General features: G+C 42.2%; 3 protein-coding genes and 1 long non-coding RNA gene across 5 annotated transcripts in view; 2 read left to right on the top strand and 2 right to left on the bottom strand.

Moving 5' to 3' along the window:
• Positions 1-1033: 1033 nt before the first annotated feature.
• On the top strand, positions 1034-20475 carry cdhr5a (cadherin-related family member 5a). The gene is made up of 14 exons (XM_086107961.1): positions 1034-1151; positions 3168-3340; positions 4416-4478; positions 4554-4643; positions 4732-4818; positions 7270-7374; positions 7450-7635; positions 7803-7893; positions 11376-11473; positions 11561-11767; positions 14182-14295; positions 14395-14461; positions 14751-14911; positions 16766-20475. The coding sequence occupies exons 1-14, from the start codon at positions 1061-1063 to the stop codon at positions 17360-17362; spliced, it is 2130 nt and encodes a 709-aa protein (XP_085964087.1). The 5' UTR covers positions 1034-1060; the 3' UTR covers positions 17363-20475.
• Positions 20476-21646: 1171 nt separating this feature from the next.
• ctsd (cathepsin D) lies at positions 21647-30109 on the bottom strand. Its single transcript, XM_086106486.1, has 9 exons — positions 29959-30109; positions 28489-28645; positions 27394-27517; positions 27181-27299; positions 26892-27091; positions 25056-25178; positions 24575-24719; positions 22464-22562; positions 21647-22158 (listed from the first exon to the last, which is right to left on the bottom strand). Exons 1-9 carry the CDS (start codon positions 30018-30020, stop codon positions 21997-21999), a joined length of 1191 nt encoding a protein of 396 aa, XP_085962612.1. The 5' UTR covers positions 30021-30109; the 3' UTR covers positions 21647-21996.
• Positions 30110-54753: 24644 nt separating this feature from the next.
• LOC147207229 (alpha-2Db adrenergic receptor-like) lies at positions 54754-68401 on the bottom strand. Its single transcript, XM_086106583.1, has 2 exons — positions 67891-68401; positions 54754-56982 (listed from the first exon to the last, which is right to left on the bottom strand). The coding sequence occupies exons 1-2, from the start codon at positions 68200-68202 to the stop codon at positions 55831-55833; spliced, it is 1464 nt and encodes a 487-aa protein (XP_085962709.1). The 5' UTR covers positions 68203-68401; the 3' UTR covers positions 54754-55830.
• Positions 68035-72089, top strand: part of LOC147207230 (uncharacterized) — an 8237-nt gene continuing 4182 nt past the window's right edge. For both annotated transcript variants that reach the window (XR_015100404.1, XR_015100405.1), the window contains exon 1: positions 68035-68180. This is a non-coding gene — a long non-coding RNA (uncharacterized LOC147207230). The remainder of the gene's footprint in view (positions 68181-72089) is intronic.

The raw sequence follows: 72089 nt of genomic DNA on the forward strand, positions 1-72089 counted from the left end.
GCCACGCCCAGCCAAAGGGTTGCCGTCGCTTCTTGATCCTGTTCTCCGGCGAGGCGAAGGTCGTCGTCGCTTTTGTTCCGTTCCTCGGCGAGGCAAGCCTTTGGACAATTTTGGGACGTCTGGGATCCGTCTCTTGAGGGAGGGGTACTGTCATGTTTCGGTTTGTGACCAACAGGTGGCACTGTGGGGCTTTTCCCTGCAGCTGCACACCTGTTGGTCGTTAGATAATTAGCGGCTTTAAAAGGACTCCCAGCCCGAACACTCAGTATCGGGTCATTGTTTGCTCTTGGCTACTGTCATGTTTGTTTTGGTCACGGTTCTGTTTTAGCTTCAAGTTGTGATTTTTGTTTGCTACTTTGGACTATGTTTGTTTTGGATTTAGTTTTCTCTGTTTTAATACAATTCGTCAAGTTCATCCTGCTCCTCCCTCTTGCTTGCTTTTGGGGTCCACCACCACTTCGTAACGTGACATCGAGTGTGTGTTCTCCTGAAGTCCACAACAATCTCCTTCGTCATCTCCACATTCAGGTGGAGATTGGTATCTTTGCACCAATTTTCTGACCCGAGTTATCTTCACACGGAGTGCTGGAGCCTATCCCAGCAGTCTTTGGGCAGTAGGCGGGGGACACCCTGAACCGGTTGCCAGCCACTCACAGGGCACACGGAGACGAACAACCACCCGCGCTCACACTCGCACCTAGGGACAATTTGGAGTGGGTTTTTTTTTGGACCACTCTCCACTTGCCTGTCCCCCATGAGGAGGCAAGATGTAATGTTTCCCACTGTTCACATTCATCCTGTTGATTTTCCCCCAGAGTGCGGCAGGACTACCATTGCAAACAGAGCCGTTAAAACAGATGCAAGTATTTCTGTGGGAGGCCTCTGCTGGCAGCCACTTAATACGATATGTGCCCGTAAGATGAAGTCACAAACATCGCAACTGTAGTTGACTCCCACTCGCCAGGCAGCACAGACAAGGCATTATTTGGAGTACCAGCTGGTACCACGGGCTCCTCATCCTCCTCGTGTCTTTATCTGTTGGTGACCCACAAATCGGGACATGGATCGAAAATGGAAACGCGAACCTGTGATTGTCATTTTGAGATACGTCTTCACGCTCAGCTTTTGTACATTTGCTTCTGCTCAAAGGCGTAAGTACAGCTCTTACCGCTACTTAGAACTTCACATGTTGCTGCTGGCTGCAGGAGGACGTTGATCAGGCTGCTGAGACAGAGTGTGTTCAGCTTTTCAGTGCTGCCAATCGTCTATGGCTCGCAGGCATGGGAAAATTAATCAGCCAAATGAGATATTTTTCTCTGACAGTTTCATTGTTGAGATTCTGGCCTGCATCTCACAAAAACTGATCAAAAGTCCCAGTTTGATTCTGTTCAAAAACCAGTGAGAAAAACACATCCTTTCAATCTCTTTCACCTTGTGTCCAGCACATAACTTTTGGTCTGGTCCCGTAGATTGACGAACACTACATGCGGATGTTTTTAAATCACTTTCCAGTTTAAAAAGGTTAGCTTATGTTTAGAATGTCCTCGTGTCGCTGTGCAATGTAACAAAGAATCACACAACTGTCTTTGTTAGTTGAATTACAATTCAGTCAGAAGGCTTAACAACATGTGCACTTTTAGCTGGTGTCTTGTGTTTAGGTCCGAACTTGTTTAGTTAGTTTTTAGATCCTTCAGAATAAGTGAGCGCTAATAATAATAATCCTCCTCCTCCTGGGCAATCGGCCCCTGTCAGGAACTTGCCCCCCTCTCCCGGATCCCACACCCGGTATGACTCACGCTGGTGCCTCGCGAGGTTCACATCCAGTGCGGGCCCTGGAAGGACCCTCGCCTGATTATTGTTTAAGGAGGGTTGTGGGGCGACTACTCCCACTCCCCTCCGTTCCGGCGGGGCGAGCGCTGGGCGCCTCACCTTCTGGTGAGACCCCACCTCCTTCCCCACCGGCTGGGAGGCACTTAGCCGCGTCTGGGGCCCAAAAGCCTCGGCTTTCCCCCCTCATGCCACTCGGAGGCATCCCACCATGCGAGGATTAATATATAATCATCATAAAAATAATGGTTGTGGTTGTTATTGTTGTTGTCTAGCCAGACAGCCATTGTCAGATCTGCTTAATGGGCTTTATAGACATGCCGGAGCCTTTCCCTGTTGTCTTCGGGCAGTAGGTGGGGTACACCCTGAACTGGTTTGCCAGACAACCGCAGGGCACACAACCATTCACACTCATTATTATTATTATTATTATTATCCTAAATGTAGTCCAGTGGTTAGCGCGTCAGCCTCATGGTGCAGAGGTGCAGGGTTCGATTCCGGCTCCAGGTCTTCCTGTGTGGAGTTTGCATGTTCTGCCTGCGTGGGTTTTCTCCGGGTTCTCCGGTTTCCTCCCACATAACAAAAACATGCATGGCAGTTTAATGGATGGTTGTTCATTTGTGTGTGCCTTGCAATTGGCTGGCAACGAGTTCAGGGTGTACCCGCTACTGCCCGAAGATGGCTGAGATCGGCTCCAGCACCCCCCCACCACCCTTGTGAGGATAAAGCGGATCAGAAAATGGATGAATGGATGGATTATCCTAAATTCAATAGTTGTTATTTCCAGTTAGGTCTGGAATTAGTTGGCCAATAATAAATTGTTCAAATTGGGATAAACGGGTGTTTTCACAAAAATAGGGTTTTGATTGTTCTTGCACATTTTCAGAAGTTCAATTTCATTTGGACAAAGTGACATAATGATCGTCATCCATGACTCATTCAGATTTTTCTCCCTAAAGATTGCTTGCCAGGTCTTTACTTTGATTACATTTCCTTTCTGACTTGCGGGTGTTCCTGCCTTCACGTTTGTGTTTTTAATGACAAGTATGGCATATTGGGTTGAGGCCAGGGCACTGACCTGACTAATCAAGGATGTATAGTTATTGGCTGTCACGTCTTTGAGTGCCCTGTGACCTCAGTCCAATAAATGACACATTTCTCTGTTTCTCTCTCTCTTTTTTTTTGACATGTTATACTACTGTAGAGCTACTGTTTATGATGCAGGAGTTACTACTCAAAATTGTAAATCTAGCTAAATTAATAATGGTCCCACAATGCCTCGATGGGTGCAAGCCTCGTTGCTCTTATGGACAATATCTGATTTGTCACACCTCTCTCAGTCTGCACAGTGCCTGCTGGGCCTGTTCCTGTTCCAGAGAACAGCACTGCTGACCTCCAGGTGGTAAAAATAAGCTCCGGTAGTGACGTAACACTGACTGTTGTGAGGAATCCTGAAGAAATGTTTTACCTGAAAGGCAAAGCCCTGATGGTGAAGAAAGAACTGGACTATGAGGTAATTAACTTCCAAAATAAATCTACTGAGAGTTATATTTTGCAGGAGCATTCAGATGGGGTTTTTTTCATGTGTGGGTGCGTGGGCGTTTCTTTTTTTTCTTAATTTAAGATTTCAAAATCATAGCAATGGGCAAGCAGACTTTTCTTTTTTTACGATACAAATTTCAGATGCATTTTCTTTATGATAGTTATTGATGGTGTAGTGGTACACTCGCCTGACTTGTGTAAGGGCAGTGTGGGATCAGTTCCCGCTCAGTGACGGTGTGGCCGTGAGTGTGAATTGTTGTTTGTCTCTATATGTGCCCTATGACTGATGTATGGTGTAGTCTGCCTTCCGCCCGAAGTCAGCTGGGAGAGGCTCCAGCACCCCACCGCAAACCTGTTCAGAATAAGAATTGTTCAAAATGGAGGGATGTTTATATAATGTTGTCATAAATGCCAGATGTAAAATTGCATACAAAATCAAATCAAATGCAAAACTATATATTTTATGCAATTTTAATGATTTAATGTTAATTGGCTGAAACGACATTTAATATAATACAAGTGTCATTCAATAAATAAGGTGAATTTTTCGGTGTCAGGAATTCTAATACAGATAGAAGCTTACTTTTTTTTTTTTTTTCAACGTAGTCTCCCAGCACTGTCACACACTTTTCCCACCTGTGCACAAGCTTCCATATTCCTTCAGCGTAAAAATCTTTGGACTGATGTTTCAGAAGGAGTCATCTTGCATCATGACAATGCAAGGCCTCACGCAGCAGCCCAAACTGTTCAGACCATCAATGAGCCAGGCTGTCAAAGCGTTCACGAAAGGCACCAAGTTTGAAAGTGACGATCAAGTCAAAAGCGTTGTGAGTGACTGGCTGAGACATCAGTCCAAAGATTTTTACACTGAGGGAATATGGCAGCTTGTGCACAGATGGGAAAAGTGTGTGATAATGCTGGGAGACTACGTTGAGAAAAAAAAGTCAGCTTCTATCTGTAAAGTCCTTATACCGAAAAATTCACCTTATTTATTGAATGACCCTCATAATATTCACGTCGTATTACCATGGATAAATGTTTGGCAGGCTTTACCCAACAGAGCAGCTCTGGTGGTGTGGGTACAATGCAGCAGACCAGGCTCCAAATCTGTGAGTACAATATCACCTCATAAACATCACCGTCGCACTTGATGAATTAAGCATGATTTATTTTCCCCATACAAGGTCAATGAGTCTGTCGAAGTATTGGTGGAAAATATAAACGACAACCCCCCAAACTTTGCTCAGAATAACTACATTCTGGAAGTAAATGAGGTGAGCCGTGCAGCCATCGGACATGCTGAATTTGTCATTGATTTTATGTTGGATGTGATTGTGAAATTTGGACTTTTGCATTTCCCAGCTGACTCCTGTCAATTCCAGTGTTGGACTGATAGAAGCCACTGATGCTGATTCTGAAGCACTATTTTATCGCTTAGAGTCTGCCATGGTAAGACTATGAAATGTAATTCGAATTAAGTAGAATATTTGTGGTAATTTGAAGCGATGACAGTCATTTGGTAATGACATCACTCAAGTTATGAGAAAGAGGGGCTTGGTCACAAAAATCACTTGCAATATCTCTATTATTTCTACATATGACCATTACAAATTTGGGTTTTAGCAAGAATCATAGAAGTTGATGCACAAAATTTGCCTTGGTGGGCCACATGATATGAAGTGGCGGGCCGGATCTGGCCCCCGGGCCTTGAGTTTGAAATCGGGTATAGACTGTCGTGAATTTCTTTTCATAGACTTTGCAACTGCTTGTGAGAAAATATGAGTTTGTTTGTTTAGAACTATCAAGATGTATTACAGGCAGCGCGGTAGAACATTGGGAGTGTAGTACATTGTTCGATTCCTAAAAGGAGCAGAAGGAAAACAGGGCGCTGAATGACTTTGGTGCGCTGCAAGCGACTGTCTGCCCTTTTGGAAAAGATGAGCTCAGATTCCGGTTGTGTTTTGTTTGTCTCTTGTCTCGATTTGGTGCGTGTCTACTTAGAAATATTTGTAATTCTACTGGATAACCTTGACACAGGTGCATCTCCAAGACACTCATTTGCTGTGCTGCCTCACAGTATGGAACAGCAAAGAGTGTTGGTTGTTGTGAGCTTTGCGCTGAAAGTCGGAATCTGACGGCATTTGCACCACGGTGCCGGTGCACTGTCGACCAAATAGAGCCCAGCCTTAAACAGTTTTTTTTTTAAAAAAAAATCATTTCATTTATCATGTTATCAAGTTACAGGTTATCATGATTGGTGCACAAAAGTGGTTAATCTGCTCCACTCTCACGCTTGATGATTAAAACAAAAAAAATGACAAACAATCCTCGGTTGATAGAAAAAATGGATTAAGATATCCTTTATTTGTCCCGCAATGGGGAAATTACAGTCAGAATTCAGAAAGGAAAACACTGGGTAGGGAGAGGGAAAAAAAAAACCCACGCTCGAACTATCCTCTTCTGAGGATAATTTAAGTCCGGGATAAAAAAAGACCCTAGCACATAAATAAGCATATGACAGTTACAACAAGTCACAAGACATAACATGTAATAAGGGGGAGGATGAATGGGAAGGGGGGGAGGGGTATGGGGAGGGGGGGTGACCGCGAGGCAGCACCTCTGGCCAGCTGCACGGACACGAGCGCTCTGCAGATCGTACCACGTCACGGGGGAAAAGAGTCGGAGCGATGAAGACGGTGCTAATAAGGATGTGTATGCGCGTGTGATTGTCCAGTTGTGTATGTTTATGCGTGTACAGGTCATAGCTGCATCGTCGAGGTCTGCTCATGAAGACAGTCCCGGCTTATCAGTCCATGGCCGAGAAGGAGGGGGGTGATGGTGGGGGGCACTAGCTTCCATGCATACTTCCATCCAGGGGAAAGGGTCCAGATAGCGTTGTTTGTTTTGGAGGGACGGCCGCTAACAATTTCAGACAGCCTTGAGTCCGTGGCCTGTATCTCTTCACTGGCGCCGATCAGCCAAACCCGCAATCTCTTTCCGCAGCGCGGATTCCAACTTCTCCATGTTGTTGTCGATCGTACGGAGTCGCTCCAAAAACCGCATCTATATTGCGGTTGAGCTCAGTCACCGCTTGAGTCTGAGTGTTGGACATTCGCGCCAAACCATCCAGAATGACCGGCAGCTTCTTCACTTCCAATAAAGCCGCTCCCGTCGGTTGAATTTTGCGATAGAACAGGAAGCTGCTAACACCAAACAGCAGCATACCTGCTATCAGAAGGCCGTTAATGTAGATGTCTTCCACATCCTCCACGGACAGTATTGACAGGCAAACCATTCTCCACTTTCTCCATGGATCCAGGGCGTATCCGGCAGCAAATGTCCCCAAGGGGCAAGCAGGCTCCCCACTGCCTGCTCTTTTCGTCGAAAAAATTTCGTCAATTGCATCGAGAGACCAGCCAACTAATTCCATGGTTAGTTCTTCGGATGAAAATACGGTAGGAGGCTAGGAAAAGTTAGACAAAGACAGCACAAAGACTAAGTGGCGAGCGAGAAGAGGGTGGGGTTGAGGGCAGGAGCTGAGCAAAAAGCATCCGCCTTCGTCGAGAGCCAAGCAGGAAAAAGCTTATATATATGCTGCTGTATATATACACTTTTTCACAATTCATTAGTAGATCACAAACAGCCTGCACACTGCACAGACTGGAGGAGACATAAAGTTAAGGAAGCTTGCATGGATTTGATTTGATAAGCTTTTCTTTGAGGGGGCGCCGTTCCCCCTTGTCCATGCGTCGAGTACATTTCTCATATTTATAATCATTTTACAAATGAATCCATAATGCAGTACAGTATATGTGCTGTTTTTGACTTGAGTTGTAATCGAGTTGCGTTAAGGCCTTTGGTCATGACCCCAGTCTGCTTTTCTCTTGTCTGTTCAATTAGGATAAATATTTCCGTCTGGAGAACATCAACACTCCAAAATTACTTGTTAAAAGTGTGATGGACTACGATGTTGTCCAGAAAATCTCACTGGTGTTACACGTACAGGTACAGTGCAGCATCATAGCACCATTTCGAGATCAAGCCGCTTTTCTGTGACCTTGGTTGTTGAAAACTTTACAGGACACGTTCAATGGTTCAGCCTCCAATGAGCCCTTCTTCACCTCCGTGACCACCATCACGGTGCATATAAAGGACGTAGATAACCGGCCGCCCTGGTTTCAGCCTTGTTTGAGGACTAATTTAGGGCTTGCCAAGCTGTGTGTGAGCGCTGGTTACAGAGGCAAAGTCAATCTAACGGAGAAAGAGGTGAGCCCGCTGTGATGTCGTGCTTTCAAAGCTGAAAGATAATAAGCCATTTTCACATTCCTCTGTTGAAAATGATTTTGGACTAATATGAAGCATGTTGGATTTTTATCGTGAGGCAATTAAAACAAAGGCGAGCTGCAGAATGAGAGTACGATTTGAATCAACAGGAACGCCCGCTGACGCTGGAACCCGGACCGGTTTTTGCAAAAGATGGAGACAAGAATAGAAGTGAACAGATCAGCTACCGGATTTTAAGAGGTGCTCATTTGCTTGGTATTTCTAATTTATTGATGTTTTCTAACACAGGGGCACCACCGCCTCTTAATATTTGGACATGATCCTCGAGGAGGCTGTCGCTAGGTTTTATGGGCAGAGGGGGCACATTTCACAAGCAGATAAGAAAGACTGATAATATTTTAAAAACAAAGTCAACAGATTAGGGTTGTCAGGTTATTTCCGTTTGTTTTTAAGACGGTACACAAGCACGGGAAAGATTTTTGTAGCATCACTGACCCTGCCCCGCCCTGCCCCTCTCCCAAAAAACCCCCAGAAAAAATAAAATATAAATGACTGTTTGCAAAAATGGGTCACGCCAAATCCTTCATTTTCATTTCATAAATGACAGAGAATAGTTTCCCTTTTAGGCGTTAAAGATGAAATCAAAATCAGACAGCCCCAATCGCCAGCTACTTGGCGTGTGGAAGCATCGGAGAATGCCGCCAGTTTTTAAGGGTGGCAAATCGGTTGATTACGCCGTTGCGTTTGCGTGTATAGAGGAGAATCACGGAATCACGTGACTTTGGCGACTGTTTGCTCTGAAATACTTTTGAAGTTGAAGATTACATTTTGGCACATATGTACCTAAGTGGTTGAAGAAGAATATGACTCCATGATTTTATTTGGTTTAATTTAATCACAAACGTAACAATAAACAAACACACTCCCTATTCTCAACCTACAAAAAAAAGCAATTCGAATTATTAATAGATCAAAATATACGGAACCCACAAATCCACTATTTATCAAATTAAATACGATGAAATTTTATGACCTGGTTGACTTTAAAATCGCCCAATTAATGTACAAAGCACACAATAACCTGCTCTGCCAAAACATTCAGAAGTTTTTCGAAATTCGAGAAAGCAGCTATGATTTAAGAGGTACCAACTTATTCAAAAAACTCAAAACAAGAACAAACATCAAGCAAAGAAGTGTATCTATCAAAGGTGTTAATCTGTGGAATAATCTCGAAACGGACCTGAAAATGAGTAAATCGCTTGCTGAGTTCAAAAACAAATTCAAAAAAATAGTACAAACAACCTACATCAATCAGAGTTAAAATGATAAATTCAAAACATTAAATATAATGATAAATCAGAACTAAGTTGATAAATAGAGAAAGGTATATAAATATCCATTATGAATACAAGAGAAAATTGACACAAGAGTGTCAGGGTGTGGAAGTATATAATCCCGATACAAACCAAAAGTTGTAAAAATATCACGGTTAAGGGTAAAGTATGAGCCTTAATGGAGACTTCTTTCTTCTTACTTTTTTCTTTTCTGATTGATATAAAAATGATTTATTAGATACAATCACATAACGGGGTAGGACTAGATAAGTTTTTTACTTCTTCCTACTCCCTTGAACATAATAACTGTGTTGTATGAAGATTGATTTCTTTCTTTTTTTATCTACCTTATTTTCTGTCAAATTATTACTGTATATGTGTTTTATGTTCAATAAACAAACCAAAAAAAAAAAAAAAATGTGGTACTCTTGAGCATAGCGGGGACAAGCTAATTGGGTTTTATCTCTCCACTTTTAGTTTCCTCAATAAAGTTTCAAGTCATACAAACATTGCCTGAAATGTTTTAGATTTCATATCCCTATTGAGTTGCTTCCTTGACAGTAAGTGTCATTTAATTCTTAATTATTTCAATCTGTGAAATCCTCTCGACTCACATTCTGCCATTCTGCTGTTAGGCAGGAACGAATGAATTGTTACTACCAGCAGTAATAAAGACTTTTTTCTCTCTTTCCTGCTTTTAATCGCCCTGTTTGGTAATAATTGCGAGCAGTAGCGTAGTGACGACACGGATTCATACGAACCCAATTCCAGTGAAGTCGGGGCGTTGTGTGAAACGTAACTAAAACAGAATGCAATGCTTTTCAAATCATGGTCAACCTATATTTAATGGAATACCCTACAAAGATATTTAATGTTCAGAGAATCTGGCAAAATCATTGCATGTTAGGTGGCAAGGTCAAAAACCAACATTAGACGCCCGTGACATGGGATCCCTCAGGCGGCACCGCATCAAAAACTGACATCAATGTGCACAGGATACCACCACCTGGGCTCAAGAAGTCTTCAGAAAACCAGTGTCAGTCAATACAGTTTGGCCCTGCATCTGTAAATGCAACTTAAAACTCGACGATGCAATGCAAAAACCATTTATCAACAACACCTAGAAATGGGCCCAAGCTCTTCCAAGATGGACTGATGCAAAGTGGAAAAGTGTTCTGTGGTCTGATGAGTCCACATTTCAAATTGTTTTTGGAGATTGTGGACGTTGTGTCCATCGGGAAAATAGACATCCGGGCTGTTATGGACGCAAAGTTCAAAAGCCAGCATCCGTGATGGTATGGGGCTGTGTTAGTGCCAATGGCATGGGAAGCTTACACATCTGTGAAGGCAACATTAATGCTGAAAGGTACATACAGGTTTTGGAGAAACATATGCTGCCGCCCAAGCAACGTCTTTTTCATGAGTGCCCCTGCTTAATTCAGCAAGACTATGCCAAACCACTTTCTGCACGTGTTACATAAGTGTAAAAGAATGCGGCGCCCGACTGACCTGCCTGCAGTCCAGACCTGCCCCCCATTAAAAATGTGTGGCGCATAATGAAGTGTAAAATGCGACAACGCAGACTGTTTAACAGCTGGGGAAAAAATGGGAAAGAATTTCACAGACAAAGCATCAACAATTAGTGTCCTCAGTTGCCAAACGTCTATTGAATGTTGTTAAAAGAAAAGGTGATGGAAAAAAAACACATAATTTTTTAATGTGGTGCAGCTATAAATAATAAAATTCAAAGTTAATGAGTACTTGCTAAAAAGATTACCGGTTCAAACATGAAATATCTTTTCTTTGTAGGATTCATTTAATATAGGTTGGACATGATTTGCAAATCATTGTATTGTAATTGTAATTGACCCAGTGGTCCAGTGGTTAGCGCGTCGACCTCACTGTGCAAAGCTGTGGGTTCGATCCCGGCTCCGGCCTTCCTGTGTGGGGTTTTCATGTTTCCTTCCACACTCCAAAAACATGCATGGCTGGCAGGCTGAACACTCTAAATTGTCCCTCGGTGTGAATGTGAGCCCTGTGTGCCCTGCGATTGGCCGGCAACCGGTTCAGGGTGTCCCCCGCCTACTGCCGGAAGACGGCTGGGATAGGCTCCAGCACCCCCCGCGACCCTTGTGAGGATAAAGTAAATCGGAAAATGGATGGATGGATATATTGTAATTGTATATTGTGTGTGAAACTATGTCATGACTTCATTGGAATTGGGTTTGTACAGTACGTCGGTATGAATAGCCCGTTTTCATTCGTGGTGTTCCCAAGGAAGTCGTACCATCACAATGATACTCTATATCATGGTGCTGATGTTGAATGACAAATCCGTAAGTGTGGATGAAACGTTTTAAAATGTTTTAATTTTTCTTGCCGATGCAGGGAATGAAGGGAATCTATTCCAGATAGATGAGGACACAGGGAATATCAGCATGACTAAAGCTGCCGATATTGTGGGCCCAATAACGCTCATTGTTCTGGTAATACTTTGGATTCAGCAATACATTGTTTTCCTTCTTGAGATTGAAGAGGTTTTTTTTGTTTGTTTTCAATTTCAACTCGCTCAGGCATCACAAGTGACCAACCGGGATCAGTTTGCTGTGACGCAGGTGACCTTTGATGTGACGAAGAAGAGCAGAAACCCTCCTCACTTTGAGAAGGAGCGTTACGAGGGCTTTATCTACAGCAACTCCATACCTGAGAGCATGATCCTCAGGGACCGCAGTAGCAACAGACCCTTTAGAGTCCGAGCGCGAGATGAGGACTTTGCCGGTGTAAGTTCTTCACTCGGTTCTGATAGAGGAGAGGCTCTGCGGTGGAGAGTTTTGGTTTTAATCGACTATTACACGGGTGTCCAAACTACAGCCATATGCGGCCCGCCATCCATTTCTCAGCAGCGCACGTTATGACAAAAAAATATATATATAGTAGTATGATATAAGAAAAACCTTTATTCATCTCACAATTGAGAAATTCGCAATTTACAGCAGCAAAAATTATAAAAGGGAGAAGTAGAAGAACAAAAAGTACACAAGTAAATATATATAAGCAGATTAAAAATGGGTGAGTGGGGTGAGTCCAGGTTTTCATTATATCATATAATATATATAATATTTTATATATATTATATTATTTATTTTCAGTCTTATAATAATAGTAAAAATGAAATTTGACAGGAGCCACAAGGTTAGTTAAAAAAGGTGAAGGTGGGCCGAGTGAGAAGAGAGGGTGGACTGTCGAACTTTTCTCTATATTCGAAGATAGCACAGTAATAAATAATTCTCTTCAAAAACACTGGAGTGAATAAAGATAATTCCGTTTTAGAGGCAAAAAAATCTTCCATTTTGTGCTCTATTGCTGATTTATGAAGACATCACATGAATGATCCTGAAGTGACTGTTTGAAAAATAATTTCGACAGTTTGCGCCTTTTTTTTTTCTGTTCTAAATGTGGAGATGGGATTCGGCTGCTCTTAAATGCAGAGCTGGATCTACTCTGTGAGAGGGACAACTGTTGGCCATCTCAAAAACTCAAAAGCGAAACATCCTCAACTATTTACCCTAACCCCTTGAACAGAAAGCTGATGAAATGAACTAGACAATACAGTACAAACAATATATCATTTCTTGCTTGACTGACATAAGCATGTTTCAAAAAGAATTTTAAAGTGGCCCTATCACCCTCTCATTGTTCTGTTTGCGGTTTTCAAACGAAAATATTTGGACACCCCTGGACTATTCTTTTCAATCATTTTAGCCAATGAGCAGAAGATTATAAAGGAAGACTTGATAGGGTACAAGACAATGACTTCTTTGTTGTACAATTCTGCTGCTTCCATGACACGTCGACCGGTTGGATCTGGATTGTCATGAAAGCCACTTCAACCAACGAAATCAGTTTGATGCAAGCTGAAATGAGCTTTAATGAAATGCAGTCATTCCATTTCATTCTACCAGTTGTACCTTCAACTTGACATGCCATATACAATGTTGCACAAAATAATTTGGAAATTTGTGTTTGGTAATTTTTTTGTTGTTGTTGTGACAGTGCTTCTTGGCAAATCTTGTACCATTGGAAGTCAATGTATTACCTTTTTAACCATTGCAAAGTGTGTAACAAACATACATTTCGTGGATTGAGCAGCTGAGATGGCTATGTGGGTTGCGACAATGAAAACATTTTTTTTTCTCCTCATCAGTAGGTGCCTGCTCCAAAAATCGGTTGGCCACATTGGACTGATCCGGATAGGGTTCGTGCGAAGGTTTGAAAGGGACACTTCAAGTCGGTGTTCATCAAAACTACGTTTTGGGATTGTTTGGCATGACCTTCCCCACATGGATGTCAGTCAGAGACAGGCTGCTAAGTGGGCGTCCCAAGAAGACGACACCCCAAGAAGAGTGTTTCCTCACCCCGTCAGCGCGTTTACCATTAGCTGCCTTCGAAAGATATGCAGTCAAGGTTTGCTGGATGACATGGCCGAAGACCCTCTGTCAAGCCAATCTGGAAAAGATTGAAACCGGAATATGTGTGGAAACTGAGCCCAGATTCTGCTTATGGCAGTTGGATTGTAGAGTCAACATGTGGCAGAGAGGCGGAGAACAGTGCTGATTGCTGCACCAAGAAAGTCACGTTTGGTGGAGGCGGCACCCTGATGTGGTGCAGTATCTCCCTCTCCAATTTGTGAGTGAGAGGAAGGAATGGCCGAACTTCGACCCTATTGAACACTTTGGTGTGCTGCTTGTGCCAGATCAATAAGCAAAACCGTGTTGGCTTACTTTTTGACAAAAGCTGGATTGAAGAACGCGATGTTATCCCGCAGTAGTGTGCGACCAGGCTGGTGGCTAACATGAGAAGGTGCCAGGTTGTCGTGACTGGGCATGGTTCTTCCACACACTACCGAGGCTCGTAATTGTTAAAAGGATTCATTGCCAAATGGGAAATAATGTCCTGAGGTTTTTTTTTTTTTTTTCAAACTTCAATCACCCAACAGCAAAATATGCCGTTTGGCGTTGCCAGAGACGAGTTGGCAAACGTTTCATTGGAGCAATTCACATATTCAGCTCGGCTGCTCATCCCATAAATGAATGTTCATTTCAAACGTGACTGCTGTTGAAAAGGTTAATAAACGGCAACAGCGAGGTTTGGATGTGTTTACAAAAATAATGACAAACAGTCTCCTGCACTTCAGGGTGTGAATCCGGATGTCAAATATGAGGTGCAGTACAGCAGTTACGTCAACGTGACCTCAGATGGTTTTGTGATTCTGAAGAGAGTCGTCAAGACTGAGTCATTTGCTCTCCAGGTGAATAGCATGTTGACGAGCACAGCAACAAGAAAAGGCACAATATTTTGACATCGCTTCTAAACTGTTATTATTTTTTTTACGCCCTCTTGGAATCAGCTTCGAGCAGTGGACACAACAACAGGAGAATTTGGTACAGCTGCCCTCTCTGTTCAGGTCATACCTGGTAGGAAAATCACCACAGCACCACAATCATAACAGCAACCGGTGTGGATTTGAACACATATTGGAAATAGAGGGAAATAAAATGCAATTAGAAAAAAAAATCCAGACACCCTCGTATATCATGTCGTTTTGTGCTATTGTGTGAAAGATAGCCAACATGCTCCAGCACGTGTGGGCATGAAGGAAAATGAGAGTGATTTTTAGCAATCTAGAAAGTTGAAGAAGGTCTAAAATATGCAGGAGGTGTATGCAAACTCCCTTTAAACATGCAACCGACATGATCTGTGCAGCCGATGCCATGCCGTCCCCTTCGAATGTTGGCTACCGTGCGGGTGACATGGCACTCCTCGGGCTGGTTATGGCGGCTTTGCTGGTCCTCTGCCTCATTGTGATTGGCTTCTTGATTTCTCGCCTACGGAAGGGCAACTCCAGCTTGGACAAATTATGTGAGGTCAGTGTTTTCCAGCTGTAAAATCTCCTCTTAAATAATGACAGAGCCAACATGCACTTTGATGACTATATTTTCGATTTAATTCCGTTTTTTTTTTGTCCATGACATTTTTCCTATTGTATTTCTTGTTGAAAACTGAATTTGGAAAATGGTGCATTGGTTTAGGTGCAAGACCGCTTTCGTTTGTCTTCCCAAACTATAGTAGTGCCTTGTAAAATGTTTCGGAATGTTACCCTGGCCTGATTTTCAAAACTTCTTTCTGTTCTGAAAAACAGATGACACATATGGATGGGCAAAATTTCTAGTAATAATTCATCCTCCATGGAGAATGTGGGTTGCACCTTGACGTCACAGCTTATATACAGAGGAGATGTAAAGTCTTCACACCCCATGTTCAAATGTTGGGTTTTTGTGGTGTTAAAAAAAGATACCACTTCACTTCTAAACTTTGGTTGTTATTCTTACTTTTTAACCGCCACATCCCAGTTCTAAAATGGCGTGCAAAACTATCAGTCTAATAGCAAATATGTCTCTTCAGAACAGAAAATTTGGAACATCATTTAATGAGACACCCCGACCCAAAAAACATGTTACGACTGAAAAAAACATTTCTCAGGTATTAGTTGACAGCAGCCATCAGACGCATCATTTTCCCACGGTTCCCATTTTCCCAGTTCCAAATAATGTGCGTTTTTGGGAAGCAAGGACATTTCTCAGTCAAAACAAAACAAAAAAAAACTACGGTACATCTTTTTTTCCAGCAACGATCGCAGTTTGACAAAAGCCGCCAGTGTTGTTTTGATCTCGCGTTAAGTAATCTCGCGTGACGAGATTTCCATTCTAGCGAGAAGAGATTGGCGAGATCGGCCAGCAGCCGATTGTCGCGTAACATTAAAAGAAGTGTTGCGAAAGTTTATTGCGGAGATGTCACAGAGGAAGCAGCGAAAGTTGGATAGTTTTTTGCGATAATAAGTTGACTTTGAGAAAGCCTTGCATCGTTGGAAGCAGAGTAAAGTGAAGAGAATTTATGACCTCAAAGACTGAAGCATGAGATGAGAACCCATTTCTCAGCAAATCTTGTATTTTTGCAGCATTTGTTTATATGAAATAAACCTATTATCAATGTATAGTGTTGTTGTTAGTGTTATTATCTTATGCAATTGAATAAGTCGACCATTTCAGAATTCGACATTTGGGACTCTCTAAATGCATAACGGGACTCATACTTTTCTGATCAGCGAGTCCCTGGGACTCGCTGGAGGCAAACTCTAAAATTATCACTGTGACAGTATGATCATGTTCGAAGGAAGACCATAATCTATCATAAACTGTTTTCATCGTTGGCATGTTATTTACTCTAAATAGCAAAAAGTCTTTTCATGAAGACAGAAAAGGCCCCAATTGCAAAGAATGACCCAGTGACTAGCAACACTGGCAACCATTACAGTAACGCGCAAGTGAGTGTTTGGAGGATTACGTTAAGAATAAGGAAAGTATTGTCCAACTGACTGTATGACTGTTGTTTCAAAATGTATTAATTCTGCCATTGTTGGGCTGATGTTTTTCTTCGCAACATTTAACTTTGCTCGAGAATTAAAACGTTGAGACACACCGGCATTCATATTGTGTGCCAAAACAGTCTTCAAGCAGTGAGTTTACACATCAGAAAGAAAAAAAAATTAATTTTCCTTGCTCCTCTCGTTCCCTTTGGGTGAATATTTCTCAAGAACAACACATTCTCAACACGTCATTCTGTGATGAAATATAGTAACATGATGAAACTCTGCAACACCACCGTCTTAATAGCAAATGAATAGAAAGTCTGTGTCTGTACTTTTTAATCTTTGCTTCTAGTGCTTGGTCTGTTTGAAGTCTGAGCAGCCAAATAGGGGCCGCAGAGACTCCCTGCAGTACACCGATGACGGCTTCCAGAACGAGGCCGACGCAAGCCGTGGCCGATGGAAGAACGCCATTCCCAGACGGAGCACCTTCCCCGGGGGGCGAGTCATACCCCTGGGGAGACGCAACCGCCACTGTTCCTCCTGCGGCGTCTTTACTAACCACGCCTCCAAAGGGAGTCCCTCGGTAAGACCCTCCAGGAGAGGCAGAGGAGATGGAGATGATTACAGCTCAAGGTCCACCTTGGCCAAGCAGAGGAGGAAGGAAGGGCAGAAGACCGTGTGGTTCAAGGAGATCGAGGACTCCTCAGATATTGAGGTGGAGATTATCCCGGACACCGTGGGCCGGGTAGAGGAGGAGACGCAGGAGGAGCTGGAAGGGGAGTTGCTGATGGAGGCAGTCGTCAAAGACCCTGCTGCCCCACGCACAGAATCCGATGATGGGCGGGAAAGCCACAGCGCGGAGCCCAGAGCTGAACAGGACAATGGTAGTACTACTACCTCGGAAAAGGAGAAAGAAGTGCAGGAAGGGCTCGGTGAGCCAGATGGCTGACAGGACATTTAGCTCGAGTCAGTACCACTTTTGGTTACTTCCGTCAGCCACGGTCTGAACAGTCCAGTCCACAAAGACTCAACCTTTAACTAAAGAGCCAAAAGTATGGATTTACTACTGCGAGTTTCTTTGAATTTTGTGTTCACACACACATACACGCACACACAGACACACACACACACACGCATAGGCATCGACACACGTACTGTATATAATTGTTTTTATGAGCAGGAGATGATAAAATAGCATCATTTCTGACGATGCCTACTCAAGTTGATGCTTCAAAGCTTTACCAGCTCAACGCCCAGTTTAATGTTGGAGAATTTTCAAAATTTGTCAAGTGAACTAAACTGAACTGCAACATCAGTCACTTATGATTGGGGGAAAAAAGAAAACCAGACAATCTTTACACTTTTACTTAAAATATAAATATATATATTTCCCATAAAACATGCGTTTTTAGAGAGTAGTTACTGTTGCTGTATGATTAATATTTGAAAATGTGCACTATTACAATGTTTGACGCTAACAAACTACTGAATTTATAATTGGCTGTTTGGTGCTAATAGTAGGGTCCAAAAGGGCTACAAGTTGGGCATAGCAGTGCAGCACAGTAGTTTACTAGTAAGGTAGTATTGGTCGGCCAAAAGTGGCAATGGTTGTGGGAAAATCATTACCAGTGTGCCATAACTGTTTTGTTACAGCTGCTGCTGTTGTAAAAGCGCTATATAAATCAGCATGTATTGTATTGTATTGTATTGTACAAATTATGACAGTTTTGGTTTGAGCTCAAACACCCAAGTAAGTCCCAATAAGGAGCTAGAGTTGCAGATAAAGAATAAGAATGTTTTTTTAATTCAAAGTAAGTAATATTCTGGATTTAGATATTGTTTCTATTTTTTTCTTCACATGCCCCATAAAACCGGGAACTCCAATTTAATTGAAAGCAGGGGCACCCACACATTTTCCAGCATGCGAGCGACTTATAAGGTGAACATGTCCAAATTAGGTACCTACTTTGTTTAAAATACTCCGATAATTATTTATTATGTTCAATATATATTGCAACTGGTGTATGACTGGCCGCCCTGTGCGTCAATCAACGGATGATGTAGGAGGGAGTCTATTTTTTTTTTAACTCATTCACTGCCATTGACAGGCAGCTACAGTATATCAAAATGGGAGTGCTGGCAATGATCGAATTAATTCTGAGAACCACTGGAACTCCCTGCCAGAGCTACTTGGTCACTCATGATCTACTTAGTGGACAGCCCTGATTTAAAAATATTGCAGAAATAGACAACGTGAATTAGTTAAAAAGCCAATGAAACAATATTTCAATATATGGTAGTTATTTGCTAACCAACAGCTCGCATTGGATCAGGCTATTAACTCCAATTCCGAAACATATTCTAGTGTGCCCGTAGTGTGTCTTGAGTCAACACCCAACCTAGATTGCCTTTTTGCACGATTAGTAATTCCCTCCATGATACTGAATGTGGTGGCCTGGTGGTCCAGTGGTTAGCTCGTCCACCTCACAGTGCAGAGGTCGTGGGTTCAATCCCCGCTCCGGCCTCCCTGTGTGGAGTTTGCATGTTCTCCCCGGGCCTGCGTGGGTTTTCTCCGGGTACTCTGGTTTCCTCCCACATTCCAAAAACCTGCATGGCAGACTGATTGAACACTCTAAAATTGTCCCTAGGTGTGAGTGTGAGCGTGGATGTTCGTTTGTGTGTGCCCTGTGATTGGCTGGCATCCGGTTCAGGGTGTCCCCTGCCTACTACCCGAAGACAGCTGGGGTAGGCTCCAGCATCTCCCATGACCCTGAATCACTTTTACGGTGACAGAAGTGGCACCACTGACCTACTTACAAGAAAAATAATTGTAGGCCTTATTTTAAAAAAAAAAATAATTTAAAAAAAATCCCAAGACACCTTAGACCAAACCTGGGCATTGTACGGCCCCGGGCCGCATACGGCCCTTTGATTGACTCTGACTGGCCGTGTAACGTTAATTGGAAATTACAAAATAAACGTATTTTCTTATTTTACCTGATGCATGGACTGATGCTGCATTGCTTTTATTTTGAAGTTGTTTTTTATTTACGTACATGATGACGCAAAACGTATATTTAGGCATGGGCGTGATTTGATCGTTGTCACTAGCAAGTGGCAAACCACTTTAGCCCTCAGAAATGTCTGCTCATGCTAAAAAAAGAAAGGTAGATGCCGAATGCAGGGTTTTCAACAAAAATTGGACTGCTCAGTATTTATTTACTGAAGTGAGAGGTAAAGCCGTGTGTTTAGTTTGCGGGGAGAGAATCGCCGTGTTTAAGGACTCCAATTTGAGTCGGCATTACGAGACGAAACACGGGGAGAAATACAAGCACGTGACTGATGCTGAAAGGGCGCGGACATCGGAAGCTTTGCACGCTAAACTGCAAAAGCAGCAAGGCTTTTTTTTAACCAAGCTTCACACATCAAGGGATGCAGCAACCGATACCAGCTTTGTGATAGCTTACAAAATCGCTAAAACCAGTAAGCCATTCTCGGAGGGGGAGTTTATCAAAGAGTGCTTGGTGGACTCTGCAGCTTTAATATGCCCTGAAAAAAAAGAAGAATTTGAGAAAGTCCCGCTCTCCAGGCGAACCGTGACGAGAAGGGTCGAAAACATATCGTGCAATCTGGAGCTTCAGCTGCAACGTGAAGTGGCAAATTTTGACTTTTTCTCCTTGGCTTTGGATGAAAGCTGTGATGTCCGTGACACAGCCCAGTTACTTGTATTTGTCCGCGGGATAACGCCGGACTTCAAGATTACGGAGGAGCTGGCAGCAATGCGATCATCAGTCAGCTGTGCTTCGCATCTCCACCTCAGACATGCAACCTGATTTTGATGCACTCGTTAAAGCCCAGCAGAGACTAGATTTCTCTCACTGAACAAGAAAAAATAACTTAAAAATGTAAAAAGTTTTAAATGGTTGAGTTGTGCATGATTTTAGTTGTATTGTGGCTATTTCTATGTGCATGTTTAGCGTGTTTTTATGATGCCGTTTTAGTGATTAATTGCCTTTCCCATTGTTTTGTGAAATTCGCTTGAATAAATTACATTTTTTGGAAGGCAACCTCATGTTTTCATTGCTTAATTATAACACATACTCTTACCAGCTTGTCAAAACAATGCTATTTACTGCTTTTTACCAAAAAGTACAGTTAATATGATGCAGAATTGAGATCAGCCTTTTGGCCGGCCCTCCACAATATTTTCTGTTTCTCATGTGGCCCCCTGGAAAAAATAATTGCCCACCCCTGCCTTAGACACTAATCCCACTGCCTCACCATTTGTACATTTTAATCAGTTCTCATGAGTATGTCTATTTCTGAGCATATGAAGATAAATGTGGTTGTGAATACATTGTTGGTTGCAAATAAAATACACTGATGTCTGTCAGAGATTTTCTCAGACAAAGTTAAAGAAATGACTCGGCACACAGGAAAATTGTCTTCAATATCGGCGGAAGCGGATCTCTGAGAGCGAACGACGGTTAGTTGCTCCGCGATCACACTCGAGCTCCCTTCCCGCCAATTCAGGCTTTTATTGTAACATACAAGGAAAACACTGCCCCCGATATTTGCATACCGCACCCCCGGTCCGGCCCCGCGGTAGTGATGGGTTACCTGTTTTTCAAACTTGAACCACCAGTACATTGGCGCCTTTTCTGGCTGGTCTACATCGAATTAGCATGTTGTAGACTTTGCGGATGGTCAATGTCGCCTGGGCGCGACGGGTGTTCTCAACTCGTCTTTTGTTGCTCAACCGCTGTTCCCGAATCATTCATTCCCCTTTTGTGACCGAGTTTCGCCCTCTCCCCCGTGATCGCCCACCTGTATTGACGTGCTAATTGTGGACTTCAACAGCCCTCCGGCTTTGTGCACAGGAATTTGGGGGTGCTGGATACGCACCCAAACGTTTAGATGTGTCCAGATTAAATGAAACTTTAAACATGATACAATTTTGCTCATAGATTCCTCTAACAATGTCTTTTCGACAAAAGATCGCCTTGTTTCAGGTCATGCACCTTGGTCAAATCTTTACAACTGATAAGCTTAAAATGTTCCGATGTGCTACGCGAGTACTCATATAGTATTAAACCAGTTCATTTTACCATTTTACATACACTTAAACATTTTTTTTGTAGATGTTCAACTATCCCATGCAAGTTTGTAGCCTGACAAGGACTACTCCCAAAGTCATTGAAAGAATTTCCATCAAAAGAATTGGACACTCATGACAACTGTAATTGTTTATTTAGATATTAAGGCCAATCACAATAAGATACTCAGGTCAGTAGTGCAGGATAACATTCCCATAAAATTCCATTCAATAAGATTATGGTTTAAAACTCCCTGATGAAAAAGACGAAAACAGCTCAGACACACCCACTTTCTCAATCAGTCTGAAAACATCACCTCAAAAAAAAAGACATCTTCAACTTGTTCAGGGGAGTGCATTTTAGTTCGACATCAAATCAATTGCTAAAAACTGTTTGATTGCAAAGCAGCAAACGTGCAGCAGCATGGACAAATGCCTTTTGCAGTGTGGATTTGAAGTACTGTGCAGCCTCTTTTCTTATTTCGTACTCATTTGGCTTTGGCAAAGCCAACCCTGTTGTTCTCTCGATCAAACACTGTGTAGTACTGGCCGATGAAGACGTCTCCCAGAATCCACAGAGGGCCCGCTGGGGGAGGGATGTCCAGACCCATGAAGCCGCTCAGACAAATGGTCTTACCAGCTTGGCTTTCCTGCAATTTAGAAGGTGACTCAGGGTGTGCTGCTCTTTTGAGATTTTTAAAATGAATGTGCCAGAATCTCACATTTGGCAGAGAGTTTGTAACAGGAACGAGAAAAACAAAACAAGTGTAATCTCTCTGAATAACAAAGCTGCCCCCTCATGACTTGGTCAAATGCAACAAAGGATGCAACTGTTTGCTTTTTTGGGTGACGTAAGGCTCTTTTGCTCATTCACAGAGTTGTATTGTTAGCGAGCAGGAGAGCCAATCTCTGTTGTCCCCTGCTGGACAAGAATGGCACAGGCACATGTTCTCACCTTGAGGACATACTGGTCTCCAGTCAGCTTGTAGGCCCGGCCGCCCACATTGAAAGTGATGACGGGAAGTGAAGGGATCTTATCACAGTTGACCATGTACTGAAATGGAAGGGAGAAGGCTTTTTATTTTTCATACACAAACCTGCTCATCTGTGTTCGAATATACACGAACATTTATGATTACACATTATGATTTTGTACTTTTCAACTGTGGTCTCTCGGTTTGAACACTGGGTGGCACCAGCGTAATGACAGACATGACAAAGCAGAATTAGGAGGCACGCAGTCTGACGTTATGCACTGTGTGCCCAGCTGTAAATAGTCAATATAAAAAAAAAAATATAGAAATACAAGACTGATTGCTGAGAATTCTACACACCCACCAAACCCGAATGTCCAATCCAGGGCGATTCAGCGACCCAGGCCCATTGTGCAACTCTTTGCGGTGACCGGCTTTCGAATGCTGTGATCACTAGCGCCATGAGGCAAGACGTGAACGCTCGTGACCCACTTTCTATCACTTCAGTGACCAGCCAGCTATAATCTTATCACACACACACATGGAACATGGCAACACTTTGCCCCTACGAGCTTGAATGCCACCCGTAGACTCGTCACTTCAAACGGTAGAGTCACAAGATTCCCAGTAAGCATTGCACATTTCATTAATGAAGTCGTAATGATGTTAATCCTTGGGATCTATGTGTGTTTGTGTTACTCGTATTTGAATGTGTGTCATATTTGTCAGACTATTATACATATGTTGTTTTTCTAAACAAACCATGACTTTGAGCGGTGTAAAATAGTGACATCTATCGGGATACTCCACAAAACGAAGGATGTGTTGAGCAAGGGCTCCTTGTATACATTATATTACTCATTATTACTCCCATATATGACCTACTGTGTAGAAATATGGGGAAAAGCTTGTAAAACAAACACACTCCCTGTTTTAAAACTACAAAAAAAGGCAATCAGAATAATCAATAGGTCCAAATATATAGAACCCACAAATCCAATATTCATCAGATTAAACACAATGAAATTCTACGACTTGGTTGACTTCAAGATTACCCAATTAATGTATAAAGTACATAACAATCTCCTCTGCCAAAATATCCAGCAGCTTTTTGAACTTAAGAGAGAGCTGTTATCATCTAAGGGGTACAAATCAATACAAAAAATCCAGAACAAGAACAAACATCAAACAAAGGTGCGTATCAGTAATAGGTGTCAACCTGTGGAACAAGCTTGAAACGGACCTGAAAATGAGCAAATCGTTGGAGGAGTTCAAAAACCAATTCAAAAGATTAGTACAAAAAACTACATGAATCAGAATTAAAAAGATAAATTTGACATACTATAAAATATAGTAAGACAACCGTTTGTTCTTGTTTTGGATTTGATCAACTTATCAATTGTATTCAAGAAATGAAAATTATAATGAATATCAGAAAATTGAAATACAAAAGGAGAAAGAATAACTATATATATACAAACCAAAAAGTGTATAAATAGGATAGTATAGTATACATAAGGGTAAAAGCATTTGATGATATGTAGATTTTTCTTTTCTTCTTTGTTTTGAAAAATGATCTAATCAAATTGCTTTAAAATAAGGGGTAGGACCAGATAAGTTACTTACTTCTTCCTACTCCCTTGAGCATACAACCGTGATGATGTGTGTTTTCTTCTTTTATCTACTTTCTAATTTTCCTTACAAAATTTTTGTTTGACTTTTGTCAACCTGTTACTGTGTATACTATATATGCTCAATAAACAAACAAACAGCCAGCTCAATTCCTGGGAAAATCATGAATGTCAAATTTATAATGGGTTTATCAAAAAGGTTGACATGGATACATTTTCTGACAGTGAAACAGACGTAGGGGCCTTTTACGGCCTGACAATGGAATCGGCCGTTGTGACGATGTCTTTGAAATGAGGCTGGTAATCGATGCCAATATCTGGTATCAGTCATCACCCATCCCTAGAAATTTTATTACATAAACTGACTGCCATTCATCGCTGATTATTCAGACTATAAACGGGATGGCTTTAAAAGAAAAAAAAAATCAAATGACTAGGAGAGGCCAGGAATTCAATCTCACCTCTCCCTGGATGAGCAGAATAGCTCCGATTGCTTTCTGTAGAGCTTTGACCTCCGCAGACGGGCCAACGATCAGAGACGTTCCGGTGTCCACGATGGCTTCACAGCTGCCTTTGCATAAGCTCAGCTGGGTGCCCACTTGCAGCCTGAAATGCACACAACAGTAACATCCAACCGTCTTCTATCCCGCTGATAGAAGTCACATTCACATCAGCTGACAATTTAGAGTCTTAAGAGTGAAGTTAATATGTGGGAGGAATCAAACCCAAGCAAGCATGGGCAGACCATGCCACGGTGCTACCCAGTAAATAACGTGAGCAATTCAACTCTTTACTGTGTTCAGCCAGATCTGAAAATGTCACAGACGAGATTACACGTTTCAGTTTTTGTCCAATAAAATTAACTTCATTGTAATAAACCATGTAGGTAATCTGTCTTCTTTGGGGCGCTGATAAAACAACTTTTCTCCTCGAACAACTCACGAGTCCATGCGGATCTGCCAGTAGGCTTGGCGGGTGACGTTGACATAGCTGAATTCGCCAGTGTAGTATTTCGGGTCCGTTCCTCCCAGTAGCAGCTCACCACCTGGCTCAGTGTCAGGGTTCCTAAAGCAGAGAAAGATGGACAAGATCAGATATAAACTCTCATTACTTGCTTTTGTCGGCCGGGCAATCATCATTAGTAGTTAGGCCAACAACTACGAGTATACCACACAGGGTGTGCACACGAATAGGGATAGGGATCTTTTCACATTTGAACCAGTTTGCTTCCAATTCCCAGGTACTTCACAGTACCAATGTTCATAACGCACGCACGCACACTTTTTGAGTATAAGTCAAAACAAGCAGATTTCAGTTTTCTAAGAAATAGGGAACACGTGCCATGAACACAGCCATCTTTGAAGTGCGATCCCAGTCTAAGACCATCTGCGAATTTGCCTTGTGTCGTAACTAAAGTCCGAGAGCTGCATTGGGCATTGATATTTTAGGGAGAGCGTCTACCTGCGGATTTATAAAATAAATAATATCCCGTTTAATAACGTGAAGACCAGAGGCTATCAGTCTGAAGCAGCTACAGAACAAATTCGATTTTATGGCTAACTTTAACTGTTGTAGCATTTCATAAGGTGTGATTTGTAGTCTCGGAAATGTTGATACTTTAGTCTAGGCAGGACAGCCCCGCTTTTGTATCAGTTGCTTCCGCCATCTACGGTTTCTGCTAGACGGACAACAATATATGCAGGTCCCGTTCTAATCTGGGATGTTGAAAGTACAGTAAAAAGTCACTCGAAAACAGTTGTACTGTAATCCAATAACAATTAAGTCCATGCGTTTTCACGATCCAGCAGCAAAGATAAAAGTAAAGTTAACAAGGAAATATAACGAATACAAGGAAGGAAAAGGCTCTGTCGTCAACACTCTGGCATCAAAGCGCTCCTGCGGGCACCTGAAGTCGCTTCTCGCCAGAGGCGGGGTCACGAGAGTCGGGCCAGGTGACCGCCGAGACAGCTGTGGCTCCCAGTCAAGTTCATGGAACCCAGCGTGGAATTGTGAACATTTTTACCCCAAGCTTCAATATTAATGATAAACGTTTTTTAGAATTGAGGAGACTTTGGCTGGTTGTACATGTACAAGCTATAATTCTTTTCAGTCGCCATATTGTGAAATTTGGGTACCTCACAGAGCCCTGGCAGCTGGTCAAGAGTGACATGCTGTCCCGTATTAAAATTACAATTAAATACCGTATTGGCCCGAATATAAGACGGCCCTGATTACAAGACGACCCCCTCCTTTTCAAGACTCAAGTTTGAAAAAAGACTTTTTGAACACCAAATTAATTTTTATACAGAAAATAATTACAGTACATCTGAAACAAATGATTATAATAATATATTTGAGAGAAAAAAACACGTTATTTTGCCTCATTCAACTCTTAATATCTGAACATTTAAATATGTAAACTAAAGTGCAATCACATTCGTAAATGAATGGCTTCTGGTTTTTGAAATGTAAATTACATCATCACTACCGCAATTTTTTATTTTTCTTCTTCGTGACAGGGGTTCACTTTGGCCTGGGGAGTCAAGTTCAGCATTCGCTTCAATGGAATCTGGCGCCATCTAGCGTCGTGAATGCGTAGAACGTCTAGACTCCAAATATAAGACGACCCCCATATTTTCAGTCTTATTTCAATGCAAAAACACCATCTTATATCCGGGCCAATACGGTACTTCCAGTTTGTTGCTACAGAGAATTAGCATTTCAAAAGGGTTGCGTTCCCTGCTGTTACAGTCAAAAACCACCAGGTCTGTTCTTCACCTGTTCAGATAGAAGGAGAACACATTCTGTTCGACCTTCTTCTGGCTCATTATGTTATCAAAGACTGGCGCCACACCATCCACGGAGATGCGTGGATAGGCCATGCCGAGGATTCCGTCAAACTTGGCGGCAATAAAAGTGAGCCCGGGCTGCTTTATTGCTTCCCCAAAGAGCTGATTCTCCACAGATAGTGTTCCAATCTACAAAAGGGAGGAAGCACACAAAATCTCGGGATTTGGTTTGTTTTCATTGCAATATAATTTAATGCAGCTGCATGAGTCGAGCTTACGGTGCACGTGTCCTGACTGAGGTAGCCCGACAAACTGCCGCTTCCGTACTGGATTGCAAAGTCAGTCCCATTTTTCACATACGTGCTGGACTTGGCGGAGTTGTATTTGTGGTGAAGAACTACCCCCCCCAAAAAATGGATTTGGGTCAATAAATGTGATGTTGTAGCCTGACTTGGAGAACTGCTATCTTAATGATATCAAGAATGACTTACAGCAAGCGATGTCGAGTAATGAGCAGTGGATGGAGGGGACCCACAAGTTGGAGGAACCAGTGTCAAAGACCACAGTGAAGGGCTGAGGGGGGGTGCCCAGTCCAATCTCACCATAATACTGGGCCTGGTGACAACAAAAGAAATATGACTGCATCATAATTTTGGAAGCTGGCATGATGAACTGGTCTAAATAGAAATCATTGCAGAGCTATTCAGCGAGAAATATACTTTTGAACGATCAGCAAAAAAAAAATCCAACGCTCAATATAGGTCAGTCTGTTCTATTCTCAAAAGTAATCTGAGACTCTGCAGCGCTTGGCGTCTACGACTGTTACCAGGGCGCAGGTCAAACGATGCAAGTCAGGTGCCAACTGAAAGCGATTTCGCAACAAAGTCCTGAGTCGACACAAATTGCCGTTTCATGTGACAGAAAGGCAGTTATTTCAAAATGACACTGCAAGATACTGATTTGATGTCAACTAAATTGAGAAAATCTGAAGTTCCTCTTTCTAGATTTGTTAGTCCATGGGTCCTTAAATGTGGCTGATATGACTTTACTTTCTCACCTCAGATTGTGATATCGCTTGAGTTATGACATAATCCTTTGAGACAAAAGGACAGTGTTGGGCTCAAACCGAAAATCTTTAGCCACGTGTCAAAGTTTTAGACATGCCCGTCAGTCACTTGTGACTATGCATTCAAAATATTCTATTTTTAAAGAACACTGGCGACGTGTATTAGGATTAGAGTGACTGGGGAAGTTGGAAGGTCGCTGAGGTAAACGCGCTGGGAAGTGTGAAGAAATCACAACAAAAATGACTCGGAAGCAGCTGACTGTCAAATTGTGACAAATATAATGCAATCCAGCATGTCCGCAAGCTTCCCTTTGTGTCAGCAACACCTTTGCCCCTTTTAGGCTTGAGCTGTCACAGATTGACTGATGGAATCGAAAAGGCAAGACAATAATTCGATAGAGCTTGGAAGTTTTCCAGGAAAATAGTCGCCACACAAATGAACTTCTGTTGTGGTGCTCGCACAGCTTCAATGTTTGCAGTCAAACACTGCATAAAAAGTGTTTGTGAGAGGGAATCCTACATCAAGATAGTTCTTTAAAGTCTCGGGAGTTGGTGCACTACTTGAAGGAAAGCCCAAGTTGTACTTGAGGGACTGCTTGCTGGCCACGAGCTCCTGTGCATTTCTCCCAGAGTCGGTCAACTCACGCCTGATGGAGCGGAATTTCTTCAAGGGAATTCTGCATCACAGGACAAGAAAACTGTTCTTTTGGTAGTCTGGCGACAAAAGGTCCGAAAACTAAAATGTCAATCAAAATGCATACATTTGTGAAAGCAGACGCTCCAGTTAATACACTTACGAGGCTTGCAGTGACGTTGTAACCGACTGACCTAGAACACTTATCTCCACATATAACATCCATAACACAACAATGCAAAACAGGAAGCCCTTGCAGTTTATGATGGCACACTTTATTTCAAGGCTAGACGTTGCCTGCATTAAAGGAATACGATATCACAAAAGACTGTATTAGCTATTTTCCATTTCACCCTTTTATGTCAATGCTTTCTTTATATGCAAATATTGACTGTTAATGTATAGATCTATGTTACACAATAAAACTATTGTGTAAGCATAGGTTAGTGAGTATTATTGTTTCAGATTAAGGAGTATTGTTCAGCAATATCTGAATTTTGTTATTTTCATTATATTTGATGGTCATGCTCTGATTTAAAGAAACAAATCAGAAGTTACTCGCAGTTACGCTGTAATAGAGTGCTTGTTTGACTTGCACTTGGTTTTACCCAAGAAATTATTTGGAGGACAAATTTTTATTTTTTTTGAGTCACATTATTTCTAAGTGACAGTACTCGAGTGCATTTTGGACTATTCTACACACCCCTGTCGCCATTAACGTAAGTTTGACTCAAATGCCCTACATTTGTATGAGCGCGTCGGGTAGTGTCATGATTATCATAAATTTTTATTCTTATTCTTAAATCAATGGTCAATGCTGTGTTACTGTTAGGGTTAAGCAATTGCATTCTGTGTCGATCAACATTGTCAGTACAACAATTACAATTCGAGCAATGCTGAATTGGAGAGGACGGGGGTGGGGGGTGCTTGTGTGCGATATGATGTTTATGTATTACCGCATTTCCAACAAAAACCTGTCGTACACAATAGTAGAGCTAAAACTGTAAGAGCAGTTAAAGTATCACAAGATTATCCGTCCGGAGACAAATCACGTGCGCGTGCACACAGCACACCACTCAAAATCACTACAGTTTAAACGAGCCAACATAAGCATGTTGACTGGAAGTACGGTGTCTCGTTAGTCCATACCTTTTTCATCATTACTCAACCGTGACTCACAACGAGTTTCAAAATGTACACAAAACAAACAAAATCACAGTATAATAAGTGCAACATAACCATACTGTCGTTTCCATTGTGGTTTCAAAGAAACATTGCTAACATGGCTAAATCGAATGGTTTTGTATTTACTCTATTTAAAATGTCGATGTTTACAAAAAAACTTTATTTTCTTACCTCACAATGGCATCACTAGTCAGAGCTAACGCCGATAAAAGAAGCAAATAAAAACTCTTCATTGTAGAGGTTGGTAAGACGCGAAATCGGAGACACAACGATGACGGAGCGTTTTAACGTTTAGGCGAGCACAAACGACTTTCATCAGGTGACTCAGTCACGTGAGGCTCATGTTGCGTTTGTGTTTCACAATTCAATCGCAAAAGTGAACGTCGCCTTATAGGCCAAGTGTGAAGTAATTTCAGTATATCAGTCTAGTACCTGTTGTTGGAGTGATGCGCGAATAAATGCTGTTAAAACATCGGTTCGTTGAGAGACATCATCCCTTCCTTGACCGCGCTTGTAACTCAAAACGTCATCTCAATAGAAATGAAATTAATTTGAAACCAGCCCCCCCCCATAAAAATGTAATCAGTTTTTTTTCATGAGCGAAATATTGCTCTATCGTATACGTTATCAAAACATGATGTAAATACGTAATTAAATAGAATTCAAAATGTGTCTCATTCAATTCGATGCATGTGCTCTCATTCTGTGGTGCGCGCCTTGGCCACCTGGGGGCAGTATAAGAAACATTCAGTACATGGAGACAAAAGAAACATCACAACTCCTCAGCATTAATCGGAGTTATTTTTCATAGAGGATTAAAAATATACGACTGTAGGGACTCGCATATTCAGTGTCTACATGGGTTGCTTAGGTGTTTGTGTTCAAATATCTGTTGATTAAAGGGTCATAATGTGGCCACATCAAAGATGTGGTTTGCCCGTGCAATGGCATTTGCCCTTATGTGTTAGCCTTAGCACCGAGCTAGGGAATTGACAATGACGGTCCACCTCAACAGAGAGCTGCAATAAACAGCTAGAGGATTGTTTTTTGTTTTTTTGAAGAACATTTACAAATTCTATCTGGCAAACTGCTGCTTCTTATCCAGTGAGTTGAGGAACTGCCAGCATAGTCAAAGCAAAAAAATTGTCCGAATGTTAGCTCGTATTCTCAAAAAACTCATAAATTGAGTCATTTGTAATCTCAAAGCATTACAAGTGAACTACCCATTTCTGGATAGTGATACGTTTGAGACCCACCGCAATAGGTGAAAATACAATACAACACATGCTGATTTATATAGCGCTTTAACAACAGCGGCAGCTGTAACAACGCGCTACACAAAAACAGTTAACATTGGAGGCCATATGCTATTGAAACATTTATTTATATTGTTTGACCCATTCCCACACACTTTAAACACATTTTATCTTATTAAAACGACCATTCAACTTTTAAAGATTTGCTAGCTCCTGTTTTCACTCACTCACTGTTATGAAATGGAGACTATCGTTCAATGCAACAAGGAAACAAAAAGACTGTTACCCAAATAAGAGACCAAGTTGTTTGTTTGTTATTCAAAGTTGAAATTTACAATAAAATTTACAGACAAAAGAGAATTCAACATTGCATACCAAACCATGTCTTTTTGTCAAATAAAAGTCAGTTAACCTTCTGCTAAGATACAGTATAATGCGAAACACCATAGACTGGATGGTCAAACACTGAGTGTCAAAATCGAAACACAAACGCAGCACCAGCACATCCAGACATGGCATACGGCAATATTCACTAGCATACACATGTGAATGAAATCGTTGGTACCCCTCTGTTCATGAAAGAAAACCCCACAGTGATCATTGAAATAACTTCAATAAGACAATTGTAATAATAAATGAACATTTTATGAAAATTAACCATCAGAAATTGTTTTTGAATCATGTTATGGTTTATCCATCCATCCATCCATGTTCTAATACGCTTATCCTCACTTGGGTCATGGGGCATGCTGGAACCTATCCCAGTTGTCTTCAGGCAGTAGGGGGGGGACACAGTGAACTGGTTGCCAGCCAATCGCAGATGTTATGGTTTAGCAGAATTATTATTTAAAAGGCCTGGATAAAGGTAAATGGTAGCCCTCAACTTGATATTTTGTTTCCCAACAGTAATTACTGCAATCAAAACCATTTTTGTAACTTTCAATGAGACTCGTGCGCCCTCTAAGTAGGTATTTTGGCCCACTTTTCATGAGTAAACTGCTCTAGTTGTCTCTCTCAGGTTTGAAAGGTGCCCTTTCCAGACGGCATGTTTTAGCTCTTGGATTTCGATCAGGGATCATACAAGGCTACTTGAGAGTCGTCCAATGTTTTGCTCTTAGCCATTGTTGTGTGTTTTTAGCTGTGAGTTTTGGGTCATTATCCTGTTGCTGGACTCGGGACCTGTGACTGAGACAAAGCTTTTTGAGAATGCGCAGCACATTTCTCTCTCAATACCTTGATCATCTTGAAATGTGATCATACCATGCACAGATTCAATACACCTTGTGCTTTTGCCGCAAAACAGCCCCAGAACATAACAGAGCCTCTCCCATGTTTCTCCGTAGGGACAGTGTTCTTTTCTTAGTATGCTTCGTTTTTGCATCTGTGCCCATGAGGGTGATGAGCCTTGCTAAAAAGTTGCAGTTTTGTCTCGTCTGTCCATAGGACATTTTCCTAGAAGCTTTGTAGTTTGTCAACATGCAGTTTGGCAAATTCCAGTCCTGCTTTTCATTTATTTTCAACAGTGGTGTCCTTTTTGCTCGTCTCCCAAAAAGTCAACTTAGGCTCAAACAACAACCGATGGTGTGATCATACACTGATGTACGTTGACCTTGGAGTTCATGTTATTTCTTTTTGGAGGATGTTCTGGGCCCTTTTGTTACCTTTTGTATTATCCAACTCTTAAATTTGTCATTAATTCCAGAAATGTTTGTTGCAGTTGCATGGATCCTCTCAATTTCTCAATCATGTGTGCAGTCACTGGAACAAGCTGCTTGGAAATTCAGATTCAGAAAACTTTATTTATCCCCGTGGGACAATTAGAGATGGTTTTACAACCTTTAACCTTTAACATGATTCTCTATTATTATTTCCAATCTTCTGAGACAACATGTTTAGTGTGGTACACAACATGTCACCAAACAGCACAATGACTACTTCACACCCTTTAAATTGGCTGATGTACTTGAATGATCTTTTATTAATGGAGAGATGCCAACAATTTTGTCCACATGTGTATATTCTTTCCTGCCCTGTGGAAGAATATTACTGGAGATAAGTTTGGGACCTTCTCTGACTCTTCATGCTGTTAATTTCTCTGCATCTTTTTCAGTTGACCCAGTGCTGCTTGGCATCCTGCAACACAAAATGGCATTAAAGTAAAGACATACAACTCTAAATTTGGACTTGGCTGTTTAATGAAGAAAATCTGGAAATAGTGGGGGGCACAAACAATGAACTGCGATATAGCAGGGATTCAATATACTGTAGAAAGGGTCCTCACAGCAGTCCCAGCATTTGATAGTTTGAGGCTATGAAAGGCGTGCAAATAATATGTGATGGTCTGCTAAGATATTGGCAGCCTATAAGACAAAAAAAACAGGCTAGATACTATATTTTTATTCAAAGTGCTGGCACCTGATGGAGAAAAAATACAATCTTTGAACGTTTCTATTACGTGAGCCATTGTCAACGATGCAACTTGAATGTCTCCAAGACAGAAACTCCAAATGTACACTCTAATAAGCTAACACGTGCTGCATAACTACAATGAGATGAATGAGCACAAAAGAAAAGGTGGATAGCAAAACGGGAAATTTAATAACAAGTATTTTCACAGGTTAAGCAACCCTGGGAGCTTGTTTTCTTGGACGTCATTGGCCCGCTGTATGAAACAGACAGAGGTATGTTGTGACCATGTCTGACCTCTACAGTAAACGGGTTGCTGCCCATTCCTTGAGTTGTAAGAGTGCAGACCAAATAGCTGAAGCCATCGTGGCCTTTTGGCATCATTAGGAAAATCATTACTAACCTACGCATGGAGATAGTGAATGCGGTGAGACACGCTTCATTACGCATTGATGCCCTTTATCTGTTCTTTGTTTTTACTTACACAAGTCGTCTGTGCAACTTCTCTAATTGTTGAACCTTCCACAGATAAACGAGTGCATCTTTGCAAAGCTTAAAATCAAAGAGGTGGTAACGACTGAGAATCGCACCAAGATAAATGGGAAGGTATGTTTGTTGTTCCTTCCTGTTATCTTACCTGATGTCTTGTGAGTTTAACGGGGAAAAACAATTGTGAATATATTTCCAAACTGTGTTCATTTGTTTAGGGAGAAGAAAATAAATCAGAGCGTAAAGCTCGGTTTGAGGAAGTACTTCATTGAGACAGATAATGATTGGGACCTGCTGCTGCCTGCAGTGGAATACGGTCTGAACACATCTTTGAATGTGGGTGTTCTGTCCCCCCCATCTAATCTTTTGTTAACATCTACCGAATGGGGATGTTAAGGACACGTGTATTTTTTGTATTCAGGCATCTACTAGACATACCCCCTTTTTCCTGATGTTTCATCGGCATCCTAATTTACCTGAGGTCATGAATGCATGTCCCATGAGCAATGATGTGGAGGTGGGCGATCCAGAAGAGGACATCGGCACCATTGTTCAGGAAAAGACGGAACTGATCGAGATCGTGAGTTCCCTTGAAACTACAAAAATCAGTATCTGTGACCCTCCAAGCACAGAACGGATCGAATTTAAAGGTCAAGTGTCAAGTAATTTCAGAAATTCCCAAATGAAATAGTTTTATGTTACAACTAAAGTAGTTAAACAAAATATATTAAATAAAGCATGAAAACAAATTTCTATTTCGTAAATTCGACAAAGTAATCGTTTTGCCATAGTGCCATCCTGGTGACATCATTTCAAGGACAACAATAACAGGGCTCAAAATGGAAAGTGTACAAAGCCAGTCAGAAATCGATTTGGAAAACGATGTTTCAAACTTATCTAAGGGGATCCAGGTGTTTAAAGAGTTGGATGAAGAGGGCGTTGTTGGCAAGATGTATGTTGGACCATACATGTACGAGCCAGATGCTCAGGATGCAGACAATGTTATGCCCGAATGAGACATAGAGTGGAGACGAGACCCATTGAGATTGGAAGAACTGTATGCTATACAGGCTACGGTCATTAGCCTAGTCTTATTGTTAGCAATTCAATGCTGTGCCGAGCTGTAAATTGTGCACGATGGGTTTACTTACTTGGTTCATGTATTCCCACTAGCACTGAGAGCACACGTCATAGTGGATTGGTGTCCTCCATTGTCATTGCTAAGGTAGTTCTGTTCCACTGTAGGGCACTCCGCACATTATATCGGCAGCATTTTTAGTTGCAAACCATGATAGAAGATTCCATCCATTCACTCGTGTCTTTTGAATGCTTTTATACCGGATTGCATCCATATACAGTACATATATAATATTTTTAATCAAATGTTTTCGTAGACAACAGCCAGAGGTATTGATTGATACCGTATTTTTTCTTTCGAAAAACAAACCATGGAATTAGTCAGATGTACTCTCAGCACTATGGATGAAATATTTTCAAATGAAAGAGCAGGTGGTGGGGAGCCTTCTTGCCCCTCTGGGACATTTGCTGCTGGGTACAGCTTAGATCCTTGGCAGAAGTGGAGAATGGTTTGCCTGACAATACTGTCCGTAGAGGATGTGGAAGACATTGACATTGTTGGCATTCTGATGACAAATGTCCTATGATTTGGAGTTGGCAGTTTCCGGACCTATCGCAAAATTCAGCCGGCAGGAGCATTTTTAACAGAAGGGAACAAGCTGTCGGCCTTTCTGGATGGTGTGGGGTGGGTGATCAACACACAGTCTCATGCATTGACCGAACTCAATCGCAAAGGTTCCCCTGGATGGAAAAATATACTTGAAGGCTTGCATTCCTGTCAGCCTCCTTTCCCCCTCTTTCCCGAGGATGAGACTGGTAAGACTTGCCCTTGCAGCTGCAGATGCTTGACATGCATACACAAACCTACGACAATAACACACTACATAACGCCCTGATAGGTCAACACCTTCGTTGGATTCCTATTCGCTTTAGCCACGTGTCGCAACTTGACTGACAGAGCGCTCCTATATGAGCAGGTAGTGGGACTAGTTGCGACGCGTTCCTCCCTCTCCCTATCCATCCATCCTCCCCATTCACTACATGTTAAGCCTTGAGATTTGTTGTACATGTCTTTTAAATGTACGCTACACGTTTTTTTCCCCCTCAGGCTAAAACCATGCTCCCACATAAGGAGAATGGTTAGTCTGTCTGTTTTTCCCCCCTCCTCTTCCCTATTGTTTTGTTTTCACATACAGTATATGATACCGGGGCGCTTAACAGCGAACCTCCAGGCTTCCCGTTCTGTCTTCCTCAGTTGGTCATTGTTTTGCTTGTGTTCCTCTGGACAGGTTGGAACGAGGAAAGTAAAAATCCCCCTGTGTGTTTGACATACTTGGCCAATAAATCAGATTCTGATTTATATGCCCTATTCTTTTCTTTTGACCACTCAGACGATTGTTTGCCCGAATTTGAACAGTTCGTCACTATGTAGCGCCGAGGCATTTCGCCAAATAACTCGATAACAGTGGCAAAAAGCAGTTAACGGGACAATTAACAAGGCTGTACAATGACTGACTGGTGACTCGGCATTCTTTGAATGACATCACGTGCCAGAGAGTGCCGAACAAACGCATTTCTCGTTGTTTAAGCTCAAAATGCCTGTGCGACTTCCGATTGGTTTTGTGCTTGGGGGTTGACATGTGCATCATTGGTACATTGAAACGAAACTCAACTCAAAATCTGAAACTCTGTTTGTTTTTCTGCTTGTGCACTTTGTGTGTACACGATTGTGAAATTATCGGTGTAATTTTTAATTGCAGGTTTTAGACAGCATTGAAAAGGAGAGGCAGAGGAAAGCATTTGAGACCCAAAAGAGACAATGCATTCCAACGTCCTCAGTCAATATTGAAGACGTTTCCCTCCCTGAAAACCCAAAGAAGCAGCGTTGTATAGAAAGTCTGCCCTCCTAAGATTATGGACTATGGAGAGAGGATCAGAAAATGCACTGATTGATTGTGATTGTAAACACTTTAATGCCTTGTTCAAGATCATCACGGCATGTCTAAAGTGAATATGATGTATAGTAGCATACAACACACACACACACACGCACGGTAAAAAAAGAAAAAAATATATATATATATGAGGAGAGAGAGAGAGAGAGAAAATAGAAAATATATTGATGGATGTACACCTGCAACTTGAATTATTTATTTAAGTTCCGGCAGCTGTATTTTACAATTATCATGGTTGTTAAAAAAAAGAGATTCACTAACTCATCTCAGTCCAGGGGCTTTGCTCGTCTCGACTCTACAGATAAAACTCTGAGGTTGCTTAGCCTGTCATCATCCATCATAATGTGCAGCATACCAATATAGAGTTTGTATAAAAAGCTCTCTACACACCTCTGTGCAAGTGACAGGTTTTTGTGTTGGACAAATGTATCTGGAGCCGCAACAAATTAAAAGCCTCAGAAAGAAGGCAACACACGCTGTATGTATCTATATTAGCTCTATTAGCCTACTATCAAAATGACTAAGTTGGCTAGAGTTACACAATGAGCCTTCCCGATTAAACAGTTTTTCCCCCTGCAGTGCATCCTGTAGAGCAAGGGCGCCCAACCTTTTTTGACCAAAGCTCTATTTTTCGATCAACCAGCCTCCCGTGATCAACCCGTGACCGCACACGCACACACTTACACACTTACACACGCATGCCATAATGAGCAACAGCCATTACGGCGGGTAAGATGAACAAGGAACGGGACGCACTTTTGCAGCGTGTTAACTTTCGGAGCTGACGTGTACCGTTTTAAAATGCTTCTCTCGGTCCTTCAGATTGCCATTCTTTGCCAGTTCCTTCGGTGAATTGGACATGCAACGCGATTTCTTCTTCCAACAGACACCTGCCTGGCATCCCGCCCTGTTAATAGAAACGTGTGTCGCACGCTATGACGTAAATCTTCGTTGACAGAAATGTTGAAATGTAATATTTATTTGACATATTTTTACAGCATTGGAAAATGTTAAGAATGTTTGTCCTCCTGCAGAAACCATATTCGAACAATATATTTTCACTCCCCCATCTTTTTCCAATTTCAAACATTTTAAAAAGCTCCAGGGAGCCACTTGGCGGCGCTATAGATCCACATGCGGCTCCGGAGCCGTGTGTTGCCGACCCCCGGTCTAAGGGTTGGCTCATAGGATATCAGTGAGTTCAGGCCTGATCCAAATGCAAAGCTGAAATTGTCGTAGTGTAGTATATTGCAGATCAACATGTTAGCTGTGTTCATGAGCTCTGTGTCCTGGGGTTTGGGCTCGCTAGTGGGTGGGATAGGCTGAGCGCAGAGCGCTGAGTGACACACCCAAGGCCCTATTTTCATTCCCAGTGCAAATCTAGTGTAAAGTGTCGTCTAACTGTGCTCATGGATGGAGTTTTCGTTCGTCTGGTCTTCACATAGACGGGCGTGGGTAGAAAGGGGCATTTGCGCCGTTGTGGGAGTGAACGTAGCTGGCTTGTTACATGGCCAATGGAAGCAGCTCGCCTCATTTTCCTTAAATTCAGTCCACACAGTCTTTTGAGAATGTGGAAGCAGAAATAGCCTTGCTGGAGTCCATACAGGTCGAAGCACATGCAGCATGTTTGTAAGGAACTGCTCCCTTCACTGTGTGGGCTGGGTGTCTCTCCAATCATTGCACCTGTCTCACCTACACAGCTGCCAATCTTCACCTCGTCAGCCACACTCACCCCTTGCAGCATAAAGGCCCAGTCTAAAGAGCGACCCATTGCTAGCTTGTCAGCTATCTTCCCAGCTGTATTCGCTGCCGCCTAGCTGTTATGTTCAAGCCTTCCTGTACACCTCGATTTGGTTTCTCTTGCTGATTTTGGTGCCTGACTCCCCGACCTGTCTCTCTTCATGACAATAAACCAGTTCTGAGTTCATTGTGTCTGCCTTTAGCACCTGTGCTCATCTTAAGCTAAGCCTCACAAGTAGTGATGGAAAAATTGAGTTCATGAAGCATTTGTGAAACTCCTCAACATGACACTCTTGGTTTAAAGATGCCGTGGAAATTTAAACCAGGAGCACCATAATTATGTGACAATTTTAGTTTTCTGACCCAAATTCCACTTATCGTTCAGAGTAATGAGACCGGAGTTCTAAATGGAACTAGAGTGCCTGAAAAGATGCCAAACTTGGCCAAAAAGAACAGCAAGTCGGCCCTGAAGGATTGCCTAAAAAGTTTGATGTGTCATTTGTACTTGTGTGTACTTTCCACACTGAGACCGGTGGAAAAGAAGCAAAAGTGGCTGCATATGTGGACCACCTCCAGAATGAATGTACCGGTACATGATAATTGTTCACACCCTCCAATTACCAGTAACAAGTCACGGCTGCTACCAGGTTAGTTTTGTCAGGATCCTTGGATGTTGCCTGCAATTAGTTTATTTTTAAACCCAAAAGAATATGAACATGTGCATAACTTACACCGGTAGAAAAAACAATGGTCTGTTACCTACCAACTAACATTTACAATAGATTCAGAACATGAAATTCATTTGTAGGTAGTGAAGTGAATGTCACGGTGGTGGTACTGCTGACAAAGACCCTGTTTGGCAACGATGTCATGAATATGTCCCACTTCGGACAGACCAGTGGCATGAGAGCGTGTCACAGTGTGGTGAATCACTTCGCCCCAAAGATGTATAAGTTCTCGTACGAAAGAATGAATAGCAGTTAAGACAACTTTCATATGGATGAAATGAATCATTTTGAGCTATCAAGTTATTTCATCACAATTTGTGTGCAATTGCAGAATCATCCTCGATACAATGCATTGTGATGAAAACGCTGGGAGACCACAGAAAGTGACGAAGGAAGGAATACACTCCTGCATCGTGTAAAAAGTGGTGGCTATTATCCGAAAAAGATATTGGTGGATACAACTTGTGGTAAATTATTACCCCCATTATGATTACATTATTACACCCAAGCAAGCAAACAACATGGCTGAGAAATCATTGTTTATCATATCATCCACAGTCATGGTTTCATGCTTACCTCGCCCAATGTGTAGAATTGTGAAGTATGAAAAGATTTGTCTGTCACTGTGCTTTTTTGACATTTTAAATCAATGGGCCATCAATCACATTATGCAAAATGGAAATTCAATTGATTGCTGATGAGCTGTTAGCCAGCAAATCACTGCATGAGCTCGAAGTAGACTTTGAAAATGGCATTACAGTATGTGGAAAATTAAGAGTGCCAAAACTTTGCTTTTTACTTAGACTTGATCCTGTTTGTATTATGAGTGTATTGAGCAAGTTTCTGTATATGTGTGCATTTTATTTCATGAAACCCAAAACAATGAGTTCTCAGTCAAAGGGGTGGGGTTACCAGCATGCGAATGTATGCTTTCTCTTTGAAATGTAGGGTCACCCTGGCCACCCCACTTTTTGGCAACGCCCCTGGCTAAATCCTACACTTATGAAGAGCAAACTGTGCCTTCTCTGCGCTAAGACTGAAGTGGCGTCTTATAAACTGGCTCTTTGCATGATGCATCCAAGAGCGAAACTGAAATTACGGTATCAATCTTAACGCGGCATAAGTATCAATCCAATACTGATATGGTATCGATATTATCAATATTTGGATCGATCCGGCCACCACTAAAACAAACATTACTGCAACTACCCCATATTATGATGTGACAGCAAGCAGTTGGTGAATTAACATATTTGCAATACCTCACAAAGTTTATATTAAAACTGGAGAAGGTCAACAATGAGTTGTTTTGGCACAGAAATGCAATAAAGTCCATAAATCTAGTTAATAAATCACAGCAGCACAATATCATCACCGACCGAGAATAATCTTGTTCAGGCAATGACTTATTCAATGCGAGACTCATTCACAATGAGCCGCTGAGAAGAGAAAAGCAGAAGAAATGTCATGCTGTGAAATTGCAAGCCATCGCTACGGCACTTTTAAGTGCAAACCAGGCCAGACGGTGTATAAAGTCTCTTTGCAGCAGCGGTTTTGTAAAGATGATATGCACCCAGTGATTCGGATGTAATAAATTGCAGTCACTGATGCATTTGGGGAGAAATGAGTGTCAATTTACTTTTCCACATCTTGTCATATCATGACTGAAATTTCCACAAAATCCTTGTCTGTGCCCAAATGAGCAATCACAGACAGATTGACAGCTTTGTGTAATATATTCGCACTCATTCTTTGTACTGCTAAGCAAGAACATCCTCATCTAGTGTTTGGGTGGTAGCGACACTATAATGACCCTTTTTCAATCCCTCTTGCTGTTGCTGCTGGTGTCGAAACGGAACCGCTCACTTCAAAAATACTGAAAAGCAATCTAACGCATCCATAAATTGTCTCCTCAAAATGTGTAGTTTTTCAAGAGGCACTAGAGAGCAGAGGCTGGTTGATACTCATGTTGCAAAACAGCTCATTTCCCAAATAAATAAATATAATAAATGTCAAAGTTCTATCTTTACTGTAGTTCTGTTCTGGGGTGCGCATACGGCTCTTTAGAGCCGTCCTAGTGGCTCCCTGGAGCTTTCTCAAAAATGTTTGAAAATGGAAAAAGATGCGAGAGGGAAATATATAGTTTTGTTTTAATATGATTTCTGTAGGAGGAAAAACATGACACAAACATTCTCAATGTTTTCCAATGTTGTAAAAATGTGTAGAATAAATATTACATTTCAACGTTTCTGTCAATGAAGATTTGCGTCATAGCCTGCGACACATGTTTTTATTAGCAGAGCAGGATGCCCGGCAGGTGGTTGTTGCAAACAACAAAACAAAACAAAAACACAGCGCTTGATGTACAATTGACCGAGGGTACTGGCAAAGAATGAGAATGTGGAGGGCTGAGAGAAGTATTTTAAAAGGGTACACGTGAGCTACGATAGTGAACACGCTGCAAAAGTGCGTCCCATGCCTCCGCGTCAGGTCTCGACGAAGGTAGGTAGGCATGCGTTGGTAAGTGCGTGCGGAAACGGGTCAATCGCGGTAGGTTGGTTGATCGAAAAGTCGATCTTCGGTCAAAAAAGCTTGGGCACCCCTGCTCTACAGGATGCAGTGCAGGGAAAAAAAATGTAATCATGAAGGCTCATTGTGTATTTGTAGCCAACTTAGTCATTTTGATAGTAGGCTAATATAGCTCACATGGATACATACAGGATGTTTTTCCTTCGTTGTAAGGCATTTATTTATTTATTTATTTTGCGGCTGCAGACAGATTTGGTTTTTAAAAAGACATTTTGGTCCTATACGGCTCTTTCAACATTTTGGGTTGCCCACCCCCGGTCGAGTCTAAACAGCCGTGTGGTAAATAACATACTTATGAGCGTTGGAGCTGGAGTCATAGGGAGCGAAAAGTGATACCCGTGTGCTTGATTAACAACAACCCACTTACATTAATCAGGCACAGTTAGAATTTTTTTTGGAAGCAGATGGATGTGACGTTTGCAACAATGTCTCATTTTGTGCCCAACTCTCCATTTAGTCTTGACTTTATCACCTCTGTCTGTTTGATACTCAGTTCAAAAGATACTAATTGTGATCTCATGTGCTGGTTAACTGACACAAATAAAAAATATGAAGCCTCGTCTTTCAAGTAAAATAGGAGTTCGGCGATTAGAGTTCTTGAAAGAAGGCTGCCTGCTCATTTATTTGAATTTTGAGATCTTGTCTGAATGTAGGCTGAGAGGTGGCACCCTTTTCATTAAAAAACCAAAAAAACGGACTGCCTGACTTGAGCTCGGACGCCCTGCGGAGAAAACGCATTTCGGCCGCTTGTATCCAGGATCTCGTTCTTTCGGTCACGACCCATAGCTCGTAAACATAGGTGAGGGTTGGAACGTAGATCGACCGGTAAATTGAGAGCTTGGCCTTTTGGCTCAGCTCCTTCTTCACTACAACAGACCGAGACAAAGTGTGCATCGATCCACCTGTCGATCTCTCGCTCCCTCCTGTCCTCACTCGTGAACAAGACGCCAAGATACTTAAACTCCTCCACTTGGAGCAAGATATCATCCCCGACCCAGAGAGGGCACTCCACCCTTTTCCGACTGAGGACCATGGTTTCAGATTTGGAGGTGCTGATTTTCATCCCAACCGCTTCACACTCGGTTTGCGAACTGCTCCAGTGAGAGTTGGAGAGCCCTGCCTGCTGTACACTTTTAGACATTTGTATTTTCCTGTAGCTATTGCAATTGGATGCAAGTTTTACTGACCTGTTGATTTAAAATTTGTTTTGTTTTGCCGTTGCTTTGTTTCATCATGTGGATGGTGGTTTGTCTGGTGCCACCCCGCCCGACTTCCTTAAGTGGCAGACAGCCGGCTGATTGCTTGTACCTATCTGCTGCTGTTCCTTAGTGATAGAGTATCTTCTTCAGCTAGTTTAAAGCACTTCTTATTCCTCCTTGACCGACTAAAACTATGCAGTACATACACGAGCAGACTCATATGACTTTTCACACATTATTTCACAGTTCACACCATAATCAAATATAATATATTGGCACTGATGAATCTTGTCAAACAGTAAGTATAGTACATCCATCCATCCATTTTCCGAACCGCTTGATCCTCACTAGGGTCGCGGAGGGTGCTGGAGCCTATCCCAGCCGTCTTCGGGCAGTAGGCGGGGGACACCCTGCATCAGTTGCCAGCCAATCGCAGGGCACACAGAGACGAACAACCATCCACACCCACACTCACACCTAAGGACAATTTAGAGTGTTCAATCAGACTGCCATGCATGTTTTTGGAATGTGGGAGGAAACCGGAATAGTACAGTAAGTAAAAATAGTAAAAATGTCTTAGTTTCCACCATTTTTTTAATCTACATTAATCTCCTGTTGATTGCCAGCTGCGGGAAGCGCAGGAGGTGTTGAATTTGAGTGTGAAAATTAAAATACATGTACAGTATAGCTGTTGGTAGGACATTTGATCAGTAATAACATTAATCGTCCCAAACAGATATTGGAGGCCGAAGACAGACCAATCATATATTCAGTACAATGTAGATCTAAGCATGTTGAAAATCTTGTGACTACTGGTGAAAGGGTTCTTGTTCGTGTGGATTTTTTTTCCAGTTCCCAAAAGAACTTGTCTGTCATGCATCTAAATGATATAGGAACATTATTATTTATTATTTTATTTTTTTTAGTATTGGGAAGTTTCAAATTGTAAGGGTGTCTAATTTCGGAATTTTACCTTTTACTTTAGTATTGGGTCAACAACATGGTACCTGCTTTCACTGAGGACAATTAGGAGAACAGGCAGACGCTTACGGTGCCATGGAATTTAGGGAGCACCAGAAAAATAAGTAGGGAAATTGTATCTTCAATATCTATGCGTCCATTCATTATTATCTGATCCACTGCCCCAGGCTGATTCAGGCTGATGTCATTTCTCCGTGGCATTGTGTAAACACAGGCTTTTGTAACTACAGCTCATAAAGCCTCAAAACAGTTTATATAACTCAGGGTCAGTTTGACCTTTATTCAAAAATATTTTGTGTAATCCTTAATTCCGTGACAATATATATATATATATATATATATATATATATATATATATATATAATCTGCGATTGGCTGGCAACTGATTCAGGGTGTCCCCCGCCTACTGCCCGAATATATATATTTCATGTAATGATTAAAAATAATGTGGAGAAGTAGTTTAAGAAACAGTGCTTAATATTAATACATCAAGTGATAATTAAGGATCTTATTTGAAGCAATATTACAAGCAAAGTGGCCCTTATATATGTGCATGGCTAAATTTAGCCGTAGCAGCTTTCAATAAGGTGTGCTTTTGTTGTTCAGAATTTATGGTTCTGCAAATCCATCTACCACATCAGGCAGCAGTGACATTAAAGCATTGCTTCTCAATTATTTGCTCTTATACCCCCTTAGGGCGAAGAAAACCATTTGCACCCCCCAACTCTCCGTCGTCACCATAAATAGTATCATTTGTCTCCAACATTGTCAAAAATAAAGAAATATAGATCAACTTACAAAAAACACTATTTTTCTGTTACTATTAGTTTTTAGTCACAACAACGATTTGAAGTGCATCAATTTGCCTGAAATTAAACAAACAATGAGATCGCGACTGTCACCTACTGTAGTGTCCGTGCAATTACACTTATTTCCTAGTACTGTACAGCAAAAAATAAATGAATAAAAAGTTCCCCAGGTAGCCCTTCTCGCAGTGTGTCCCCCCCACAGGGGGGCCCGCCCCCAAGATTTGTGAAGAACTGCATTAAAGGTAACTCCATAATGCATGTCACAGTGATGCTCTTGAAACGAGTGAAATCTCGTGACGATAAGCGCCTCGGATAATGGATGGATGAATGACAATTATCTATACTTAATAAATAATGTGGATTAATATGCATGGAAGGTTACAGACAAAGGCTCTCTGGCGCTAAAGCAGAGGTGGCTGAACAGACGGTCATCTGCTTTAACCTCCAAATTATTTCAGACACTAAGAATATAAAACCCCTACATTGGAACAAGAAATTCAGTCAGATCATTGTCATTTAAATACCAAATGGTAAAGTTAACTATGACTACACATTTCATATTGATTTAGCTTTCGAATGAACCATTTAATTTGATGACGGTTGCATTTGTGGATGAGTCATTTTCTGAGCTAATCAATACACTAATGCGCCTCACAAAGACTCGAAAGAGAACCATCAAGAATGTCATCTGGCAGACCTTCATGACTCAAAAATCCTCTTCAAATCTTTCTTGAAATCTAGCAAACCAGCTGGATTGCTAGAGAGAGACACCCTCTCTCCTTCCACTACACTTTCTTCCGACAACACTTCAAAGGAAAGGCGACTGATTTAATGAATGCTCTCTGCCACTTATTGGGCGCTAAATAGGTGAACAGTCAGAACAGTACCCGGTCGGAAATTACAAACTCCCAACACATTATCTTTCAAATTGCTCAGAAGAAATGAAGCAAGCAACGTCTATTTCTGATGAAAGTGCTGCAATAACAGCACCTATACCCCTTCCTCCATTTCTTTGCAGCCTGTCATCCGTCATCACCCTCAAAGATCACTGATTATTATTGATGACTCATATCAGTTAACAGCTTGGCAAGAATATTATTTTCAAATTTCAAGCCTGTCAGGTTCGCACCGAACCGAAAAATGTTTTCGGAGTCCAAATATGCAGGTTCCTTATTTTATGTTGAGAGGGAAGACATTTTATCTGTGCTGTATGTCACACATACAGCACATTTGACAATAAATTTGTATTCAATTCAATTCAATTCCAACAAAGTGCGATTACAAACAGTCCGTACAGGGACAGTGGGCTAGCAGAGGAAACCTGGAGCATTTTAAGCTCGCGTGAAAGGATCTTTGGGAAACGGAAGGAAGCCAAATCAGCTTGATCATCAGAGGCACCGAAAATGTTCTTCCCACACCCAAAAACCTAAACCACTAGTTTGAAGAAGATCCTTCTTGTGCACACTGTCAAACTCCTGCAGCCTGATCACATCCTCACCGGCTGCAAAACCAGTTTGTCTCAAGATCGCTACACCTGGAGACACAACCAGGTTCGAAGACAACTGGCGATCACCCTGGAACAGGGGTAGGCAACTCCGGTCCTAGAGAGCTGCAGTCCAGCTTGTTTTCGACGACCAGGAGCACCTAGCTGTCAAATAGCTTAAGAGGACCTACCTGCTCTCCCTCAAAAGCCTTGATGGCTAACGGCACATCACCCAGCACTGACTAGATACAGAGTCAGATACCCAGTCAGATACAGAGGTTTTGAGGATCACTGTACATGGAGTGCAAAACTTCAGCCACGTAGCAGCGTTCACCTGACTTTGTGACTGCAAAATTTAATTTAAGCTCCTCCCACTGGTCCAAAATGCGTGTAACTGCAGGTTCAATGGAGAGTCAACGTGTGGCACACAACTCTGTGATTTGCAAGGGCTTTTCTCCACAGTTTATGGTTTCGTATATGGCCTTGTAGGCCTCCCTACGTTTTGGATACACTGAAAACCAAATGTATGTCTGGCGAACCAAGTACTCCACACGACTGGGGATCGTATCATTGGACGCATGACGAATGGCAAGCTGCAGAGAGTGACACACGCAGCGAATATGAATGAGATCTTTGAGGCCATACTCTTCCTTCAGCACTTTATGGACTCCATTTTTAATCCCTGTCATGACCGAGGCATTGTCAGTCCCTATCCCCCAGGGGTTTCTCTTTTTAAGATCGTACTTTTCAAGGAATGTCACAACAGCACGAGCTATAGATCTGGCATCACCTCCCTCCAACTCAACAAGCCCCAGAAATATTGACAGAATTGTCTGATTGGTGTCACCTTGATCCTGGTCCAAAAACTGACTCACTTGGGCATCTCCACCTCCATCTGCCAGCGGGTTAAAATTTCCTCACAGACCGCCCACAGTCCGTCAAACTTGGACCCCCACTTCTCCTCCACCATCACACTCAGCACCGGTTCTCCTCAAGGATGTGTACTGAGCCCCCTATTGTTCACTCTCTACACATTTGACTGCTCTCCGGCCCATCTCTCAAACACCATAATCAAGTTTGCGGATGATACGACCATGGTCGGACTCATCTCAGGGGGGAGTGAGTCTGACTACAGAGACGAGGTCAACCGACTGACAGCGTGGTGCTCAGCAAACAACCTGCCACTGAACACCACAAAAACAAAGGAGATGATCCTGGACTTCAGGATCTTCAGGGACGAGCGGACCCAGCGCCGCTTTACATTCATGGGGAATGTGTGGAAAAGGTGAGCTCCACTAGGTTCCTGGGTGTGCAGCTCTCTGCGGACCTCTCCTGGACAGCCAACACCACGGCGATGGTGAGGAAAGCCCAACAGCGACTCCACTTCTTGAGGGTGCTCAGGGGGAACAACTTAGAGGAGAAGCTGCCGGTGATGTTCTACAGAGCTACCATCGAGAGCACCCTGGTGTACTGCATCACAGCGTGGTACGCGAGGTGCTCAGCAGTAGACAGAAAAGCGCTGCAGAGGGTGATAAATCTGGCCCAGAAGGTCACTGGCTGCTCTCTGCCCAGCCTGGAGGACATTGCCAGCTCACGTTACCTCAGCAGAGCTGCCAACATCATCAAGGATGCATCCCACCCCAGCAACCACCTGTTTGTCATGTTACCCTCGGGCCGGCGTTACAGATCACACAAAACCCGGGACAAGCAGATTCAGGGACAGTTTTTTTTCCTAGAGCCATTACTGCAATAAATAACCACCGAAAATAATCAAAGCTACTGCATTTTAAATCTAAACTCACTACCTCACTTGTGCAATAAATAATGAGCAATATCTGAGCCCTTTCATTTCATGTGCAATATGTGTCCTGTGTGCAATATAAGCCTCAGTCCACACTACCACTACTGCTGCTGTTGTGTGTTGCTGAGTTTTGTATTTATTTTATTTTATTATATATATTTTTTCGAAATGTAAGGAGTGGCACCCAAATTTCGTTGTATGCTATACAATGACAATAAAGGCGATTCTGATTCTGACCTTATCACAATCCCCTGGTAATTCGCGGCATTGACTCACGTGGACTCATCGAAGAGGAGGCTGAAAGGCTGCTCACCCACATTTGTGACTAATTTTTTCAAAAGATGTGGTGGTAGGCCATTAATCATTTTTGTGGACTTTGTCTATGCATTTTGAAGTGGGTGGCAACAGTGGAGTCTGAGAAAGCACCTCTACATACTTCTCAGATGTCATCACATGCTAGCAAGGAAGTGTTCAGCGATAGCTATTGCCACGACAGCAACCAGTCTTTTTCGCAATATCAATTTTTTTAACCATAAATGGCAGCATTTGACTGTACAGTTTAGTCTATGCCATGTTAAGCCGAAGAGGTAACATTCGAGCTTTAGCTTGTGTCAATGAGAAATGCAAACAAACACTGAACTGTCTGGACAAGGTGAGTATCTTGCAGTTATTTATTAAGACAAAAAAAAAGTCTTTTTCCCCACTGTGACTGAAAGCGGAGAAAAAGCGGCAGGTTTGCACGTGCGTTTCATTTGCAGTCTGGACAGAGTGGTGAACATCTCCTGCTCCTTGCATGACGCCATGGAAATGAGGCTAAGGGCAGAGATTTCATCCATCCATTTTCCGAACCGCTTGATCCTCACTAGGGTCGCGGGGGGTGCTGGAGCCTATCCCAGCTGTCTTCAGGCAGTAGGCGGGGGACACCCTGAATCGGTTGCCAGCCAATCGCAGGGCACACAGAGACGAACAACCATCCACGCTCACATTCACACCTAGGGACAATTTAGAGCGTTCAATCAGCCTGCCATGCATGTTTTTGGAATGTGGGAGGAAACCGGAGCACCCGGAGAAAACCCACGCAGGCCCGGGGAGAACATGCAAACTCCACACAGGGAGGCCGGAGCTGGAATTGAACCCGGTACCTCTGCACTGTGAAGTCGACGTGCTAACCACTGGACTACCGGGCCGCCCAGAGATTTCATACATCATAAATATTATTTAAAGCTCATTAGCTGGCACACACTTCTGGGTTAACAGTTTGAGGAACCACTTGCCACCACATTTATATGCGCTCGTCCCCCATTTAGCTATAGTACGTCTTAAACAGTGAGCAGAGCTGAACTTGGAGTTAAAGGGCCAGTACTTGCAACAGCATTACAAGATTTCATTCTATTCCCAGTTCAAATATTTTAATTTTATACACGTTTTTCCACATCCACTTGAATCCACATTCAGGTCACCACTATTTTATGACTGGCAGTAAAAAAAGTGTACAACAGGCGAGTACAGAATTTGATGTATTGTGAAACAGTGTGGACCACTTTACACACATCCATCCACGAACAACAACAAACAAACAAACATCCGCGCTTACACTAACACCTACGTACAATTTTGAGTGTTCAATCAGCCTGCCATGCATGTTTTTGGAATGTGGGAGGAAACCGGAGTACCCGGAGAAAACCCACGCAGGCCCGGCAAGAGCATGCAAACTCCACACAGGAAGGCCAGAGCTGGAATCGAACCCGGTACCTCTGCACTGTGAAGTCGACGTGCTAAATACTGGACCACCGAGCCGCCACTTTACACACAAAAACGATGAATTCTGAACAGCCTCGACAACAACAAAATAAAACAAAAAAAATACTTTTTTTTTCATGTTCTACCCCATGCTGCTTCTCCTCGTGAAACTGCCTCTTGTAGGTCGGGTACCCTAATAGGGACATGTTCCTCTTCCTCTTTGGCCGGAGGATGTCGCCAGGTCTTGAATAAACCCTCCCCAGTGGAATGAGCAAGTGAGGTGTTGTATTTAATAAATAAGTCCACCCACGCCTCTCTGTGTTCCACCGGCACCTTCCCAATGCAGTACGTGCGGTTGGGTGACCAGTGGCGCATTTGAAGTGTTCTAAGGCAAATTTTGTCCTGAGCCCATTTCGCTCGAGTAGCTTGAAATGAACTTTTGGCCCCTTCTACATGCATGCCCATGAATAAGCAGATGCAGCAAATAAAATGGAATAAATAAATAAATACACACACACACACAAACACACTCGCACATGCTCAATTGTCACTTTTGTGGCATGATAACTATCATAGGTCACGTGTACCCTTTTAAAATGCTTATCTCAACACTCCAGATTACCATTCTTTGTCAGTGTCCTCGGTGAATTATACATGAAACAAACTCTGAGTGAGAATAATAATAACAATAAAATATATAGTGCAGGGCGGCCCGGTAGTCCAGTGGTTAGCACGTCGGCTTCACAGTGCAGAGGTACCGGGTTCGATTCCAGCTCCGGCCTCCCTGTGTGGAGTTTGGATGTTCTCCCCGGGCCTGCGTGGGTTTTCTCCGGGTGCTCCGGTTTCCTCCCACATTCCAAAAACACGCTCTAAATTGTCCCTAGGTGTGAGTGTGGGCGTGGATGGTTGTTCGTCTCTGTGTGCCCTGCGATTGGCTGGCAACTGATTCAGGGTGTCCCCCGCCTACTGCCCGGAGATGGCTGGGATAGGCTCCAGCACCCACCGCGACCCTAGTGATGATCAAGCGGTTCGGAAAATGGATGGATGGGTATATAGTGCAACAGCTCTGATAGCAAGCTACAATTGCAGACTGCTGATGGCTAACAACTTCTGGTGATGCAGGTCACATGCCATTGTAGGTTAAAGGTTAAAAAAAGAAAAAAAATTAATACTTTTTGTGAAAGTGAGTCTGATAGAATACTGAGGGTGCAGTGTGCATTAACACAAAAAATATATTACTAACATGCACAGAGACACACAAATGTGCATTTGCTTTTTTTTTTTTACTTTACACCCCTCGCGATCGACTTGGCACCAGTCTGCGAGCTACCAGTCGATCACGATTGATGTATTGGCCACTCCTGCATTAGAGGGTGACACGAAGTCCCATCACTGCTGTGCCATCCCACTCCCACATTAAAAATCACATCCCGGTCCCTGACCATAGTAAAAAAAAAATAAATAAATAAGCTCCCTTACACCTCCCATTTTGGAGGTCGGCTACATAAATATGACATCACATTTTACTCATTTATTGAACAGTTTGTCACCCCTTTCTCCTCATGCAGCCTCAGTTATTCCATGCAACATGGAAAGGCGAACAAATTGGAAAAAATAGAACTCCTGCTTCCGTCTGCTCCCATGAACTTTTTATCGTGTACCAATCTTGTAATTCTAGGTAAAGTTGGCTCACATGCCGTGGGAATTCCACGGGATTCCCACAGCCCACGGGATTCCCAAAAAAATGTCAACATCAATTATACATACAAGATTGAGAACCCAATCATTTTCTTGGGTTGGGGGGAGTTGTTGCAAGAATGAACAGGAATGCTCAGAGATGGTTGAATGGAGGAAAACACCACTTTGTGGGTGTTTTGGTGAGGAATTACCATTTACAAATGGCTAAAATCTCAAAAAGGTCGATTTTGCATGATACCGGCCCTTTAATATATCCCTGTTAATATAGTGTTCACATGCTAAACATTTAATTTTTGAGTTATTCCTAAATTTGTTGCTGCTTAACAACTAATATGAGGCACACATTTCATGGTGTTGCATTCCGCCCTGCCCCCTTAAAAAAACAAGAAAAATTAACATTTTTATCACTTCCCTAATTAAAAGCATGTGATAATCTCTTCTTGCACAAACCACTCTTCAATCAGCATGAGCAATTGATTCAATCTAGTTATGTGGAATTCCTGATCCAGTCTCGACCCTCCTTGTCTTCTAATTTTTTTTTTCCCCCCTCAACTCATTACTGATGTGAGTCTTTTGGCCCACAGCGGCACGACTCATGAATTTGCACTGAGCTTCATGGAATGATTATCATTATGAGGATGATGAATCTATTGAGAGGCCGTTTCATTCTCCTTCTTTCTCTGTGTCCATTCTGTTAGAGGAGCTCAGTGCATCTGCTGGCTTCCCATGAATGTTTAATGCATTTCGCCCCAAGCTCTAAGGTGTCATCTGAATCTTGATGTGTTTTGGAAATTGGCAATTTTCCCATTGTTACTGAAAGTTGACACGTGATGTCAAGCAAGACACATGAACAGAGTTGCACCGCTGTGTTAAGGGGTTGCTCAAGAGCACGTTGCAGGTAGTCAGATGGCAGACTCGCATCTCCAGCAACTTGTGGCAATTTATTGTATGGGTCATTCCAGAATTCGAGGATATTTTATATCCCACACATCAAATTTTAAATATCCACATATAAAATACAAAAACATGCTGTTTCTGAGTAAATTTACTTGTCATGACACAAAAAAAAAAACCTAAGAGAAAAGAATACTTGAAAATACCAAATACGTCTGTGATACCCCATAAGATGCTATTTTTCTCTCGTCCCACCACCTTAATGACCAAATTGAATCTCAAATAAAACAGTTCAAATTTAATTCAAATGTCATTAAAAATATATATATACTGTATATATTTGTTTCCTTGCAGTCTCTTGTGACTGTGGGAGTATTTGTTTTAATAAGCAGAATATTTGAAATAATAATTATTATCCATGGAATGCACGCACACACACATATACTGTATAACATTTCTCAAACTGACACTGCAGTTGCAAAGCGGATGTCCTTACAGATAAGCTACCATCATAAACCAGAAAGAATTCTGGTCTGGGCTTGAGCAATGACACAAATGCAAATCATGCACTCAACTACTGTACTTGTCAGGTTTTGCATGATGGTAGTTGGAGGACCCCAAAAAGCAGGGAGACAGGGAGGAGCAGGGTGGACCGACCAAGATGTATTTACCAAAAATGCGAAGAGGAGTACACTGGAAAAAAACTAAGTGAAGTACTCAAACAAAGTCCTGAAAATCACAAAAAAACAAAGTAGCAAAAAAAAAACTATGACAGAAAACAAAACATGACAGGAGCACACAGACACGCACAACAGACCAACAAAGACTGACAGAACCCAGGGAACTAAATACAAGCAAAGTGACGAGACAACGAGAAACACCTCAAAGGGTCGAGGGAGCCGATTGGTTAAACACGAGGGACCCGAATGACGAGAACAGGTGGAGACAAAAAGGGCACATGAGGGAACAAAACCAAATGTAACCTAAACAAAAACATAACAGTACTACATTGCCATGAAAAGCATTTGCCCTCTTCTCCAATTCCTATGATTTTCCCCAATAGTTTTCCCATGAAGAGTATCAAATGAAAAGCTGCAATAATTTCCATGGACCACCCCCAAGCTTGATTACCTCCACCCCTGTTCAATCAAGAAGTCACTTAAATAGAACTGGTCTGGCCAAAGGAAGTTTGCCAGCAGGTCTCCAAAACTGCAACAAAATGCCATGATTTAATCCTTTCAAGAAGACATGAGAAATAAAGTAATTAACATCTCTCAGTCTGGAAAATGTTACAAAGCTATTCCTAAAAGCCGGCGAACAAAGATGAGAGCCATTATCCACAAACAGAGAAAACATGAAAAATTAGTGAACCACCGGTCTTCAAAAAGGACCCCAAGAGCACATAGATAACTCATCCAGGAGGTCATGAAGGAACACAGAGCAACATGTACAGAACTGCTGGCCTCGTTCACCTGAGTTAAGGCCAGTCTTTATGAATCAATAATGAGGAAGGGACTGGGCAGAAATGATGGCAGAGTTACAACATCGCTGACCAAGAAGAATGTTGAGGCTTGTCGTTTGGGGAAACAAAATAGAATATTCCATAGTTTGACGAGACAAAAACTTCACTTTTTGGAAGTTGTGTCTTGTTCCAGCTGGCGCATAGCAGTATATAACACAGCGTTTCATGAAAACATCATATCAAGTGGGTGAGTGTGATGGTCTGGGGCTGCGTTATTAATCAGGACCTGGACAACTTGTTGTACTTGATTTAACCATGAATTCTGCTTTTGACCAGAAAGTCCTGTGTGAAAATGTGATCACAAGTTCCAGCCCACTTGGGTTCTGCAGCAGGATGATAATCCAAAACACAACAGAAGTAACTTTCTGAATGGCTTGAAAAAAAACAAAAAACAAAAAAACAGTGGCCTAGTGAAAATCTGATTGTAATGCTGTGGCACCATTTTAAAAAGGTTGTTCATTCGTGAGAATCAGAATCATCTTTATTTGCCATGTACAACACACAAGAAATTTGTCTCTGGCAATATGAGCTACATTAGTATTGCAGTAACAAGCAACAATGATCAGCAAAGACATAACGTTAGTATTAGTATAGAAAGACTTTCCATATTGTAAGGGTACCATTGTGCAGAAGTACCAGCCAATGACAGCTGTGCGACAATGTGGAGAGTCATCGAGCATAAAATGATCAGCGGTGCCGTACTTACAATACTATGATGGTTGTGCAATTGGTACAGATAATCGTTGCACCATCTTTCAGTGACCAGTAGCTGTAATTCTAGTCCAACGTTAGGTGTGCAATTATGCAGAAGAATCTTGAGCGCTTGAAAGTGTCTAGTGCACTCCAGTGTTGCTTAAAGCAATTCTGCGAGAAGAAATGGGCCAAAATATCTCCGCAAAGATTTAAAGTACTCATTACCTGTTGTGTAAGGTTTAGGGGGCAATTACTATTGTTTCGCATAGGGCCAGGTAGCTTTGAATAATTTGGTTTCATAATAAATAAAATCACCATTTAAAAATTGTCACCATTATTGTTTCCTTGGCTTATCTTTGTCCGGTACTTACATTTGTTTGTTCTGAAACATATAAGTGGGGAAACTATTGAAAAAAATACAACTTTGAGAAGAAAGCAAATACTTTCATTCAGCCCTGTGCATCCCATTAATTTGTACAAATGTTACTTGAAACACTGCTCGCACTGTTAATAAAGGTCTGGAAAACTATAATTCTAACTCTAACATAATTGATTCTTATGGGCGGGGGACATGAATCATGAAAATTAAACATATTAGACATCGACCCTAAAATGGAACGGATTATGGTCAACTCTCCCTCAGAATCCCTTTTTACCGTCAATATTAGGAAGAGAGCAAATAGCATACAGTTTCAAGGGGGATGACCACCCTGCAGTCATTTTCCTCCAATGAACATTCAAACCGGTAGTTCATGTGAACTGTTATACAGTAAGGGAACCTAATTTGAGACCCCATCCTTCAAATGTCTTACACTCATCTTGTCCTGGATTGTTGCTCTTCCAAAAATGGGTCATGGTTATTCAGTTGGTCGATAATAAAGAAATCCTCAGAGACAAGCCCTTTAATGTTGATGTTACAGGGCAGTGGAAAATTTGGATTAAAACTGTGCACACATTTGTGTTTGAGCACATTCAGTCACAGTTTATGTTCGTTTACGAGTCGGGAAGATAATTTTCTTAAAGGCCCTCCTGAAGTCTCGATTAAAAATGGTATAAATAATCGGGTTCAGGCAACTGTTGCAGTAGCCGATCCAGAAAAAGAGGTTAAAAAGTGCATCAGGAATCATGCATTTCTCGTTGCACAATGCTTGGAGACTGTAAGTAAAGAAAAAGGGGGACCAGCAGAGGACAAATACTCCCATCACCACTGCCAGAACAAACGTAAATCGCTTCTCCCTCATTTGTGCCACTTTGTTTCTGGACAAAGACATCTGTCTGCTTTGGCGCGCCACAGGAGAAGGGAGGAAGAGGTGATGGGAGCAGTGATCCGAGGATACCCACGATATGGAAGCACAAGATGGGGGCGGAGGCTTCAACCTGCTTGCCGATCCCTCAGTGTCTTTTTCCTCCTCTGTTTTCCTCTTCCCACCAGCTCTCCTAGGGAAGCGGAGTGAAGCAGAAAACAAGGAAGATGTCTTTAGGTCATCCTCCCGAGTTTTCTCCTCTAAGTTAATATTGTCCAACTCTTCTCTCTTGTGGCTGCTGCTGTTGCTCTCGACGTTAGAAGAGCTGTGTGTGTTCCCCGGCAGTTGGTTGTCCCCCTTGGACTGGGATTTTCTGCACTTGGCTCCAACTTCTTGGATAGTCCTATGGGCACCCCCAAAGCAGGTCTCAGATTGGGACGGTTGTCGCTCGATCACATTCTTCGCCACGAATACAGTGGAGGCTCGCTGTTTGGCAACTCGGTATATCTTACAGTAGACCAGTATCATGATAACTCCTGGCGCAAAGAAGGACACAAGGCAGGAGGAGAGGATGTACCAAGTCTGGTTGTTGAGTAGACACTCCTGCTTCTGGGGGTCGTTGTTATCATCTGTGAAGTCCCAACCCACCTCTGTGTGTGCCATGAGAAGAGGTGGTGACGAGATGACGATCGATATCAGCCACACAACACTGATCATCATTTTAATCCGTTTGGGCGTCCGTTTGCGGTTGTAGCTGACGGCTTTCGTGACCGACCAGTAGCGGTCGAGGCTGATGGCACAAAGATGGACAATGGATGAAGTGCAAAACAAAACGTCCAGAGCCAGGTAAAAGGAGCACCAGGTGGAACCAAAATACCAGTAGCCCATCACCTGAAAAGAGGAGAAACCAATTAGGACAAGACCGTTCAAAGTCACAAGGAAGTTGAGTGCGAGTCAATCATGTGACAGCTGCAAAAAAAAAAAAATCTTTGCTGTGAACCACTACACTTCCACTCTCTTAAGCGTAGATCCGATCAACCAAGATTTTTGAGTTTTTTTTCCAAATCAGCATCGCACCTGATATCATTTCAAATCCTTAAAAGAGCTATCTCTGTACTATGGTTCACCCTAAAACCAGATTATATTCCTGTGAAATATTATTTGTATTGAAAAAAATTCAATCCATCCATCCACTTTCTGCTGCGCTTATCCTCACGAGGGTTGCGGGGCGTGCTGGAGCCTATCCCAGCTGTCTTCGGGCAGTAGGCGGGGGACACCCTGAACCGGTTGCCAGCCAATCGCCGGGCACACAGAGACGGAACAAACATTTGCACTCACAATCACACCTCAGGACAAATTTGAGTGTTCCATTAACCTTCGGTGCATGTTTTTGGAATGTGGAAGGAAACCAGAGTACCCGGAGAAAACCCACACCTGCGCGGGGAGAACATGCAAACTCTACACAGGAAGGCCGGAGCCAGAATCAAACCCTGCACTTTTGCAATATGAAACGGACGCGCTAACCCGTTGCCTACCGGGCCTCCCCGGGAGAATTTTTATTTCTAAAATCTTAAAAATGGTCCATTGGATGCAGGTCAATGATTATTAAAAATGCTCTGGTCGAAACTGCTCTACTTCTGAAATGTCTTCACTGTCGGCATCTTAAAGACATCCGTCTGTAGACAACAATTGACTCCTCGGGCATTTAAAATCTCTTCCTTGGAGAATCCATACAGTGACGTGGCAAAAATATCTAAAAAGCAGGTTGTTGGATTTACCTGGGAGAAAACTGGGAGAAAATAAATATGGAGTTGTTTTTATTCAATGTCATCTCATTTGAAAAATAAGATGTAATGTTTTCTTTTTTTGACTGTTTAGTGTAGGATTTGAGTTGCTCCTGTAATATTTCATCGTGAACTGCAAGATTTTGTTTTCCCCACCTTCTCTTTGCACCTCCTGCATTTTCGTTTTGATTTCTTGATCGGATAATTTCTCCACAGGGGTACAGTCTATATTTTTATAGTTTTAGTTAAAAGTGGGACCAGTGAATCTAGTGTTGATTTTAAATTCCTGTTAAAACTATCAACAATTAAATCTGGGTGATTTTAGTATCTGGCAATGGGCAGAAAGAAATCAGAAGCTTATATCGGAAGATGAAGGATGGCAAATCAAATAAAAACTAATTACTTTAAGACAAATTGTTCTTCCATTCACATACATTTCAATTGTAGAGCACTTTTCACTATTAGGTGTAATTTACTTGTAATCACCAGTTAAAAAATGTTGCCGAATTGGAATGTAAATGTTCTAAGATAGCAAGAGAGAGAGAGAGAGTGTGGAAAAAAAATATTTTCTTTCACCCTCTGTGAAGCTCTGCGATATCTCCAACAATTATGGACCATTCAAGCCTAAACGGTGGGAGCTGAGAGAAAGATCAGCTGAATAATCACAGGACGGTGTTGAAGCAAGGTGGAACAAAACTGCTGTCGATAATAGCTCAAGGCAGTCCTTAACTTTCACTGGGGGGATGTGTCAGGCAAGACCATAAACTGTATGCACCAGAAGGCTGTTGCATCATAATAGTCCTTCTACCAAAAAGCACAAATCAAGCCAAACAATTTGTTTAAAAGAATATGTTCTAACACCTTCACTTGTCTAAGCACTGCATTCTGATTCCTATTGCGTTTGCGTTTTTAGCCACCTCAGTGGGCAGCCATTTTGCCGCTTTCTGTTGGCTGAAAATGACCTCAGAGTTGCCGAGGGCTCAGCTAACGACCAATCACGGCTCACCTGTTTTCTGAAGTCGAGTACAGAGTTTTAAATCTGTGTTCTACAAATGAAAGCTGTCAAATAATTTGCCAAATCAGATGAACACACAAGAAGTCCACCTGAAAGTACACACAATATGATTACTGAATTAGGAGAAAATTGAAATAAAATTAAATACCAAGGCAAAAGGTGTCAGTTGTTCCATTGAAAACATCTAACCCAGGGGTCGGCAACCCAAAATGTTGAAAGAGCCATATTGGACCAAAATAAACAAAAATCAAATATGTCTGGAGCAGCAAAAAATAAAAAGCCTTATAATAAAGGCAACACATGCTGTATGTATCTATATGAGCTATATTAGCCTGCTATCAACATGACTAAGTTGGCTACGAATACACAACGAGCATTCATGATTAAAAGTCTCCCCCCCCCCCCCCCAGCAGTTCATCCTGTAGAGCAGGGGTGTTTCAAACTTTTTTGACGGAAGATCTACTTTTCGAACAACCAACCTCCCGCGATCGACCCGTTACCGCACACGCGTGCATACACACACTCTTACACACGCATGCCGTCATGAGCAACAGCCATCACGGCCACTAAGATGAACAAGGCACGGGACGCACTTTCGCAGCGTGCCAACTATCGTAGCTCACGTGTACCGTTTAAAAATGCTTCTCTTGGCCGCCCAGATTCCCATTCTCAGCAAGTACCCTCGGTGAATTGTACATGAAAGGCAGCTGTTTTTTTGTTTGTTTGTTTGTTTTTAACAACAGCTCCCTGACTGACATCCCGCCCTGCTAATAGAAACGTGTGTCGCAGGCTATGATGCAAATATTCATTGACGAAACGTTGACATTTAATATTTATTCGACACATTTTTACAGCATCGGAAAATGTTAATAATGTGTGTGGCATGTTTGTCCTATGACAGAAGCCATATTAAAACAAAAATATATATGTCCCTCCCATCTTTTTCCATTTTCAAACATTTTTGAAAAAGCTCTAGGGAGCCACTGGGGGCACTAAAGAGCTGCATATCAGAATCAGAATCACCTTTATTGTCATTGTATAGCATACAACGAAATTTGGGTGCCACTCCTTAGTGCATTTCGTTTAAAAAAAAAAAAAGAATAAAATAACGGTTTAATATATACAAAACTCAACAACACACGACAGCAGCAGCAGTAGTGGTAGTGTGGACTGAGGCTTATATTGCACGCTGGACACATATTGCACATGAAATGAAATGGCTCAGATATTGCTCATTATTGCACAAGTGAGGTAAGTGAGTTTAGGTTTAAAATGCAGTGGCTTACGGCTCGATAGCCGCATGTTGCCGACTCCCGGTCTAACCAATCAAAGTTTGAGTATAAAATGGACACACTGCTGATACTATAAATCCCAAAATGCTCTGCAACAGCAGCAATTGTTATTGTGAAAGGCACTCTGGGTGTTGTTGCATGCGACACCTTCTGTTTCACGTTGTACGGGGAATCTGCGAAAGATGGACTGCACCTTCTTGCATATAGAAGCCATCTACATGATGTAAATGTATGCAATATTATTAGTTAGTAGGGTGTGTTCACTTTAAATTTACATTTGAGGGACTTTGCAATTGTTTCTGGTTAGTATTTACGTACAGCGATTCGCACATTAGCTCGTGAACGTTAGCAATACTAGCATAGTCACGCGTCCGTCATGTGTCAGGCAAGTGGGGCACATTGTTTTGCCACATTTTATTTTGCAACAACGTGTAAGTGGTTTTATGTGTGTCGTGATTCGGTTTAGGGACCAACAGGTGGCACTGTAGGGCTCCCCCGGCAGCTGCACACCTGTTGGTCATTTGGTAATTAGTTGTATAAAAGGACTCCTGCCCGAACACTCGGTGTCGGGTCATTGTTGCTCTTGCTACTGTCATGTGTGCTGCTGTTTGCTCTTAGTTTCTGTCATGTTTAGTTCATTGTTATGTTTTAGCTTTAGTCATGGTTTTTGCTTGATACTTTGGATTTTGTTTTGGATGTAGTTTTCTTTGTATTAAATATAATTCGTCAAATACACCCTGCTCCTCCCTCCTGCCTGCTTTTTGGGGTCCACCACCATCTCGCTACATGACAATGTGTGTGTGTTACAGTTTTACACCTTCTTGACTCGCCTCAACGGAGAATAAATTGCAAGAAACATCGACGAGTGTGGTCATTGAAGGAGTTATCTGTCTGTCTAGCCGCAGTGGGGACGTGGCGAGGGCAGAACATGCACATATGTTACAAGTCCTGGCAAAAATTATTGAATCGTCAGTCTCGGAGGAGGTTCCTTGAGTTATTTAGTTTTGTAGAAAAAAAATCGGATCACAGACATGACATAAAACTAAAGTCATTTCAAATGGCAACTTTCTGGCCTTAAGAAACACAAAAAGAAATGAAAGGAGAAAAAAATGTGGTAGTCAGTGGCAGTTAATTGTTAAGGGGTCACTGACTACGGTCCTCCGGGTCCCCTAATCTGCATGTTTTAGAAGTGTCCCTCCTTCACCACACTTGATTCAAATGATCAACTCATCAAGCACTGTAGAAGCCTGAAAACGATCCTGTGTGAGTTCCAGACAATTTGCATTCCATGACATTGACTTTATGTGTCTTTCTTCAAGGAATGTTTTCACAGTTTTTGCTCAATGGCTACATGCAGTATCCTCATGAAAAATGATTTTGTCATCCCCAAACGACCTTTCAATTGATGGGGTTAGAAAAGTGTCCAAAAGGTCAACGTAAACTTGTGCATTTATTGAAGATAGAATAACAGCCATCTCCACAATGGCTTTACCTGACATGCAGCCCCCTATCATCACTGACTGTAGAAACGGCATGTTTTTTGTCTTTTAGGCACTCTGATGTCTTCCCTGGTCTACCACTATGCTTGCCTTCAAAAAGCTTGCCATGTTGTTTGTACTTCATCCAGATTTTAGACACCGCATCTTTATATATAATAATAATAATAGATTTTATTTATAAGCGCCTTTCAAGACACCCAAGGACACTTTACAATAACAAATAACACAAAACAATACGGGTTGAGCAGCGGCAGCCAAAACGCGCCAGCGTTCACTCTTTAGAAACATTTCATGATGATTTACCTCCTCTAAGAAGTTGAATAATCCTCTCCTTAGTTTCAATTGGAGCCATGATTTATGTCAGTCTGCTTGCTGCAAGAAGTCTCCATGGTGTCATCACTCCTTTTTAAGTGCAGAGTAATGAGCAGGTATAAAATGATGCAGGTGTTGATTTTTGGGCAGAGGGTGGGCAATTCGTTGGTCATTCACCAGCGGCCGCCCCGCCAGTCTGTCGTCATCAGTCCGCCATTATTTCACACCGGCCCAGTCCATCAGTTGTCAGTCATTGTCATTGTTATTTGGACCGCGCTTTGATCACCATTTAATTATATTTGAGAACTGTCAGTTAAAAGAGAAAAAAAAGGTTAACAGTTCTCCAACATGTGATCACTGTAATTATTATTATTATTTTTTTTTTTACTGTTGGTCTTAAAATAGATCTGCAATTTAGCGATGATAGAAGTGTGGTGAAAATAATGATGATGGAGTGACAGATTAAATGACTGACAGACTGTAGCAGACTAGCCGCTGGCCAATGACGACTGACGGATAAATTGCCCACCTGTGGTTTTGGGAACGGATGTTTTCAGCATGACTGCATTTTTTTCCCCTCAAAATTCAATGATTCCATTTTTTTCTCCTCTGCATGGTCTAAAAATGTAACTCTTATTCTTACCACATTTTTTCTTGATTTCTTAGTGTTCCCTAAATTTGTTGTCATGTCTGTGATCTGCTTTTTTTTCTACAATGCTTAAACAACTGAATGAACATTCTCTAAGACTTTTGATTCCATTATTTTTTTTCCAAGAGTTGTAGATGACAGAGTAAGACTGAAATTTACAGTGACCGGGATCATCGATATCTAAAGCCGGGATACTAAAATTGTAATCTTGCTATCGCAGCGTGCATCATGTCAATCATGTTTGTTGCTCGCTGAAGGTAAATGTAAACAAACTAATACAATTTTCTAACAAACAGTCGTTGGCAAGTAATAAACAAACAGAAGATTTGATCCAATTCTGCTGTCCCATTTAGTCCTTTCTCTTGATGCAATTTACTTCATAGTGCCGACTTTCGTCCCTCTCCATATGCCCTCCGGGTTGCATTCTTCGTCGAGTGGACATTGAACGGCTTAATGCTGTCACTTGCATTGTCCTTTTCTACCTTCGCTACTCAAAAGCACTTCACACCCTCACCTCATTTACCTCCTGATGACTCTGCATCAGGAGCAACTGGGGATTCAGTATCTTGTGCAAGGACACATGGTCAGAACGGCCAGGAATCGAACCCCCAACCTCCAGGTTGGGAGACGACCACTCTAACACTGATCCATCCCGCCCGGTGAAGCTCTTCATGATTGGAGCAATGTAGACAAGTGATGTGACACGGTTCGGCAAACCAGATGGGATGCGGATCCCACAGACGCAGAATCAGATAAATCACAAAACAACAAAATTTACTGACCGACAACGTGTAAACAGAAATTTGCTGGCAACAAAGCGCCAAAGAAATCCAAGAAACAAAAGATGCTTGAAAAAGGCAAGATCAATTTGAAATTTGAAAATACACAAAATGAAATGACAAAAGTAGAAATATGTGAAACTTAAATCAGAGAATGTTAATTAATGAGCAAACCAAAATACAGCGATCCCTCGTTTATTGCGGGGGTTACGTTCCAAAAAGAACCAGTGATAAGTGAAATCCGTGAAGTAGGATTAATTTTTTTTAAAAAGCAAAAAAATGTGAGGGGGACGAAATTTCCCTCTCACATTTGAAACATACAGCACATTTGACAATAAAGTTGTACTTGGTACTTGATAGTCAGCTTTATTTTTTACAGTTATACAATACTGAACTATTTATACAATGCAGAGGCGATTGCTCTAAGACTGCAAGGGAAGCTCAGCTTCTCCTAAAATGTCAAAAAGTAAGCGATCAAATATATGTGTGTGCGTACAATTGTGTGGACATGTCATTGACTAAATATGCGCTACAACGTGCTCAACTTTTGTTCCGAATCAGCTTCTTATTACTGGTTACGACGCGACTCTCTTCTCATTCATTCCCGCAGCTTCACTGTGCTTTAAACTGTGTGGACGCTGAGCGTCGACCGCGCAGACGCTGGGCGTCGAGAGAGTTCAGGGGAGGTTGTCCCAATGCACTGAAACGAGACGAGTCATTGGATAAATGCTGGTTTTGTCCCGCCCATCGGACGCTCAGCGTCTCTGGGAGTCTATGAACAGTGGGCATTTATAGGCTGGCCAGGAAGCTCAGCATGATGATTGGATGATCTGTCCGAGGCTGAATCTCTCTTTTGGATTGACAGTGAAATGAGCCAATCACCGATCTTATGGTGAAGGCAACCTTTTCATTTTTTTGAAAAAGAACGGCGAGTAGAATTCACGTATAAATAAACGGGCACATTTTATGACGTAGGCCAAAATTGAGCTTCCCCTCCTTGACAGACCAGCATCCGCCACTGATACAATGAAACCAAAGACCAAAAATTTGCAAAGGTAAATTTGGCAAGCTGTACAGAGACAAGGTGCGGAGACTGTTCACGTCGGTCAGTGCCTTAGCCAATAAGGATGCAGAACGCAATTCACTGTTTAAAAGCATTTTAAAAAATGCATTTAAAAAATCCGTGAAACAGCAAAGCCACGGAAAGTGAACCGCGTTAGAGCGAGGGATCACTGTACTTAAAAAAAAAGAATCTATCGGAACAAGAGTAACTAAAAACAGGAAGGAAACGTCTAGAAAATATCTCTTGAGCATAAACGGTAAGCAAGGTCAGTAATCTGACAGCAACTAAGCAGCTAGCTGAATACATGCTAATGCTTGATTGGGAACAAGACATAGGTGCACCTGCTGAAGAGGCACGCCCTGCACGGCAAAAACAAAACACAGCCAGAGCCAAAACATGACATGATGAGAGTCAAATAGCGCCTGTGCTCATGGCGTAAATTTTGTAGACCGGCTATTCACTTCTGTTACATTTCATTTACAAATGACTTTGTAACCCTTTCCAGAGTGATCGATGATTGTGGTTTTTTGTTGCAGCTTCTTGAAATCTTCCAACTTCATTTTGTCAGACAGGTTCTACGTGAGTGATTTCTTGAGTGAGCATGTCCAGAGGTAAGCTACAAACTAGCGGGAAAACTGCCAAAAGTAAGAATTTGAGAAGGAAAATAATTTTTCTGCATTGCACTTGTTATGCAGAACTAGAACACAATTTTCCCCTACATTTGGTGATGTGTGCCCGGCATCCGCAACTCACATGGATGCACACAAACTGAAGCATTGGGAATCGCGGGGAGAATCGGCTTAACCAACGGCAGCTTTGTGGTAGCGCGGTTCTGTTTTCAGGGGTGATTAAACTCTGCTCAGACTGCAGCTGGCAGGGAATCTCAAGAGTCTCCAGAAGTCTCCAATGACACCAGAAAAGTCACTAGATTTGTTGCTAGTCACATTTTGTGAAGAGAGCCACTAAGAGTCAATGCACTTCATAGTTGCAAGTTGACAACTGGACCGCACTTGATTTTACGACTCATAGAGTGCACACACCTGACAGGGGGGGGGGGGGGGGGTGTGTGAGCAGCAACGTAGGCTAATTTTGGAGAGTGTCAAACATGCGGTAAAAATAACGATTTCCTAATTCTTGATCCTTCGAGTAATGTCACAGACATATTAAAACTGGGGAAAATGTTTATTATCTCAATTAAGCGACTAAAGGCATTTGGCAAAGCAAATTCTCAGTCATAGGATGTTTGTTTTACTGCTAGCATGGTCAGTATAGTCAGTGGATAACCATGTGTAACATTACGCTACGTTTACACTGCGCTCCTGACAAACCAAGATGGTCGTGAGACAAGGCGGTTGGGGGGATGCCAAATGTGACCAGCTGTGATTGCCTTTCCATCTCTTGTACACACAAAAAAATACAGTTTAAAAATTTATTGGTGACTGATAAAGGTAGTGAGACATCAATTGTGATTTATTATTACAAACACGCCGGCTTCATAACGCTTGTAAAATATCGCCCTCTGGGGTCACAAATTCTGTCGAAATCTCGATTACTCTGTTAACGGAAGTGCCCTTCTCTTTTGCTGTCAAACTCTCAAACGCATGCTGAGTGACATTGACACATGGGGGTCACAAAATGTTGACGAGTCGCAGATTTTGTCATCACTCCACCTAGCTGGTGTGTTATGCCCGATTATGTACCCTCAGGTTTAGTCGCATTCCTCCCATTTTACTATGGCTGACAAGGTTTCTCGCACACCGTGACTACTGTGACACATCATTTGACATTTTAAAGATCTTGGCGGGCATGCACGGCAGTCACAGACTGTCATATTTGCCCTCTCGCATTGTCTCATGACAAGCCACGGTGGCCTGAAATTGGTCAGGCAAACAAGGTAAATGTAATTTTAGAATTCAATAATTGCTATGGCCGTCACGACTTTTTATAGATCTACAAAGACACATTGCAGCTCTTTCTGATCTTTTCTGTACTTCTCCATCAACACCCTCAAAGCAAATCATGCACCTGTGGTACTCTTCCAAGGTATCCAACCATACTCCTGCTCACAAATTTTCGCCTGTCCTGAGTCTAGCGTCCATCACTTTTGCCATAACATTATTGTGTGACTCATCCACTTGATCCCTCTATAGTCTCCACAACTCTGCTCTTACAAATGGGCATCAGTACATGGTTCCTCCATTCCCGGACATCGTCACATCCCCTACAATTCCATTGAAAAAGTCTGGTTAAAAACTCCACAAACACCTCTCCTGCTCCAATACAGTGTGTCATCAGGACCAACCGCATTTCCATTTTTCACCCTTTGTAGTGTCTTTCTAATTTCTTCCTTACTAAATAAATAGCTACTGTACTTATTTCCATGATCCATTATGATACCATGATAAAACTTAGCAAGACCTAACAACACTTCAATATAAGACAAAAGTGGCCAAAATGTTTTGGGTGAACAGAACAGTGCTGTTGTGTTTGCAGGGAACATTGCACTGTAGAGATCGCTTTTACACACACACACACACACACACACACACACACAAAAGGATGGATTGTTTTCCTAACCCACTCACTAGGTAGATGTGGATTTTGAGCAGATTGTGGATTTTGTGTTACTTATTCTTATCTTAACCCTGCAGTTTGTGTTGAATATTGGATTTGGGCGGGCTGATGTTGGTGATGGCTGGGGTTGACCTCATGCTGGATCAAACTCTGGGTATAGATAACCCAGCTTTAGACCCATCGCTGAGTTCGCTATTTCACCCATTTTGGGTACTTTTAATTCAGCGGTTTTAGGATTGTGCTTCTGTATAATACATGCTTGTCACAGCATTCATGAAGTAAATGTTAGCTAAAAAGGCGTCATTTATCAAAGTCTGCACTCTAAAAACTGTTGGGTCAAAAATACCCCAAATTGGGTTAAAAAGGGATGATCTAACTTTTTGGGTTGCATAAATAACCCAGAAAACACAATTTTTGGGGGGTCATTTTGTGTTTTGTTGTGAGCATGATTATTCGGGCAAAAGTTAAATTATCTTTGGCCCTACAATAAACTACTGTGTCAGAATAATCGCGTTGGTTTTGAATTGACATGAAAAATGATAATACGTAATTTCAAACAGTTGAGGTTTTGATAAGTTGAGGTCAGAGAGCAGCTGATTCCATATCCATTTTGCTATGCTGTTTGTTTTAAAATGTTGGATACATCACCTGAGGATCAAAGACAGATTTTTTTTTTGTAATGATAATAAAATATGATTTCTATTTTTTTGCATTCAGCACATATCTGACCAACACATCTAATTTAAGTGAATGATGAGCATTCTTAATAAGAAAACCCACTCACTGATTCAGTGTTCCGATGAATCCCTTTTTTTTTTTTTTTAATCCTCACCTCATTGGCCAAGGAGAAGGGGATGACCAACGTCGCCACCAGTATGTCCGCTGAAGCCAGAGACACGAGGAAAAGATTTTGAGGAGCCCGCAAGGCACGGCTGGTAAAAACGGCCACCACAACCAGCACATTTCCCACAACTGTCACGAGGATGATGACTGTGACGACGAGCATGATGAGCACTGACGCTGCCTGGGAGTGCGGAGGCAGAGGAGCAGACCTTGACGAGGAAGAGGACACCTGACTAATATTCTCCAGAGGAGAAGTGGCGGGGAGCGTGGCCATTACAGGTGAGAGCACATCTGAGTCCATTCTTCTTAAATCAGAGTCTCTATTATTATTTTTTTTTTTTTTTACCCGACTGCCTTGAAATGAAACTGTCTCACGCCGGTTTGAGAAATGTAGGGGAAGAAAGCAAAATCATCTTCCCAAATAGAATACAAAAGAGGTCCATCATGGTAGTGGGACAGTTAGCAATTTAACAAACAATTTACATCTCAGTAATATAGATTCTAATTACATGCTTTAAATTTACATCTCAGTGATATAGAATTACATGTTTTAAATTCTCAGCCGTTTTGTCGGTATTGAAGGATTTGCATTAAGATTTTAAATACATTACAAAATCCAGATGCTGACTTACGAAGCTTGTACTTGTTACCAATATCACATACACACACGCACACACACTCACGCACACACAAACAACGGCATTTTTTTAAGTTGGAGTACAGCTGGGGTCCAAACATATGGACTGAAGAAAGCATCCCAAAAAAATCATTGGAAAGGAGTTCGAGATAAAATGCAAATAAGTAGGGGAAAAAATGGAGCAGGAAGAACTAGTAACGCGTAAATAAATAAAGCGAATGGTTGACGTGCTGAGTGAAAGTGCTGCCGCTCTCTGATGCTCCTCTGCTGGAATAAAGCAGGAGGAGGAGGAGAGGCTGAAATGAAAGAAGGAAAAAGAGGCGTGCGGTGAGGAGAGCGAGAGATGTTTGAGGAGAGTATTCGAACACCCAGGAAATGAGCAAAGAATGAGAGGGTAAGAGAGGAGGGTGGAATGACAAATCAAAGGAATCTGAGAGCAGAGGATGGCACAGCTAGGATGAAGGCAAAGAAGCCAAGAGGAAGGATTCATGGATCAGACACCAAAAAAAGGAAAAGAAAATAGGAGAGGTGACACGGAGGGAGGAGGGAGGACAAGTTAATGGGAAATAGAGGACCTAAGTAAGGAGCAGAGAGGGGAAATTAAATACCGTAACAGAAAAGTTGCATTGGGGAAGGTGCGGGTGACAGAATATGCGAATGAAGGACTTTTTCCATCCATCCATCATCCATCCAACCAATCATGTTCTAACTCTTATCCGGGTCCGGCATGGGATATCCATCCGGTGGGACATGCCCAGAACACCTCACCACAGAGGTGTCCAGGATGCATCCTAACCAGATGTTTGAGCTACCTCATCTGGCTCCTCTCAACGCGGAGGAGCAGCGGCTCAACTCAGAATCCCTCCCAGGTGATCGAGATACTCACCCTATCTTTGCCCTCACCCGTGAACAAGACCACAAGACATTTGAACTCCTCCACTTGGCTGCGAAACTGCTCCAGTGAGTGTTGGACGTTGAAGAAGTCAACGGTACCGCATCATCTGCAAAAAGCAGGGAAATTCTGTCCATAAAGGGTTAGGAACAGAATCGGGGACAAAATAACAGTACCACCATACTTCAGTCCTTTTTGAATAGCAATCTCAAGTCAGGTGCTGACTAGCTAACTGACTGGATGCCCATTATCACTGAAACGTTTGTGCGTGTGCGCACGAATGCGTGTGCGATACAAATAAGAGGTAATATCACCCGTATGTTCACTAGTGTGGGCTTGGCGTCTCCACAATCATTACACCTGTCTCACCTACACACCTGTCAGTCTTCACCTCGTCAGCCACACCCACCCCTTGCAGCATGAAGGCCAGTCTGAAGCGCCACGCGTTGCCAGTTCGTCAGCTAACTTCCCAGCTGTTATGTTTTATCATTTTATATTCGCTGCCGCCTAGCTGTTATGTTCAACCTTCCCCTACACCTCGATTTGGTTTCTCTGGCTGCTTTTGGTTCCTGCCTATTTGACCTGTCCCTCTTCATGACAATAAACCAGTTCTGAGTTCATTGTGTCTGTCTGTGGGTCCTGTGCTCATCTCAAACTAAGCTTCATGAAAATACCTTAAAAAATGTGAGGTTCGCAAGCTGAGCTGTGCTTGATCCTTACCTGAGCCCTGAGCACATGTGATGTCGTTTCCCGTCGACAGCAAGTGGCAAAATGTGTTTTTAGAGGTGTGGATTGTACACAAAAAATAAGACAAAATATTAACTTTTAACTGTTGAAAATTGTGCTGACTATTTTGGGCTTGGGCATCCAAATGACTAGCTACGACCCTGGACTTAGCAATCAAAGTGTGCTCATTCGCGGCCCGTTCTTTGACGATAGGAGGCATTACGGAGCTGCCAGTACTGTGAATTGCACCACACTTTGGCCGTCGAAACTTCAAACATGCGTTGCTGTAGTTTTACTGGTACTTCAATTAGGCAGAGATAGTCTCAGTCAAGCATCGGGGTTCTTTTTCCTGATCAGCTACAAGGGGATGATTTGCCAGATGAGTGGAAATCATGTATGTTGGACAACGCCGCATATCCAATTGACAGGTTGTCAAATACATCGTTTAACCTGTTTGAGCAATTTCAGATGTGATTATTTATTTATTTATTTTTATCCCGATTAAGGGTTACAGGCCTAAGGTTGTTGGCGTATACTGCTTGTCACCATGGTAATAAGTCCACAACTCAACGGTCATATAATTGACAGCGACCGAGCCCTCCCGCAGTGGTAATGTTCGCTTAGTAAGGTACATCAACATTAATATCACTGTAAAGAGGCTGCATGTAGGATCTGAGGCTCGGTCAAATTACGGTAAACAAGTGGGTGGCTTCCTGCGAGGTCTGTGTGACCTGAACATATGACAGGGCGCTTATTTCAGTCTGAAATGCTTCCACACATTAACCATTTTCTTTCATTTCTTTCTTGTTTTTCTTTCCACTCCTTCAACCTCACACACCAAATCTATTTTTCGATTTCTTTGTAAGAAGCAAATTGGAAAATGCATAATGCTAATACAGCTCAGGTTTGCTTATTTTTAATTTTTTAATGCGCTGTATGCATTTGCTGTGCACCGAGAGGGTGGGAGCAGTGCGCGCTTGCGCACGTACGAAGCTCGAAGGAACCACTGAATACAAACCATCAGATTAGTAAGCAGGATATGTGCCAACTACACACTGATGGGAAGAATGAAAAACATCTGGATTTAGCTTTCCCTGCGTACAAGGTAGGCTATGTCAGTACCGCAAATGCTTTTTTTTTTTCTTTTAACACACAGGGATTCAAATGTCAAGTATTTTCATTCATGGCGTTAACTGTATTTACTGGAAAACAAACACAAAACAGTATTTTTTCCATGTCAAAACACACATAAAAATCCAGTGGGGCAGACGGCGGCCGTGACGCATCCAAAACACCTCGCCGAATCAGGTAGCCAGACAAAATTAGCAATAAGGAATTGTGGGCAGAGAGCGAGCCAGGAGAAAACAGACAGACAGATCCGGAGGCCCAAGTGACGATGGATTCTTTACACCTTACATAAGCCAGCAGTCATCATTGCAGGCAACCCTTCGGGGACTCGGAAGAGAGAGAGAGGCCCAAAAAAAGCTGGAGACGAGACACTGAGGCAGAGCTTCAGAGACAATATCCAAAGATGGGGAGAGGCGCAGAAGATCAATGACCTCCGCTCTTCGGGGAGTTAATGGGCATGAAGAAAAACGCACAATCATCACAGAATTTGGATACTGTTACTGAACTTAGACAGACACTAACTTCCGAAAACCAAATCACATACTGTATGTGGCCAATAAAGCTAATCGTAAATTTTAATTGAAGAGGGCAGGTAATTGCACAATGCCTCAGCTGATAAAGAGAGGAGCTTTAGCAAATGGGCTCTCTGGGCTTTGGCAGCAGCGTTGTTTGATTTAGCCGTTATCACATACTGCCTTAAGGTTTGTTGAGGGGATAATGAAGACTTCTAAAGTGGATGTCGGGCCTACGCAAATACCAACTGTCTATCACAAACTGTTATAGAATACATTAACAAGCCTAACCT

This window comes from Hippocampus guttulatus, chromosome 3, assembly GCF_054856545.1.
Source record: "Hippocampus guttulatus isolate MCC_2025c chromosome 3, RoL_Hgut_1.0, whole genome shotgun sequence".
Taxonomy (NCBI): domain Eukaryota; kingdom Metazoa; phylum Chordata; class Actinopteri; order Syngnathiformes; family Syngnathidae; genus Hippocampus; species Hippocampus guttulatus.

Excerpts from the sequence above, each read along its gene's own strand:
- cdhr5a (XM_086107961.1), top strand. The coding sequence starts at position 1,061 with ATGGATCGAAAATGGAAACGCGAACCTGTGATTGTCATTTTGAGATAC. Across the intron at positions 4,644-4,731 it reads ACATTCTGGAAGTAAATGAG|CTGACTCCTGTCAATTCCAG; the intron begins GTGAGCCGTGCA and ends TGCATTTCCCAG. Across the intron at positions 7,636-7,802 it reads TCAATCTAACGGAGAAAGAG|GAACGCCCGCTGACGCTGGA; the intron begins GTGAGCCCGCTG and ends TTGAATCAACAG.
- ctsd (XM_086106486.1), bottom strand. The coding sequence starts at position 30,020 with ATGAAGAGTTTTTATTTGCTTCTTTTATCGGCGTTAGCTCTGACTAGT. Across the intron at positions 24,720-25,055 it reads TGGCAGATCCGCATGGACTC|GCTGCAAGTGGGCACCCAGC; the intron begins GTGAGTTGTTCG and ends TGTGCATTTCAG. Across the intron at positions 22,563-24,574 it reads TTCTGCTCATCCAGGGAGAG|TACATGGTCAACTGTGATAA; the intron begins GTGAGATTGAAT and ends CTTCCATTTCAG.
- LOC147207229 (XM_086106583.1), bottom strand. The coding sequence starts at position 68,202 with ATGGACTCAGATGTGCTCTCACCTGTAATGGCCACGCTCCCCGCCACT. Across the intron at positions 56,983-67,890 it reads CCTTCTCCTTGGCCAATGAG|GTGATGGGCTACTGGTATTT; the intron begins GTGAGGATTAAA and ends TCCTCTTTTCAG.